Here is a 72089-nt window from a genome sequence, read left to right on the forward strand (position 1 = left end):
AAGTTTATGATTATTTCCCCCCATTTCACAGATAAAGAAACAGGTGAAGAGAAGTTGACCACAGTCATGCAGCTCTTAAGAGGAAAAGGTGGCCAAGCTGACAACAATTACATTATACTGGCATACAATGAAAACAGCAATCCTAATAATAGCAATGATCATTTGCTGAGAGCTGCAAAGTCATCAGGCACTGTGCTACTGCATTATAAGCATCATATAGTTTGATTCTTATGACCATTCTGGAAGGTGGTTACTATCCTTAGTATCCTTATGGTTACTCCATAGAGAAACTATGAGATTTTTCCAAGTCAGGCAATTAGTAAGTAGCTTAAGGAGAATCTGAACTCAGATCAGTATGATGCCAAGTCTGGGTTCTTAATGCCTGCAGCCATGCCAAGAAGTTTGATTTTAGTCTATGGCAATGGGGAATTACTGATGGCTTTTGAGTAGAGGACCTACACTATATTATCTATATTGTAGAGAGATCAGCATGGCAAAAATATGGAAGATAGCTGGAGGGAGCAAAAGAGGCGATGGGACCAGTTAGCAGCCATTGGGGAACCTACCCGAGGAGAAGATAAAAGAACGATAGAAAAGATATTTGAGGAAAAGAATGCAATCTTGTACATATCAGACACCAATCTGGTATGGATCAGACACACAGGGGGCAGTGTAAAAAGTGGAGAGGTCGAATATATCACCCATTTGTCTAGCTAGTGATTAGGTGGAAGATGGAGCCACGAAGTGGAAGAAGGAACATAGGAGGACAAACAAACAAGCAAAAACTTATCTCTGAAGGGGAAGAAGAGTAGAAACTCCACAAGGTCTTCACTGCACATACTGAGTTTGAGGTACCCATGAAATACCCTAGTGGGTATATTCAACTGAAAGCTGGAAGTTTGGGTGTGGTCCTCTACAACCAAGATGTAGTGCATGTCCTGGGAATGTTCCTGCATTTCAAAAGCAGATCAAAGAAGTGGAACCAATGGAAACAATAAACAGACAGGTACAGGATGTAGACATCAAGAGAGGAAATTGCTCTTAATAATGGAGGGAGTTAGTGGAGACAACAGAACAATGGAAATAATGAAATAGATACTCAAAAAAGATCTTGACAGAGAAAGACAACTATCATATGATCTCCCTGATATGAGGAAGTGGTGATGCAACATGGAGGCTTAAGTGGGTAGAAGAATAAATGAAACAAGATGGGATTGGGAGGGAGACAAACCATAAGTGACTCTTAATCTCACAAAACAAACTGAGGGTTGCCGGGCGGGAGGGGGTTTGGGAGAAGGGGGTGGGATTATGGACATTGGGGAGGGTATGTGATTTGGTGAGTGCTGTGAAGTGTGTAAACCTGGTGATTCACAGACCTGTACCCCTGGGGATAAAAATATATGTTTATAAAAAATAAAAATTAAAAAAAAAAAAAAAAAAAAAAAAAAAAAAAAAAAAAAAAAAAAAAAAAAAGATCTTGAATTTCCTTTTGTGAAGGCTTTCTAAAGCAGCTAAGAATAGGCTTCTTGGATTATTCAAGTCATTATTTGCATGGAGTCAAAGGGATGGGAAAAAATGACATTACTAGGTCCTACCTGATGCAGTCACAGATTGGAAGTTCTAAGATAAATAATGAAAGAACATTTGGGATCCCACACAGAGAGAGGTTAAGGCAGTGATTAGATGTCTAAGGAACTCTCTTCTCAGTTGGAAAACTGGACTGATGGAGGCATGTGTACATGTGTGTGTCATATGAATATACATGTATATTGGGGGTAGCCTTAAATTGTTTACATTTATAAGCCAATGTTACAACATTGTTCAAATTCTAAAAACAACCTGCTGAGAATTTAAACCATGACAACCATAAAAGGAGCCCAAATATGAATGTGGTAATTTCTATAAAAAGCTATGATTCTTTGGAGGGGTTGGCAAGATACAGAGTGGTATATAATAAACTACTCAAGCAGGTGAATCATTTTAAATACCTGGGAAATCTCAATGGCCCAGGAGAGGAAAGAATCCTGAAGCTAAGAGATTAAAATTTATTATAATAAAGAAGAACATTAAAGGAGATTTATAATTTAGTCACAAAGCTGATTATTAAATTTGGCAGGGCAACTTGGATATGGAAAGGAGAAGATAAAAAGGACAAAATGGCAGAAAACTGTCAAAATGAAATTTCCCCTCTTACCTGAGGCTTGGATAAGATTTAAAAAGTGGAAATATGCAGGATGCAGAATATTGGTAATCAGTGACCAGAATTTACTTTTACAAAAATAGAAAAAGATCAACTAGAAAACACACTGAGACTTTGAAATGCCAGGTAGTCTGAACCAAACAAGACATGCCAGATAATGCCTGCCCATTCAAATATAGATCCCATCAACTCTGAGAGTGAGCATTAATCCTCTCTGTGTCTGACTCAATTAGAAGTCTTCTGATTTGTCAGTAACAGAAAATCAAACACTCCAGGAGGAAAAGAAGAAATTCTTGACTTCTGATCCAGGAATTTCTAGGGCTAGCATTATTTTTAAAGTCAGCTTAAGACAGATGCTCAAATAGTGTCCCAAGAGCTCCACTCTTTTTGTCTCTGGATCACCTCTGTTCCCCTACTCCTGTGATTTCTTTCTTACTCAAGATCTCTCCTCCTGGTCTCAAGGTGGCTGCCAAACTCTAGACCTTACCCCTTCTCAGTTTTCCAGCCAGTGGGAGGAGAACTGCTCTCCCCACAATGGTCACTCATGAATATGGGATATGATGCTCTCTGACCAGACGTGGGCCTTCTGCACATACCAAGTCAATCACTATGCTCAGGGAATAGGGATATGATAATTGGCTTAAACCAATCCAAGCCCAGCCTGGAGTGGACTGGTGGAAATTAAATCATAGGAGTTAAAGGTGAGCAAGTGGTGGTTTCCCCAACAAAAAGTAGGGGAAATTTTTCACAAAATGGGACAAGAAATACAAAAATAATAAATGTTCACTACAGTTAACAACCTTTAGCTTTCAGAGTGTCATCTTTTATATCACTTAAGCTTCTTATGCTAAAGTTTGAATTCAGTCCACTTGGATCAACGGTGGTACCAAGTACACATCAATAAGCAAAAATCCTCATTTCTGCAATGCAGAAAAGTCTTTTGACACTTCATATGGATGGCCTGCCAAATTGGAGTAATTCTGGTTATTGTATTTGAGCTATTCTCATGTTTTTTTTTTCTTTTTTAACAACTTAAGAAAGACAATAGTGGAATATATATTTAGGAGGGTAAAATTGCCCACCCACACCAATTATCATATTGCTTATTATGTAAAGAGCTTTTGAACCTTTATTTGAGTTCCTCTGGTGATCACCTGTGCCTCTGTGCTGTGAAATGTCCACCATTCACTGGCTCCAGATCTACAAAGCAAGGTCTGAACATATAAATTACAACCTATTAGACCTCAGTGCAATTAATGCTGTTGAGAACATCAAATGTCTTGGGAAAAAAATAACTAAGGAGGAAAGGTGGCTAAGCATTGCAGAGGTTCTGCACCGCACATGACAAAGAGGCACACACTCATTTATTAAAGAGAATGTGATTTTTAAACAGAATGTGATTATCATGCAGAAGAAAGAAGTCAAATGGCCCTGGATCTCTTGCTCCACAGGTGGGGGTATTTGAACACATTAACACATTAAACTTTTTTAAAACCTGGGAGAAGAGTTAAACTCTTTCTCCATGTTATATTTTCACAGTGTATAATTACAAATGCCAATCCAGACAAAGCAAAGGCTGCCCTTGAATATATTTTTTTTAATTTTATTTATTTATTTGACAGAGAGAGATCACAAGTAGACAGAGAGGCAGGCAGAGAGAGAGGGAAGCAGGCTCCCTGCTGAGCAGAGAGCCCGATGTGGGACTCCATCCCAGGACCCTGAGATGATGACCTGAGCCGAAGGCAGCGGCTTAACCTGCTGAGCCACCCAGGTGCCCCACGCCCGTGACTATATTAAAGGCAAAACCATGCATCTCCGGAGGGATAGAAAGTAAGAGAGGTAAATTGTATTGTGTCATCCATCAGGCAGGGGCAATTCTCTGCATTGAGAGTGCAGGAGAAGAAACTATGTACATAGGGAAAGGTCCCTAAGCAGGAAGATCAAGAATCTTGATCTCTCTATTCAGTCTCACCTCTTTCAACACCCCCACTTCTCTCTTGCCTAAGAAAACCTTGACACAAAACAGCAAAGATAGAGGAATCATTAGAAAAATATACTTCTTCGTAGAAACCAAGCTCTGATTTCTTAGAAGCTTACTTAAAATATGAATTTTTTAAAATGCTCTTTCTGGCCATCCCCACATTGTGCTGTCAGCTTTCAAATACAAAAGGAATTACAATTCTTTTGTGTCACAAAAAGCAAAGCAGATAGGAAATCGTCCAAGAGAATGTATCTAAGAAACTCAGCAAATCGTGTAATATAAATAGAAAAGCAAGATACTGCCCCAGAAATACACAACCCAGTGCTTTGTCAGTTTCTACAAGCAAGAGAATGTTCGAAATCACAGTCTTCCTTAAGTACTGCAAGTAGCTGTGAAGGACATTCATGCACCTACAGAATGAACACTGGTTAGTGATTATATGCTAGACACTGTGCTACTTATATCTACATATTGTTTCATTCAATCCTCACTTTTTCATTTATGTGCTGAAAAAATTGGGGGCCCAGAGAGGTTAAATAACTGGTCAAAATTGAGAAATCCAGACAGTATAGAGCTGGGTTTTGAACCTGCATCTGCCTGATTCCAAAGCTTCCAAAGCTCCTGTATTTTCAGTACACTGCCCTCTGGTGAAAGGCACCTAAGAAAAAGTTCCCGGCAAACTGTGGTGTTAAGGACTCATGAAGATGACGTTACCTGGATGTCAGGGCCCTATGTGAAGAAGACTCAACTAAGATGAAGGGACTATTCCAGGGCCTCCAGCCACCCTGCATTCAGCACTCTCTGCATCTAGGACCTCAGGAAGAAGAGAGGACTCTTCCTTCAAGAAGCAACATCATGGCCCAGGCAAGGATGGGTCCAAAGGGAACACCAAAACTCCCCACTCCCTGAGCTTACCCTCAGGAATGAAATCAGAGCCCAAAGTTGAGGACATATTCATTTAAGAAAGTCATAGATTGCAGACATTAGTCAGTGAAATGGCTTTAGGAATGCTTGGAAGTCCATGGAAATTGCCCCTTCCCTTTGCATCTTATTCATTTTAAATCTTTATATCATTTTCTAAAATATTTAATTTATTTATTTATTTGAGAGAGCATAAACAATGGAAGGAGCAGGCAGAGGGTGCGGGAGAAGCAGGCTCCCCACTGAGCAGGGAGGCCCATGTGGGACTCGATCCCAGGTCATGACCCAAGCCGAAAGCAGACGCTTAACCAACTGAGCCACCCAGGCACCCAAATCTTTTTATTTTTTTATTTAATTTCTTTTCAGTGTAACAGAATTCATTGTTTATGCACCTTACCCAGTGCTACATGCAATACGTGCCCTCCATAATACCCACCACCAGGCCCCCCCAACCTCCCAACCCCTGCCCCTTCAAAACCCTCAGATTGTTTTTCAGAGTCCATAGTCTCTCATGGTTCATCTTCCCCTCCAATTTCCCTCAACTCCCTTTTCCTCTCCAACTCCCCATGTCCTCCATGTTATTTCTTATGCTCCACAAATAAATGAAACCATGTGATAATTGACTCTCTCTGCTTGACTTATTTCACTTAGCATAATCTCTTCCAGTCCCGTCCATGTTGATACAAAAGTAGGGTATTCGTCCTTTCTGATGGAGGCATAATACTACATAGGGCATATGGACCACATCTTCCTTATCCATTCGTCTGTTGAAGGGCATCTTGGTTCTTTCCATAGTTTGGTGACTGTGGCCATTGCTGCTATGAACATTGGGGTACAGATGGCCCTTCTTTTCACTACATCTGTTCTTTTGGGTAAATACCCAGTAGTGCAATTGCAGGGTCATAGGGAAGCTCTAGTTTTAATTTCTTAGACTTGCATTCCCACCAACAGTGTAAGAGGGTTCCTCTTTCTCCACATCCTCTCCAACACACATTGTTTCCTGTCACAAAAATATGGAAGACCATTCCATGCTCTTGGATTAGAAGAATAAACATTGTTAAAATGTCTATACTGCCTAAAACAATCTATACTTTTAATGCCATTATGATCAAAATTCCATCAGTATTTTTCAAAGAGCTGGAGCAAATAATCCTAAAATTTGTACTGAATCAGAAGAGACCCCAAACTACTAAGGAAATGTTGAAAAAGAAAAACAAAACTGGTGGCATCACGTTCCTGATTTCAAGCTTTACTACAAAGCTGTGATCACCAAGACAGCATGGTACTGGCATAAAAACAGACATATAGACCAGTGGAACAGAGTAGAGAGCCCAGATATGGACCCTCAACTCTATGGTCAAATAATCTTCGACAAAACAGGAAAAAAATATACAGTGGAAAAAAGACAGTCTCTTCAATAAATGGTGCTGGGAAAACTGGACAGCTATGTGTAGAAGAATGAAACTCAACCATTCTCTTACACTGTACACAAAGATAAACTCAAAATGGATCAAAGACCTCAACGTGAGACAGGAATCTACCAGAATCCTAGAGGAGAACATAGGCAGTAACCTCTTCGATATCAGCCACAGCAACTTCTTTCAAGATATGTCTCCAAAGGCAAAGGAAACAAAAGTGCAAATGAACTTTTGGGACTTTATCAAAATCAAAAGCTTCTGCACAGCAAAGGAAACAGTCAACAAAACAAAGAGGCAACCCATGGAATGGGAGATGATATTTGCAAATGACAGTACAGACAAAAGGCTGATATCCAGGATCTATAAAGAACTTCTCAAACTCAACACACACAAAACAGGTAATCATTTCAAAAAATGGGCAGAAGACATGAAAAGACACTTCTCCAATGACGACATACAAATGGCTATCAGACACATGAAAAAATGTTCATCATCACTAGACATCAAGGAGATTCAAATTAAAACTGCATTAAGATACCACCTTATACCAGTTAGAATCACCCAAATCTCTATCATTTTAAGGCTTAGATAACACTCTGAAGCCAGGGAAGCGGGGGGGGGGGGGGGGGAGGCACAGGAGATTATTTGCATGAGCAGCCAGGGAAGTAGGACCATAAAAATTGGCATTCACCTCCACAGTCCATCTGGGGGCGTGGAGGTGCAATGATTTTAAAAATATGTCCACAAATTGATACTCCTCCCCCAAAGAGGTGGAGCCTACAGTCCCTCTCTTTGAGGGTGGACTAAACTTAGTGACTCACCTCTAATGGGAAGTAGAATAAAGTAGAAGTCACGATGTGTCATAAAAACAGTCATAAAAACAGTACTATGGCTTCCACTTAGTAGCTCTTTCCCTTGAATCACTTACACTGGGGGAAGCTAGTTTTCTCATTCTAGTATCCTATATAAAGACCTACATGGCCACAAGCTGAGATCTCCTAACAACAGTCATAGGAATGAGGTTGAAGTGAATCCTCCAGCCTCAGTCAAGTTGATACCTTGACTACAACCTCACGACAGAACCCAAGCCAAAACCACCCATGCAAGTCCCTCCTAGAATCCTGATCTCAGAAACTGTGTAAAGCAATGTGTGCTATCTTAAAGGGCTACATTTGGGGATAATTTGTAACACAGCAAATAAGACAGAGAGAAACATCAATGTTCAGAGAAGAACAGTGTTGAAGAGTAAAGGAAAGCTGGATGATTCTTGAGTCTTTGCTGATTCCTGAAGTATGGTGCCAAGACTCAATCTGGAAGGATGAGACTTCCTAGATTCCTTACCTGGAAAAAGACTAGAGAGGTTCCCACAAAGTTAACAAAAAGAATTTTCCCCCTGTTATGTGAAAAGAAAACCTGGTTAAACATCTTCCATGTGCACAATATAGAATAGTAGGAAAACTATTTAAATGTATGCTATAGAAATGTCTACTAAAACATGACAAAATGTGCCACAATCGTATGATAGTTGTCTCTTCTCTGGAAGATGTTGATCCCTAGCTTACAGGGATATGTGCTACCTGGGACATGCTTTTCTCATGGTAGCTCACAGAGAGGGAAATCCATGCAAGCAAAATTCTGTTTGCATCATACTTACCCACATTCCCTCAGACAAAGCAAGTCACACAGTCAACTTCAACATTAATGGAGTGGCAAAGTACACTCTATCTACATGAAGAGGTATGCAAAATTACGTGGAAAAGACTGGAATTTACAATTATATTGTAAAAAATTTGGAAACAGTAATCTAGTTTATCACAGTCAGTCAGAAAGTTTTTAATTTATGGTCCAGGCAATAGAGATCCATTGAAGTTTTTGAGCATCAGAGTGGCAGGCCATAGAAATGTCTCGGTAGGGCTTAGATCAGAGATTGGAAGACTGGGGAAGTTAGTGCCACAGTTCATGTGTACACTAATAGGGGTGTAACTATAATGTAACAATGATGATAAGATAAAGGAGAATGAAGACCTGAGGAAACTGCTTGAAGGGTGGACTGAGAGGACTTTAATGACTGGAAAATGATGATGACTGGCAGAAATGATGACAGAAAAAGTTAGAAGACAAATCCAACATGATTCTAATGTCTCAGATTTGGATGAGCAGAAGTTCTGTGTGACCTTAAAGAAGTGGAGTTGATTTGGAGGACGAGAAAAGAACAGAGTTGTATATAATGGAATCCTATGGTACACTTTACATAAATATGGTATAGCCAAGCTGGGGTAGCCAAGAAATGTCTAGAAGTTGGAAAGATCCCATTAACATCTGGGACAAAGGCCAGAATTGAATATATAGAGTTAAGGTTCATCCATGTGAAGGAGTAGCTGAGATTACCAAGGAAGTGGGCATAAATAGAAAGGACCAAAATTTACAGAAAGGAGATATGGTGGTAAGGATGATAAACAAAGAGGGTAAGACAAGGACAGTGACACTCTGCATTAAAAGCAATAACTCTATATACAATAATACATAATAAGCAAACTTCTCAATGTAATTATCTTAGATATGTCTTTGTCCATATTAAAATCACTTTGGAATTTTCAAACAGATTGCATTTCTGTGCCTTTGTAGAACATTATCTATATAATAAGAACATGTAAAGATGTGAATTTATGGATGTTAAAAAGCTAGAAGAGAAATGCAGCAGCTGGAGTGTTAATGAAAGCATAATCTGTTATGTGTGGAAATAAGCAACATACATTTGCTGTGATGGGGCAACCCTTATGAAACTTCATTGCAGTAAAGTGAAAAATCTGAGCAGGGAAACTTTGCCAGCCAAAAGGGAGATATGTGATGAATTCTTTTAATTTTCTTTAAACTCAAATGTTCCCTTGCATATGCCAGTATCACAAGAGAAGAACAAGCTTGCTGTGTATTGGTGTTGTACACTTCTTCAGAAATTAAATGAATCCTCTTAATGTATTAGATAATCATCATTTATTCATGACCATAATATATATGGTGTCCAGCATGACATATATAATAGAATCTTACTTTACCATGGAAACATGTACAAATGAGACAACATTCAACCATTATTTGGGGAATGCAAACTACGATTGACAAAATACTTCTGTACACATGATAGCCTTTGATCATTACACAATGCCTATAAAATAGTATGAAGATATGTTCTTGCCCAATTTACAAATGAGGGGGCAAAGCACAAAATAAAATCCCTTTACCTCCACCTCTCCACTGAGACCTCTAGTGGCTATTTATGGTCTATCAGATAAAATTCTACATTCTTCACAGAGTATACAAGCATCTTTGCAATCAATCAGTTTTTCTTCTACATTCTGATCTCAACCTCTGCCACCATCTTCCCACCCACCTCAATATCCTGGTTTCTCAACCGTGATCATGTGGTGACCATGGGGCTTCCTTTGGTCCTTTGTGGTGCTGTCTGAAGGGGGAAAAAAGAAGTTCTCCACCTCGGTCACCAAGTGTTTCTTGACAGTAGAGAGTGTGGTATAGTGTGACTCCCTTACCAATGTCCCCAAGCCTCCCAGTGTCTCTGAGAAAAAGGGTGAGTCCTAGGTCTTTAGGGACAAAATGGCTGCCTAGCCTAAGCCACATGCTGTAACCAGGTCTCTTTTTCTGGTTCTGCTGGTCCATATGGAATTTGGGGGATCAGGGAAGAAAGAACCTGCAGTTACAAAGAAGTTTACTGGACAGGGAAACTTGCTGTACCTGGTTTATCTTGCTAGTTATGTCACCTTTCCTCTGTATCTCCTGGTAAAAAAGGGGAGTTCCTATCTTGGTGCAGAAGAAATAACCCCTTGTTTCTGGCAGAGCTCCCAATGAATCCTTCTTCTCAGGGGTATCAGACTTACCTGATATTGTGAATGGGATTTCTGTTCAATTCAGGGGAAGGAAAGCATCCTGGACTGTCTTTTGTTGCTACATCAAGAGTCAGAAAATTACCAGTCTGTGACCTTCCTCTGTTGGGTGAGATATAAAACCTCCTGCCACTATGTTGTTCTTCCAGACCTAGGATCCCAAACCAGCTCAGTTTCTTCTTACCACCTAGCAGAGTCATCCTGACAGTCTCTAATACCATTTTTAGGGTTTGTGGTTGTGCTTAGCAGAGAAGAACAGAAATAATGGATCTATGACATCTTGCTTCAACCAAAAGTCAACCCATGTTATTTTAACATATCAATGCAAGGATTTTTGTTAGTATAATATCATTTTTCAGATATGATTCAGTCATGTCCTTCCATTTCTCATTCCTCTCTTCAATCCATAACTCCTGCCCTCTCCCTCCCATCCCCAATACCCTCACCACAACTTTCCTAGCCCTTTTATTTCATTGAGCTCATGCAACTCTCCTGTCCCCTTCATCCTCTCTCCACCTCCTACCTAATAGTAACTATACCAATCATCATCATCATCATCAAGATTAAAAATGAAGCTGGTGGGAGGTACCTAGAAAAGCATGCAGATACAGTCCCCATGGATAGGGGAAGATATGGACTAAGAGCAGAGATGACACATAAGGTCAACCAAGAAAGAGAAATCAAAATTGCTGAGGACTGAAGATGAGGATGCTGAGCACCAGTATGGCTAAAATTTAATATTAGAAATATGTATGCTTGTGCAACATTTGTGTTTTCAAAAATTAATATTTTACATTTGTTTTGAAGTGTTTATAAATTCCTAGTTTGAAATACATTCAATATCTAGTTTCATTCATTAAATTTGTGAATTCTGAACCATTTAAAATAAAATACTAGTATTAGCATTACTATTTTAGTAATTTGTGAATAAACAGTACAATGCAGGTAGTGATACCTTCTTCAGTATTGAAACTGCTGATTACACATCACACTGCTCTTTAAACATGTCAACATTGGAGCACCTTAATGTTCATTCATCTCCAATCTTTAAACAAAGTAAATTATTCTACTGCACATTGAGCAAGACAAGAACAGCCTATGAGCATTTAGATACTACAGAAATTTGGACAATACAGAAAACACCAGCTCATATCAAAGTCTAGCACACCCCTCAGCTACTGTTCGATGTGGCAGTCAACAAATCATCTTTGCACATTGTGAATGTATTACAGTATAACCCTACACATTCACAACAAAATTAAAGATACAAGTTAATGAAAACCCAGGGGCTTTGGGAATGTTGAGTGGATAAGCAATAGGTATCATAGTGCCATGCTGCACAATGGGAAACAGCTCAGACTATTGCATAGAACAAAGATATTACACCATTTCCAAATTCACCTGCTAAAAATACAGATACTATAATTTCAGTAAGTGGATTTTATAACTATGGCCCTGTGACTTTTTTCCATGAAATACTCATTAAATATACCATTCTATTTTTGTGTTTGATAATAATTACTTCAGAAAAGATAAAAGGTGAATGCTGAAACTGTTCTACCATTTCCATTTACCACATCTGGTGACAATGACTAATTCATAGAGATAATAACAAAAAGTAATTCCTTTAACACATAACATATACAATTTTTTTACTCCTCATTCTTATTCCAGCTATACTTGTTTCCAAAGAAAACAAATCGATAGAGAAACAGCTGCTCTTATCATATTCCTTCCAAGTGGACCATGAAAATCTCATTCTCTTTTTCTGTTTTTCCAAGAATTCTCTTTAGAACCCACCTTGATAGAATACTGCACCTCTAGAATATTAACAACCACACCTTTGCTTATGATGTTCTCTGATGTAGAAGAGATGCTTCATCTTTTCCACTTCCTCAAAGACTTATCCACCAAGAAGAGTTTTGTCTCCAACTCCTCAAGAATGACTGTCATAAAAATCAAAGAATCTTTAAAAGAGACAGGATACTATTTTAACCTCACTTCTACATTTAAGTTCATCAATTTATCTATTTATCCGTTCAACAAGTTAAGACATACTTCACTGTGAGGCACAGCTCTAGACATAAAGATGTAACTGTGAGGAGATGCACACATTCCATATCCCCGGAGAGCACACCTGCTCACCTTCTCTAGAGCTGAAATCCGTCTGCTACTTAGGGTTACATTCTTTCAGTCCTTCAATAGTTCATGAAGGTAACTTTGTCCCTGCTCTCTCCTTATTATTTTCTTAAGATTTTGTTTATTTATTTGACAGAGAGACACCACAAGTAGGCAGAGAGGTAGGCAGAGGAGGAGGAGGAAGCAGGCTCCTGCTGAGCAGAGAGCCCGATGTGGGGCTCGATCCCAGGACACTGAGATCATGACCTGAGCCAAAAGCAGAGGCTTAACCCACTGAGCCACCCAGGCGCCCCCCACCCCTGCCCTGCTCTCTCTTTATTCTGAAAGTCTCCAACTCTACTGAACCACTGCATTTTATTTTTAGTATCTGTCTACATGTCTGCCTCCCCAACTAAACTGTGAGCTTCTAAGAGCCAAGTTTCACTTATTACCTCTATTCATCTAGCAAGGCTTTTACAACCTCAACATTATGGACTGGATAATTCTTTTTTCTGGGTAGCTTTTCTGTGCATTGCAGGATGCATAGCAGCATCCCCAGTTCCTACTCACTAAATGCCAATAGAAACCCCCCTTCCAACTGTGGCAACTGAAAAGGTTTCCAGACTTAGTCAAACTTTTCTGAGGGGGGAAAAAATCACACCCAGTGACCACTGCTGTAGCACTGCCCCTGGCAATGAACTACACACTGATACACAATTCACATTTATAGAATAATTCAGTTTGCAAAAATTTTCAAACACCTGTCTCAGTGATGTTCTTATTTTTTGAATGTCTTTGTGCTCATTTTGCATTTAAGATGCAAACTTGGATAGTTTGAACCCAGAGTCAGCACTTTGAACCTAGCTGTGTAATCTCAGGAAAGTTACTCAACATCCCTGAACTTCTGTTTTCCTTATCTACGACGTGGAAGAAAATGGACACACCTATTTCAGAGTGTTGTAGTTACGATTACATGAGACAAACCTAGCACATAAGGGCTCCAAAAGAACTGGTTCACATTATTACTCCAATAAATACAGATTTGGGTGGGTATTGCCAGGAGGAGTATTCCATTAAGTCCTCCAGAGGAAAAATAAAAAGTTATCAGGAAAGACCATATCTCTTTTTAGAGTCTCAAAAGGTGTTATAACTTAGGTTTGATATCACATTACAGTTATCTTTCCCACCACATGAAAACATCCTGTATGTGATAGTGGAAAAGTAGAGCATATCCAGAGATAAGCAGAGAAAGAGTATGAGAAAGACAAAGAGAAAATTATTGACATTAAATGAACCTCTGGTTCCAACTATGACTGCAACTATATGCCCTTTGACTCCCTGGTACTTGAACTAATACATTCCCTTTTATGCTTAAGCTAAGTAAAGATTAGTTTCTATTGTCTGAAAGAAGCATGACTACTTACACTCACCCAAAGAAAACTGTTCTGTTATAATCATGAAACTATGACCGAGATCATAAATTGTTTAATCTAGTTCAAAATCAACAAATTTTTATCGATGGGTAAGAATATATGCTGGTTTGCCCTAGGTTTGTTTAATTCTGTTTTTCTTAATTTATAACCTTTGTTTTTAATTTTTTATTTTTTATAAACATATATTTTTATCCCCAGGGGTACAGGTCTGTGAATCACCAGGTTTACACACTTCACAGCACTCACCAAAGCACATACCCTCCCCAATGTCCATAATACCACCCCCTTCTCCCAAACCCCCTCCCCCCAGCAACCCTCAGTTTGTTTTGTGAGATTAAGAGTCACTTATGGTTTGTCTCCCTCCCAATCCCATCTTGTTTCATTGATTCTTCTCCTACCCACTTAAGCCCCCAAGTTGCATCACCACTTCCTCATATCAGGGAGATCATATGATAGTTGTCTTTCTCTGCTTGACTTATTTCACTAAGCATGATACGCTCTAGTTCCATCCATGTTGTCGCAAATGGCAAGATTTCATTTCTTTTGATAGCTGCATAGTATTCCATTGTGTATATATACCACATCTCTTGATCCATTCATCTGTTGATGGACATCTAGGTTCTTTCCATAGTTTGGCTATTGTGGACATTGCTGCTATAAACATTCGGGTGCACGTGCCCCTTCGGATCACTACGTTTGTATCTTTAGGGTAAATACCCAGTAGTGCTATTGCTGGGTCATAGGGTAGTTCTAGTTTCAACATTTTGAGGAACCTCCATGCTGTTTTCCAGAGTGGTTGCACCAGCTTGAATTCCCACAAACAGTGTAGGAGGATTCCCCTTTCTCCGCATCCTCGCCAGCATCTGTCATTTCCTGACTTGTTTATTTTAGCCATTCTGACTGGTGTGAGGTGATATCTCATTGTGGTTTTGATTTTGTATTTCCCTGATGCCGAGTGATATGGAGCACTTTTTCATGTGTCTGTTGGCCATCTGGATGTCTTCTTTGCAGAGGTATTCCAGTTCGAATGGCCTCACTATTTAATTAGTACTTACTATACAAACAATTTTGTAGGTCTGATGGTATACTGAGAAAATGAGGTCTTTAACTTTACATGTAACTTTCTAGAAGGAAACAGGTAAGCTTCAAAGATAAAATATTGAGGCATAAACAGAGTTCTTTGGAGCCAGATTGAAGGATTTACAAAAGGAATTTCAATACATGACTGATGCTAGTTTTGTTTCCCAATGTAAATATCCATGCATATTGTGCACACACACACACACCTCTTAATTTTAATACTCTCCTGATCAAAAGGAAGAACAGACAGAAATACACAAATAGTAACATGAATCCATGAAAATTATGACCAAAGAGAATAGTCGTCTCAAGTTGTAAGGAAGTTTCATCCTATCACTGGCTCCTCAAATGTAGTCTTTGACTTATGGCCACCATTCTTATATACTGTTTGCATGCTGGAAATTTTAGTGTTGACCAGAAAGAAGCTGGGTTGAAGATTAAAATCAGAGAGTTACTTTAAAATAGCAGAGAAAATTAATTTTCATACTACAAATCCATTCAGCCAAAAGGCAAATTTCTGACTAGCAAGTCCTCTGGAAACATACAAATATGTTTTCTTCTCAAACTATCATTCCCTTGCTTTCCAATAGTCTAGTTTTTGCTACACCTCTATGGTACCCCTGTTAATTTCATATTTCCTCTACTGACTAGTGTTCTAAGTCTGTAATCCCACAGCTTTCTAATTTATCATTTCTGAGTTTGCAAGAAAAGAAAATCTTGTTAGGCAAATATCTCAAGTAAGACACAGATTAACAAACTAAGCTACTGATCAAATTTATATACTTATTTATATATTTGTTTAATATAGGAATGAGCACATTTGAACATGGAGAGAAAAATCTGTTCTCAAAACTGAATATGTCTTTTGCTCTGGCCCACTAAGTCTAGGGGAACAAAATGTGATGCTGTAATAAAAATGAAAAATTTTACACAACTTGAGAGTTGAAAATTTTTTTTTTCAATAACCACAATTTGATTTATTCCTCTCAAAGTGTTGGGATTTTTTCAGATGAGGAAACAGAGGCTCTAAAATGTTAAGGAACTAAAAGCTAAGTTATAAGCTAGAAATTGGTCCAAGATCCAAGATCCAAGTCCACTGACCCTACATTTCATGATATTTACATCACACTTATAGACACCTTGAGCATTAATCTTGAGAGAAGAGGTAGTGTCTTCCCCAGGGTGAATTTCAGAAGTCCAGATGGATAATGATGGGGAAAAGGAGTTTGAAGTGTTAACACATTAACCATCACCATACACCTGTGTAACTAGGAGAAATCATGATCCAATCCTTAACCATTCCCTGTCCTACCTATATTCTGTCCCTCAGATCAATTATTAGATGCAAATGCATTCTTCCTACCAATATGGTCTCTATATAAAGCTGCCAAAGTCACATATGCACATCCTCATGTCATTCCTGGGCATTCAAAAACTGATTTTGCATGAAAATAAAATTTTATAGAAGAGATAATAACTCTTCAGTGCTTAGCAGGTGATTTTTTTTTTCAACCATTAGAAGACACAGACAGACACCTTGATTCTAGATTTCTGACACCATGCTCACTCTACTCTGTACCCTTTCTATTTCTCAAGGGGGAGGTGCCACACCATGCACTGCATGGCCTATGAGCCCTTCCTTCTTCGTTGGTGTGTGGGTCTTGTACAAGTTCAGGACTTTTCCTCATGAAGCCTAATCTATTAATCATTAAGAAATCCCTCCAAAGAACTGGTCCAAAAAAGTGATGAGTCTGGAAGACACTTCAGGTAATAATATTATACAGAAACACTACTTTGATAAACCATTATATTCAATACAAAGAAATGAGCATGAAAATAAAAAGTAAGACATGGGGGAAGCTGGGTGGCTCAGTCAATTAAGCATCCAACTCTTCTTGGTTTCAGCTCAGGTCAAGATCTTGGCATCTTGGGGCACCTGGGTGGCTCAGTGGGTTAAGCCGCTGCCTTCGGCTCAGGTCATGATCTCAGGGTCCTGGGATCTAGCCCCACATCAGGCTCTTTGCTCAGCAAGGAGCCTGCTTCTCCCTCTTCTCTGCCTGCCTCTCTGCCTACTTGTGATCTTTCTCTCTGTCAAATAAATAAATAAAATCTTTAAAAAAAAAAAAAAAAGATCTTGGCATCTTGAAATCAAACCCCATGTTGGGAACTGGGCTTGGAGTCTGCTTAATATTCTCTCTCCCTCTTCCCCTGCCCCTCCCCCATCTCTGCATAAACAGGCACTCACTATTCAGAAAAGAAAAAAAGAGAGAGAGAGAAAGACATTGTATGCCTTCACACTTTTGTCTACATCTTAGGGGTAAAATCTAGGCCAATAAGTAAACAAAAAGAACTAGGCCTCTCCCAGAAGAAATAGAACACATTGGGTAGAAGAGGCAGCCATCATTTAAGTAGGTAATAAGCTAGCTAAAATTTTAATTCATTCATTAAAGGCTAATTGTAGACTATTATGTCCTATAATGTCATTCTGTGATACCTCCAGACACTAGGAGAATTTACATTGCCCACAGCTCTTAGTTGAGGACTCATCACAAATATTGGGGCCAAAAACATATCCTGGAGAAAATCTCCCTTGGGAAAGAATTTCAGTGCAAGTCTGATCAGTAGCTGCTGGCAGACAGGAACAAATCCGTTCCCACTTCCCCAGACCTCTCTTTCCTACAAAAACAAAAGCCTTAATCTGCTGAGAGTAGGAAAATAAACTTTGTCACAGCCAAAGCACAGCAAAGAACCATTGCAAATGGGGGATGGATAGACAAAGCCTTTACCCCTAGGTAAGACCCAGAAATTATACTGGGTCAAAAATCCTATACCAAGCAGAGGTTGCTATGATTGAAGATGAGGTAGGAAACTACCAGATAAGACTAACTACAGATCCAAGTCAGAGTTGGGTTCTCAGGAGGAGAAAGGAAGGAAAGCCAAGAAAGCATCAGATGTGAAGGGTCCTATAAACCTGAGGCTGGGCCAGAAAAACAGAACACCCTTCTTACCCCCATTCCCCTATGATGCTAAAACTAAGGAGGGAGCAACAGCAGCCCTATGCTAGAGGGGCAAGAACCTGAAGATGTCATCTATGCCACAGTGTGTAGGAACTGCTAAAAGCTGAGGGTAGGTATGCAAAATATTAACCCATGAGTTCCCACTCATAGAAGTCAATGGTTGAATACACAAGTAATAAATGGGCTAGAAGAGACAAATCTCTGTGCAAAACTCTAAGTTACTTATAGATATCTTACTCTCAAAAGCATGAAACATAACTCTCCATGGGAGAAACATGATGACTTCTTTATAAAGAGTGCAGTACGGAAATGGGGAAAATAGGAGAAACTTTTTAGCATTGAAATCTGAAAAAAAAAATCAGCCATGATAAGGTCAGTATCAACAATGATAAGTGGTACTAATAGCATGTATTCTTGGAGTGATTATGACGAGAATGGCAATTTACCTCTGTGCTGTTTCTCCAAAAAAATCCACAATCCCATTCTATCCATAAGAAAAAAAAAAGAAATCAGAGAAATCTCAATTGTGGGACATTCTACAAAGTAATTGGCCAGTACTTCCCTTAACCATCCAGGTCTTGAAAATTATAAAAAGTCTGAGACTTCTTATCACTTGTGACTTCTGTCACAAACAAGAGGAGATGAACCTAAGGAGACATGTCAACCAAATACAAGTATTCTGCCCAGGATTCTAGATAAGGGACATTAAGTAAAAACTAAGAAAATTAGTCCATAATAATGATGTAATTAATATTAGCCCATTAATTTTAATAAATGTATAATGGAGATACGGAAATGCAATTTTTATACTTTCACATTTTATATTTTATATGTAACATATGCAAATAGTGATAATAAATTATCAATATTGTACCCAAATATACCATACTAATGTAAAATTTTAATAATAAAGGAAAGTAGTTATAGAGTGTATGGGAACTTTTTGTATTATATTCACATTTAGTCTTTCTAAAATTATCCCAAATTAAAATTTTATTAAAAGATAAGGTCAAAATAAAAGACTTCTCAGAATAACAAATGAACAGATTTTTTTTATTGTCAGCAAACATGAGCTAAGAAATTGCAGAGGATGTTCTTTGGGCTGAAGGAGTAAGATCCCAGACAGAAACCTGCATTTATATAAAGAAATGAAAAGATCTGGAAATGCTCCAAATAAAGGTAAACATCTTTCTTTCTTTCTTTCTTTCTCTTTCTTTCTTTCTTTCTTTCTTTACTTTAAATTGTTCTTAAACTCACTGACTAAAGCAAAGTTCATTACATTGTTTTGTGGCATTTATAACACATGTGGAAATAAGTGTATCAAGACAACAGCACGAAGGCTGGTTAGAAGAGGCTGGAAAGCTGTTGTCTTAAGATCCCTCTGCATGGTATGTGGCACCACAAAAATCACCTGAAGGCGGACTGTAAGAAGTTTAAAAGAGCAATAACATAAAAACCCAAGTAAACTGCAAAATTACAGTTGGTGCCACTCATGATTCAAGGACTGAAACCTGAAATAATTCAGAAAAGTACATGAGGAAAAACCCAAAGAAAGGAAATAAACAAAGCAGTACTCACATTACTTGGTTTTGGAGGGTTTGGGTTTTTTGTTTTTTCCCCCCAACGGTTTTTCTCTTCTGACTAGAGAGATAATAACATTTAGAATCAAAAATACCCCAAAGATAAACAATATAATGATTTTACCCATAATAAAGCTTTTGGCCTGTAAATTTACTTAATGCCTTTTTGGCATATGCCTTGCCTGGAGCAGCAATGAATTAAAGGTTTTAAGCAGAGGTGCATACTTTCACAGGAATTCATAACTCCAGGCTCTCCTGAGAGTAGGGAAAGATGCAGGAGGTGATTATTTATGGAGGGGAGTAAAGAGAGCACAAACTGAGCAGGATGGTTTCAGCTCCCAACTTAGCCTCTTCAAGGTGTGACCTTGGGCAACATTTGACTTTACAGAGCCCTCAACTGCTCCTGCATATTCTGTGGCTAACACTCCCTACTTTACAGGCAAGCTTAAGGAAGAAATTAAGGCACACAGTAGGTTATCAATAAATGTTAGCTGCCCTCTCCAACATAAAGATGCCAATCAAGTATATTTTACCCAAAACCAGGGATGAGACTGAAAACATGTGGTAGATATCACCCAATCCAACATATCTCACAACAAATCAGAATGGATGCTACCCTGAAAAACTTCACCAGACTTTGGCAAGTCAGACCAGATGATTATCAGCTCCACTTAATTTTTGATTTTTACTTTTTGATTTTGATTTTTGATTTTTTAATTTTTACTATCAGCCTGATCATCCAGTCATAATTACTTCCAAAAGAATTCTTGTTTTTTGTTTCTATGATAAGCAAAGCAAACACCATTAGAAAAAACTTATCTCAGAGGAGGAGTCAAGATGGCAGAGAAGTAGCAGGCTGAGGCTGCTTCAGGTAGCAGGAGATCAGCTAGATAGCTTATCTAAAGATTGCAAACACCTACAAATCCAACCGCAGATCAAAGAGAAAAAGAACAGCAATTCTAGAAACAGAAAAACAACCACTTTCTGAAAGGTAGGGCTGGCGGAGAAGTGAATCCAAAGCGACGGGAAGATAGACCCCAGGGGGAGGGGCCGGCTCCCAGCAAACGGTGGAGCAATGGAGCACAGAATTGGGACTTTTAAAAGTCCATTCCGGGGGCACCTGGGTGGCTCAGTGGGTTAAGCCGCTGCCTTCGGCTCGGGTCATGATCTCGGGGTCCTGGGATCGAGCCCCGCATCGGGCTCTCTGCTCAGCAGGGAGCCTGCTTCCCCTCTCTCTCTCTGTCTGCCTCTCCATCTACTTGTGATTTCTCTCTATCAAATAAATAAATAAAATCTTTAAAAAAAAAAAAAAAAAGTCCATTCCGCTGGGGCGCCTGGGTGGCTCAGTGGGTTAAGCCGCTGCCTTCGGCTCAGGTCATGATCTCAGGGTCCTGGGATCAAGTCCCCCATCGGGCTCTCTGCTCAGCGGGGAGCCTGCTTCCCTCTCTCTCTCTCTGCCTGAGGGACATCTCTCCAGAGGCTAAAACTAGGGTGAAGCCCACATGCGGTCAGCGTGGCCTCAGGTCGGAGGCCAGGGAGTCGGGAGTAAATGGGCACTGTTCTTGGAGGGCGCCCTGAGGAGTGGGGCCCCAAGCTCTCGGCTCTTGCAGACCAGAGACTGGGAGGCCGCCATGTTCATTCCCATCCTCCGGAACTCTATGGAAATCGCTCAGGGAACAAAAGCTCCCAAAAGCGAACCCGAGCAGATTACTCAGCCCGGCCCCTGGTAAGGGCAGTGCAACTCCGCCTGGGGCAGAGACACTTGAGAATCACTACAACAGGCCCCTCCCCCAGAAGATCAACAAGAAATCCAGCCAGGACCAAGTTCACCTACTAAGGAGTGAAGTTTCAATACCAAGGAGAGCAGCGGAATTCCAGAGGAGGAGAGAGCAAAGCACTGAACTCATGACTTTCTCCCCATGATTCTTTAGTCATGCAGTTATTTTTTTTCTTTTTTAATTTTTTTCTTCTTCTGCTAAATCTTAACTTTTACCTTTTCTTTTTTAAGGTTTTTTAACTAGTTTATCTAATATATATATATATATATATATATATATATTCATTTTTATACTTTTCCTTCATTCGTTTTCTTTTTTAAATTGTTTCCTTTTTTTCTTCTTCTTCTTCTTTCTGAACCGCTTTTCATCCCCTTTCTCCCCCCTCACGATTTGGGATCTCTTCTGATTTGATAAAAGCATATTTTCCTGGGGTTGTTGCCACCCTTTTAGTATTTTACTTGCTCCTTCATATACTCTTCTCTGGACAAAATAACAAGGTGGGAAAATTCACCACAAAAAAAAAAGAACAAGAGGCAGTACTGAAGGCTAGGGACCTAATCAATACAGACATTGGTAATACGTCAGATCTAGAGTTCAGAATGATGATTCTCAGGGCTCTAGCCGGGCTCAAAAAAGGCATGAAGGATATTAGAGAAACCTCTCAGGAGATATAAAAGCCCTTTATGGAGAAATAAAATCTAACCAAGGTGAAATCAAAAAAGCTATTACTGAGGTGCAATCAAAAATGGAGACTCACTGCTAGGATAAATGAGGCAGAAGAAAGAATTAGTGATATAGAAGACCAAATGACAGAGAAGAAGCTGAGCAAAAGAGGGACAAACAGCTACTGGACCAAGAGGGGAGAATTCGAGAGAAAAGTAACACCATAAGACAAAACAACATTAGAATAATTGGGATTCCAGAACAAGAAGAAAGAGAGAGGGGAGCAGAAGGTATATTGGAGAGAATTATTGGAGAGAATTTCCCTAATATGGCAGAGGGAACAGGTCCACACCCTGTCACCTAATAGTAAAATATACAAGTCTAGTGACAAAGAGAAAATCCTGAAAGCAGCCCGGGTAAGGAAGTCTGTAACATACAATGGAAAAATATTAGACTGGCAGCAGACTTATCCACAGAGACCTGGCAGGCCAGAAAGAGCTGGCATGATATATTCAGAGGACTAAATGAGAAAAACATGCATCCAAGAATACTATATCCAGCTAGGCTATTATTGGAAATAGGAGAGATTAAAAGCTTCCAGGACAAACAAAAACTGAAAGAATTTGCAAACACCAAACCAGCTCTGTAGGAAATATTGAAAGGGGTCCTCTAAGCAAAGAGAGAGCCTAAAAGTAGTAGATCAGAAAGGAACAGAGACAATATACAGTAACAGTCACCTTACAGGCAATACAATGGCACTAAATTCATGTCTCTCAATAGTTACCCTGAATGTTAATGGGCTAAATGCCCGAATCAAAAGACACAGGGTATCGGAATGGATAAAAAAACAAAACCCATCTATATGATGCCTACAAGAAACTCATTTCAGACCCAAAGACACCTCCAGATTTAAAGTGAGGGGCTGGAAAAGAATTTATCATGCTAATGACATCAGAAGAAATCAGGAGTGTCAATCCTTATATCAGATCAATCAGATTTTAAGCCAAAGACTATAATAAGAGGCGAGGAAGGACACTATATCATACTCAAAGGATTTGTCCAACAAGAAGATCTAACAATGTTAAATATCTATGCCCCCAACGTGGGAGCAGCCAACTATATAAACCAATTAATAACAAAATCAAAGAAACACATCAACAATAATACAATAATAGTAGGGGAATTTAAGACTCCCCTCACTGAAATGGACAGATCATCCAAGCAAAAGATCAACAAGGAAATAAAGGCCTTAAATGACACACTGGACCAGATGGACATCACAGATATATTCAGAACATTTCATCCCAAAGCAACAGAATACACCTTCTTCTCTAGTGCACATGGAACATTCTCCAGAAGAGATCACATCCTCGGTCCTAAATCAGGTCTCAACCAGTTTCAAAAGATTAGGATCATTCCCTGCATATTTTCATACCACAATGCTCTGAAGCTAGAACTCAATCACAAGAGGAAATTTGGAAAGAACCCAAATACATGGAGACTAAACAGCATCCTTCTAAAGAATGAATGGTCAACCAGGAAATTAAAGAAGAATTGAAAAAATTCATGGAAACAAATGCTAATAAAAACACAATGGTTCAAAATCTGTGGGACACAACAAAGGCAGTCCTGAGAGGAGAATATATAGCAGTACAAGCCTTTCTCAAGAAACAAGAAAGGTCTCAGGTACACAACCTAACCCTACACCTAAAGGAGCTGGAGAAAGAACAACAAAGAAAGCCTAAACCCATCAGAAAAGAAATCATAAAGATCAGAGCAGAAAGCAATGAAATCGAAACCAAAAAAACAATAGAACAAATCAACAAAACTAGGAGCTGGTTCTTTGAAAGATTTAATAAGATTGATAAACCCCGGGGCGCCTGGGTGGCTCAGTGGGTTAAGCCTCTACCTTCGGCTCAGGTCATGATCCCAGGGGCCTGGGATCGAGTCCCGAATAGGGCTCTCTGCTCAACAGGGAGCCTGCTTCTCCTCATCTCTCTCTCTGTCTGTCTCTCTGCCTATTTGTGATCTCTCTCTCTGTCAAATAAATAAATAAAATCTTTAAAAAAAAAAAAAAAGATTGATAAACCCCTGGCCAGACTTCTCAAAAAGAAAAAAGAAAGGACACAAATAAATAAAATCATGAATGAAAGAGGAGACATCACAACTAACACCAAAGAAATACAGACAATTATAAGAACATACTATGCGCAACTCTATGCCAACAAATTTGACAATCTGGAAGAAATGGAGGCATTCCTAGAGACATATAAACTACCACAACTGAACTAAGAATAAATAGAAAGCCTGAACAGACCCATAACCAGTAAGGAGATTGAAACAGTCATCAAAAATCTCCAGACAAACAAAAGCTCAGGACCAGATGGCTTCCCGGGGGAATTCTACCAAACATTTAAAGAAGAACTAATTCCTATTCTCCTGAAACTGTTCCAAAAAATAGAAATGGAAGGAAAACTTTCAAACTTTTTTGACGAGGCCAGCATCACCTTGATCCCAAAACCAGACAAGGATCCCATTAAAAAAAAAAAAAAAATACAGACCAATATCCTCGATGAACACAGATGCAAAAATTCTCACCAAAATACCAGCCAATAGGATTCAATAGTACATTAAAAGGATTATTCACCACGACCAAGTGGGATTTATTCCAGGGCTGCAAGTTTGGTTTAACATCTGCAAATCAATCAGTGTGATACAATACATTAATAAAAGAAAGAACAAGAACCATATGATGCTCTCAATAGAGGCTGAAGAAGCATTTGACAAATTACAGCATGCCTTCCTGATCAAAACTCTTCAAAGTGTAGGGATAAAGGGCACGTACCTCAATATTATCAAAGCCATCTATGAAAAACCCACCGCAAATATCATTCTCAATGGAGAAAAACTGAAAGCTTTTCTGCTAAGGTCAGGAACACAGCAGGATGTCCATTATCACCACTGATATACAGCATAGTACTATAAGTCCTAGCCTCAGCAATCAGACAACAAAAGGAAATTTGCCGATCCAAATTGGCAAAGAAGAAGTCAAACTATCACTCTTTGCAGATGATATGTTACTATATGTGGAAAACCCAAAAGACCCTACTCCAAAACTGCTAGAACTTGTACAGGAATTCAGTAAAGTGTCAGGATATAAAATCAATGCACAGAAATCATTTGCATTTTTCTACACCAGCAACAAGACAGAAAAAAGAGAAATTAAGGAGTCAATCCCATTTACAATTGCACCCAAAATCATAAGATACCTAGGAATAAACCTAACCAAAGAGGCTAAGAATCTATACTCAGAAAACTATAAAGTACTCATGAAAGAAATTGAGGAAGACACAAAGAAATGGAAAAATGTTCCATGCTCATGGACTGGAAGAAAAATATTGTGAAAATGTCTATGCTACCTAAAGCAATATACACGTTTAATGCAATTCCTATGAAAGTACCATCCATCTTTTTCAAAGAAATGGAACAAATAATCCTAAAATTTCTATGGAACCAGAAAAGACCTCAAATAGCCAAAGGAATATTGAAAAAGAAAACCAAAGTGCTGGCATCACAATTCCAGACTTCAAGCTCTATTACAAAGCTGTCATCATCAAGACAGCATGGTACTGGCACAAAAACAGACACATAGATCAATGGAACAGAATAGAGAGCCCAGAAATAGACCCTCAAATTCAAATCTATGGTCAACTAATCTTTAACAAAGCAGGGAAGAATGTCCAATGGAAAAAAGACAGCGTCTTCAATAATTGGTGTTGGGAAAATTGGACAGCCACATGCAGAATAATGAAATTGGACCATTTCCTTACACCACACATTAAAATAGACTCAAAATGAATGAAGAACCTCAATGTGAGAAAGGAATCCATCAAAATCCTTGAGAAGAACATAGGCAGCAACCTCTTCGACCTCAGCCACAGCAACATCTTCCTAGGAACATCGCCAAAGGCAAGGGAAGCAAGGGCAAAAATGAACTACTGGGATTTCATCAAGATCCAAAGCTTTTGCACAGCAAAGGAAACAGTTAACAAAACCAAAAGACAACTGACACAATGGAAGAAGATATTTGCAAATGACATATCAGATAAAGGGCTAGTGTCCAAAATCTATGAAGAACTTAGCAAACCCAACACCCAAAGAACAAATAATCCAATCAAGAAATGGGCAGAAGACATGAACAGACATTTCTGCAAAGAAGACATCCAGGTGGCCAACAGACACATGAAAAAGTGCTCCATATCACTCGGCATCAGGGAAATACAAATCAAAACCACAATGAGATATCACCTCACACCAGTCAGAATGCTAAAATTAACAAGTCAAGAAATGACAGATGCTGGTGAGGATGCGGAGAAAGGGGAACCCTCCTACACTGTTTGTGGGAATTCAAGCTGGTGCAACCACTCTGGAAAACAGCATGGAGGTTCCTCAAAATGTTGAAACTAGAACTACCCTATGACCCAGCAATAGCACTACTGGGTATTTACCCTAAAGATACAAATGTAGTGATCCGAAGGGGCATGTGCACCCGAATGTTTATAGCAGCAATGCCTACAATAGCCAAACTATGAAAAGAACCTAGATGTCCATGAACAGATGAATGGATCAAGATGATGTGGTATATATACACAATGGAATACTATGCAGCTATCAAAAGAAATGAAATCTTGCCATTTGCGACGACATGGATGGAACTAGAGGGTATCATGCTTAGCAAAATAAGTCAATCAGAGAAAGACAACTATCATATTATCTCCCTGATATGAGGAAGTGGAGATGCCACATGGGGGGTTAAGGGGGTAGGAGAAGAATAAATGAAAGGAGATGGGAATGAGAGGGAGACAAACAATAAGTGACTCTTAATTTCACAAAACAAACTGAGGGTTGCTGGGGGGAGGGGGGTTGAGAAAAGGGGGTGGGGTTATGGACATTGGGGAGGGTATGTGCTATGGTGAGTGCTGTGAAGTGTGTAAACCTGGCGATTCACAGACCTATACCCCTGGGGATAAAAATACATTATAGGTTTAATTAATTAATTAATTAATTATTTTATAAAGGCATGCGCAAATGAGAAGTCAGGAGATCTAGGTGGAGGAAAAGTCAACAAGGAGTGCAGAAGGATTTTCTGAAGATACCCAGAAAGCTCTTTTCTAAGAGGCTTCCCTAAATGGATGGACCATAATCTAAGAGCCTAGGTCTCAGCCTGGCCAAAGCCCAGAGTTGCTGGACTCTGAGAAAAGTCCAGCAACTCTGGACTTTCCAGAGTTGGAAAAGTTGACGCACACCAATCCAACGTTAAGAGCCTGAAGCACATGGACCGGGCTCGCTTTGGCAGCACATATACTGAAATACATGGTCCACAAGTCAGTTTCTAGTTTCCAGGAGGAGTATCTTGTTCTAATTCCTAGAAATCTTAGTCCCCATCTAGGTCCCCTTCCTTCTCAATTCAGAAGCTTGAGACATCAAAAGGTTGCTATGTTACATTTATTTCCAATGCTAAGTGCCCAGAAAACTTGGTAATTCTAAATGCATAGTATGTCATGCCTAACCTGCCCAGCAATCATGAAAATCATTGTGGCCAATCCAACAAGACACTGGAGATGTGGTAAAAATAGAAAATAGTAATGTGTTGTTACCCTTTAAAATACACATAAATTTTATTTTCCTTCACTGACTTATTTTCTTACCTTCTACAGGATCTGAGATGTTTAGTAATGCTCAAAGCATCTGAGTGTTTCTGCTGCCTAAAGACTTATCCATGGCTGATTTCATCACCATCCCACCCACTCATTCCTGAGCAATTGGAGGTATACCTCTATTTACATGAATGGACTGGCCAACATGTAAATACCTGGTCATTTTAAAAGACTTCCAGAAACTATAATTCTGGATTAAACAAAGCATCTGTTGACCTCATGAAGGTCAAAGATGATAAAGTCTCATGTCCCTTCATCATTGGAGTACGAACCTACAATCCACCCTTCTGGAGATTATATAATGAATCAAATGACAAAAATAGACCAAATAAAGCCAATATTAGGCTGGACCCTGGCTTCTGAAACAACTAAAATCTAGGCCCCATTTCTGCTGACTGAGAGAGTATTCCTGCAAAGATAAGGATCACTTTGGTTCAATAGTTCATGTTTTCTTGTTTAAGAGTTTGGTATAGTCACATTTGCTGTTGGCAGCACCATAAATGGAAAAATGGGAACTAATGTTGGTCCAGAGCCCTCAGCAATAGAGCCACAGATGGAGAAATTAGGGAGTATGAATTCAGAACAAAAGGCAGGACATTTTTAGGACAATTTCATTAAGGCCATAACAAGAACTCATGGACCTGAGCTGCAGTTTAAGAGTTGATTTTTGCCACTAGAAGGTGCTGAAAACACACTGCTAACATATAGCTCCATGTAGTATTTTTTACTTAAACTAATTATTTGTATGATTTTGTACAAATAATTTAATCGGCCTCACTTTGGTTTCCTTATCAGTATAGCAAGAGGACTGAACTCCATGATGTGGAAGTTTTTCCAGTCCTGTCATTCTGTGGTTATACAATGGTCCCTCTTTGGCCATCATGAGCACTACACGATAAGGAGATGGGGTAGGTAAATAAGATATAATAGCCTTACATTTATTATTAAGAGGTAACAATTCTACAGTTGCATTAAAAAAACAAGGCAAATATTAAAATATTCATAACCAAAAGAAGTGAATTCTTTCCACAAACTTATAAAATTGCTGCCTTACCCCAAATCCAATGTAATGCAAGACACAATAATATCAAAGATATATTACTCTGTATGTTTCCTTTAAATAGTGTGTTAATACAGTTTATATCCTTGAACATAATTTTTATTGCTCTAGGATCCACTGTTTTCCTATGGGAACACATCTCTGAAATTTTGTCAATAGGAAAGAAAGGTTCGATTTACAGAAGTTTGATTTACAAACAACTCTTGAACTCTTGTAGTGCTCTTGGATGTCCCCTGGTGGCCACCTAAAGTCAATGCAAGTTTCATAAGGTAGTTTAATACATGTACCACCAGCTCTTCCGCTTTCTCCTTTGCACCAAAACTGCAGCCTGTATTAGGATCTATTATCACACACTGCTACTGAAAATAAATCAGATACCACTTGCCTCCACTTATTCATTCTGGATAAGAGGATTAATGCCAAAAGTCACAAGAGCTTTGCCCTAGATTGTAAAACCCATCATAGACCAGGATGGAACTGGATTCCAAATGATGTATGTGACCACCAGAGGTCCACAAAGCTTTTTATGAGTTCCCATCTCAGCATACCAAGATGTTATGCCTTTTTGTTTTCTTCTTCTATTGTGAATATATGCAAAACAGTAAAATTGTAATTGCAAAAACTGTATACCCTCATTGAGCTCATTTGGTTTAAAAGAGTGCTGTGATTCTTATTGTTTATTATTCAGACTAAAACTCCTTCATGTGTTTTGAAAAAAGTAAATGAAACAGCAGAAATCGGATGCATAAGTCCGTTTAATTATTGTTTACAAGTCTCAGTGAAGCAGTAAGCCAAGAGTTTCCTTTGCCACCCAGCCTATATTCTAGATGAAGAGCCACATTCTCAACTGCCAGGGAGTCTGAACAGTCCTGCCATACTTTAAGCAAGTCAATCCGTCAAGCCAGAACTAAATGAAAATGTGTTGAATACTAGAATATCTCCAAATATGAAAGGAAGGATGATACTTAAGTTATGTAAAATCATTATTTTAATACTGAACATCTCATGGGAGATGGTTCAAATCCTGGTACTGCTTGAGTTTTGAGTCAGGCTTATATGCTCCCAGATTGTATATCTTGACCATCATAACATACAGTCAAGTGACCCCCAGAAGACAACTAAGAACACAAATGCCATGGAACATGGAAGTAGTAAAGCCTGGGGAATGAAGGTGTTGGGATCCCAAAAGATTGTTCTAAATCTTACCTACCTTAGATCCATAATCTTTTTTTTTTTTTAATTTGAGAGAGAGACAGTGAGAGAGAGCATGAGTGAGGAGAAGGTCAGAGAGAGAAGCAGACTCCCCGTGGAGCTGGGAGCCCGATGCGGGACTTGATCTAGGGACTCCGGGATCATGACCTGAGCCGAAGGCAGTAGTCCAACCAACTGAGCTACCCAGGAATCCAAGATCCATAATCTTTTAAGCTTTGGATCCACAATCTAAATTTCAGCACATATTCTTCCTTTCAGATCATCAGATATCAAAGATATTCTTTCTACCCATTCATTCCAATTAAGTGATTAACCTTCTTGAACATCTCCAAGAATTTTGGTTTTGCCAGCAATAAAATTACCCATAGGCATAGTAACAAGCAAAGTCAATTTACAGAGTCTGAAAAATTGATCAGGTAATTGAGAGATCTTAATACACACCTCACCAAAGAAGATCTTGCAATGGCAAGTGAGCAAATGAAAATAAGCTCAGTATCATCTCTCATTAGGAAACTGTGAGTTGAACAATGAGGAGTTACCACTACACACGTATTAGAATATCTAATTTTTTTTAAATGGACAAAACCATTACTGACATGGATATAGAACAACAGGAACTCTCATTCATTTGCATTGCCAGTAGGAATGCAGAATAGTACAGCCACTTTGGAGGACAGTTTGTCAGTTTCTTATGAAGCTAGACATAGTTTCACCAATCTGGAGATCACGTTCCTAGGTTATTTACCCAACTGATTTGAACACTTACCTCAACATAAAAAGTTGTCTATGAATCTTCCTAGTATCAACATCCATAATTTTTAACAACTGAAAGCAACCAAAATGTCTTTTAATAGGTGAATGAGTAAACAAACTACAGTATATCCATGTAAAGAGAATGAGTCAACACAAAAAAATAAATGAGCCACTGAAGCATGGAAAGACATATATGAATCTTAAGGCAATTTGGAAAGTGAAAGAAGCTACTTTAAAAATGCTATGAAGGGGCCCCTGGGTGGCTCAGTGGGTTAAAACCTCTGCCTTCGGCTCAGGTCATGATCTCAGGGTCCTGGGATTGAGCCCCACATCCGGCTTTTGGCTCAGCGAGGAGCCTGCTACCCCTCTCTCTCTGCCTGCCTCTCTGCCTACTTGTGACCTCTGTCTGTCAAATAAATAAATAAAATCTTTTTAAAAAATAAATAAATAATAAAAATGCTATGTAGTATATGATTACAGTTATATGAAGTTTTGGAGAGGGCAAAACCTAGCAACAATTAAAAAAGATCACTGGTTGCCAGAGGTGCTGAATGTGGGGAGGTGAGCTAAATTAGGTAAAGCACAGGCAATTTCAGGTGTTCAAACTGTTCTATTTGATACCATAATGGTGGGTTCATGACACTATTCGTTTGTCAAGACCATAGAATTAGAGAGTCCAAAACATACAGCATAGAACTATAGTGAACCTTAATGCATATAAATTTTTTTAAAAAATCACTGAAGAGGTTGGATATTCCAGAATGGAGTCCAGAATATGACAAACAATCTAACTGCATTACAAATGTAAAAACAACCTAGGGGGAAAGGAGAAAGCTGCTCACCTTAGGAATTTTAGAAATGAGTAGTTTGTAAGATGAAAGACAGAATAATTTGTACATAAGCCCTGTACTCCCATTGATAAAATTTTGTCCCATGAGTACAGGTTAACAATTTTGATACTCCTATACATGTAAACTAGAATTAAATTATTGAGTGACAGAATGGCAGATAGTAGGGGCACATTTCCAACTACTGCAGGGGGAGTTTGTAGAAAAGTGGGGAGAAGGCCAGAATGAATTAGAGTCAGAGACAGCAATATGAACTCTTTTTTAGTCTAACATAGATAAAGTTACATATAAAAATATTTATGGATATATGTGTATACACAGGTTGGCATATAGACACTTAAGTCCTTCCTCTGAGAGCTGAGAAGGGCTAAGTGCAAGACCCCTTATAATAGGTGTATTTCTAGCACTCAGGTTCTTGTTTCTCACATCATTCTTCAATGAAAGGAACCACAGCTCACTGGTTCATTCTAGGACTGACGAAGAAGATAAGTAAAGCTTGGAGCAACATCTTCTGGGGGGAAAAAAGTAAGGATGCGCCTAATAAAATACCCATGCTGATGCTGGAAAATCAAAGGGATTCAGAAACCAAATGAAAGAGCACAGAGTAGAGCAATTTGACTCATAGAATTATGTGGCATTAGATCATAACCTGTGGTAGGAAATAAATATCCATGAGTCTATACTGATTGAAATCAATGGCTGAATACATAAATAAGTAATGGGGGAGAAGAAACAAATCTTCACGTAGAACTCTACATCATTTCTTCTCAAAAGAGTGGAGCATAACGCCTCACATCCTAAGTGTGAGGTGCACTAGGACTACATTAAAGAGAGTACAGTATGGAAACAGGGAAAATAGGAGCCACTTTATAGGGTTGGAATCTGATGAACCACGACATCAGCCATGATCAAAGTCAGTAACAGTGACAAATATTTCTAGATTAATAGATAGGATATGAAGGAAGTGACACTTTACCTCTGTGGTCTTCCTGCCCCCAAACTGAAAAACTCTGTCCCATCATGAGAAAAGCAACAGAAAAATCCCAGTGGAAGGATATTCTCCAAAACACTTGACCAGTATATGTCTCCAAATTGTCAAGACCTTCAAAAATAAGGAAAGTCTGAGAAAATTGTCACAGCCAAGAGAAGCCAAAGGAGACATGACAATGAAATGTAAGGTGCCGCTTCCAGTCGGGCGACGGGAGAAGAATTCGGCACAAACAAGTCAGCTGCAAATCGAAAAGGACCACTGCCCTGAGCAACTCCACAGTCTCACTTTTATTGGATAGAAAACAATAGCCAACAGAAGGACTGATGAAGGTCAAACGTTAATCCAGTCCCACAGACAAGGAGGAGGATAAAGTTTATAGTTAAACAAGCACATTCAAAGGACTCATCTAACTAACAACGGGCCCTTCTGGGAAGAGAAAGGAGCGATAACGGAAAAGGGAAGCAGGCAGTTTTCCTTCCACCCTGAGCTGACCGGGCGTTCCCGGTTGTGGCTTCTGTGAAGGGGCAGCTTTCCGCCTTGAGTGAGCTGGGCATCCCCAGCTTCCCAGCTTCACTGTTGTATATCGTCCTTCTCCCCAAAGACCTGTTGCCAGTATATGTATTTCTTAAGGCCATATCTAAATGTGCTTGGCAACTAGTAAAATCCTCCAGGGTTTACAGTTTAAGTAACAAATTGTTCCAAGGAGCAGCAGCAGTAAGGTGGTATACCAGATGGGATTCTGGAACAGAAAATGGGCATTAGGTAAAGGAAATCCACGTAAAGTATGGACTTTGGTTAATTACAATGTATGAAATTTGGTCCATTAACCATAACATATGACAAATGACTTTATTAACCAGGTGAATTACCCTCTTTTATGCTTTCATTACACCTACATTTACTCTGGTAGCACATAACACATTTAGTGGTGATCATCTGGCCAACGGTCTGCCTCTTCCACTAGACTCGAACTTCCATGAGGGCAGAAACCATGCCTACCTTGTCTGTCATTACAGCCACAAGGCCTGGTGTATGAGCACTGAGTAAATACTATACAGACAATCATGGAAATGAAAGATTTACTAGCTCCTCCATCAAACTATTAGCTACTGTGAACATATACAGTTGCCTTTTTATTTGGTCTCTCCAGCATCAGTCACAGCGTCTGGAATATATTAGCTGAAAATGATATAGCTAAGTTTAAAATCGATGAGATGACATCAAGGAGAAGTCAAGGAGGAATAACTTCCCCCTAAAGATGGTTTTTTAGAGCTCTTCTCCAATTCATTTCACTCAATAATCACATGCGCAGGTTACCCTGTGTGATGTGCAATTTCATATGAATGTGAATTATCTATTACAAAAAAGTAAGGAGTCTGTTGAGGTGCTGAACAGACCTAAAAATCCTTAAGGATGACTATTTGTGCTCATATTTTTGTAACTGTATCAAATCCTTAAGGATGACTATTTGTGCTCATATTTTTGTAACTGTATAATGCATGTGGCCCAGCTTAGAGTAATAGCAAGGTTTCAAAAATGTTCAACAACCAAAGCATAATTTCAAAATAACTTCGAGGTCTTTACCTTCATTTCTCAAATGCCATAAGAAATACTTTTTAGCACTGTTTCTTTTCATTACTTTCCCACACACACAACATTACCAGCCCTGTGCTTTTCTCTCCAAAATGTTATTTAAAAAAAAAAAAAAAATCCCATCTCAGTTAAAATGATGAACTATTCCTCTTCTTTTCCTTTTTTTTTTTTTTTTTTAAGAGTGAGAGAGCACACTGGAGCGGGGCCAGGGTGGGGCTAGGGGTGCAGCAGAGTGGGGCAGAGGGAGAGGGAGAGAGAACACCCCAAGCAGACTACTCATTAAGTGTGGAGCCTGAGACAGGGCTCAATCTCACAACCCTAAGATCATGACCTGAGCCAAAATCAAGAGTCAGGTGCTTAACTAAGTGAGCCACTGAGGCATTCCAACTATTATTTTTCTGCTTTCTTCCTACTTTGTCAAAATGATGGCCCAGTCATCATATCCCCAGGCCAAAGACTCACCCAACTCCTGTTACCACAATTTAGTTACATAAAAATGATGGAAAGTATACTCAATTTGACTATTCATTTTTTTGATTTAATATGCTTTGGGGAGAAAAATGAATTATTACCATATAAGTGTCTCCAATTATCTTTTCCTCTCCCTTTCGCATTAAAGATGGTAAGGTCTTTCTCATTTGTTTGGTGTCTTCTCCTGTCCTTCTTATTACTCCCGTATTTATGCAGATATGGTCCCAGAAACTATCCCTTCAAGCCTAGCCTTAAATCTGATCCAAAGGGCCTTCCAGTGAGGCTGTAAATATCTGATTCCCTGAATTTCTGCCAAATAAATCAAGAATAATTTTTATTTCCCAAAACTAAAGCTAACTTACTCCATCCTAACCACTTATTTTTTTAATGCATCCTAAATGTCAGCATCATAACACTAGACTCAAGAAATAAAAGAAAAATCTACATGCATGTGGGCAGGCCCTTGAGAGAACTATCCAATCCCTATCAGTAAATAAGCATAGAAGGAGAACTTTTAAGCATCCCTGGTACTAGCAGGTTTATTTCATGTTGTTCACTAGCAACTTGCAGATACTAATAGAATTGTCTGTGTTCATGCACAATGAACCAGCTAGTACAACCACAGCTGAATATTAGGCAGATTTAAATCAAATTAGAAGCATAGATGAATACTTCTGTTGGGTCTTTCCAAAGTACCTAGTGCAGTACTCTGCTACCCAGTGAACTCCTCTTAAAATAAACTACTCACTAAAAGTCTCCCAATGGAACAGAACCAAACCTAATTATATCTACATAAAAGTGCCTCTTTGCCCCCTTAACCCCCTCCCTATACAGCTAAGACTTTTGAAATCAAAACAGGAAGTATCCTACTTTTTGCCAAGTTTTAAGTTTTAAAGTCTTTTACAATCTTACTCCAAATATAGTTACATTTCAAGTAAACAACAAGAACAAAAAATTTCCAGTTTCAAACTCTGAAAAGAAAACAAGCCCAACAGACACACATCAGAGATACTGCATGCTATATTAGAAAAAAAAAAAAATAGTGGCACAGAAAATAGTAAAGTTTTTCTTTCCTATAAGTGAGAAAGCTCCATTGATTTTCTTAAGTCAAAACCATCAAGTTAATTAAAGGTTTAATTATGTAATCTAGCTCTCTTTAGATGAACTCACTTCTTTCTTTAAGCCTTTTGTTTTTTACATTATATACATAAAATCTGCTTCAACAAGTCTGGGAACAACTTTGTTATTGATCTTCCAAAACCTATTGCTTGGGAGTTGGCCTTTTCAATCCATGGTAGAATAGGTAATGTCTACCTGAGAGTTGCTGAGAGCCTCATCCACCATTTGAAATTAAAATCAAGCTATACAGGAGACCTGGGTGGCTCAGTGGGTTAAAACCTCTGCCTTCGGCTCAGGTCGTGATCCCAGCATCCTGGGATCGAGCCCCGCATCCGGCTCTCTGCTCAGAGGCCAGCCTGCTTCCCCCTCTCTCTCTGTCTGCCTCTCTGCCTACTTGTGATCTCTGTATGTCAAATAAATAAAATCTTAAAAAAAAAAATCAAGGTATACAATATAAATGTACAGGGAAAGGAGTTGTGAATGAGAAATGGGAAAAGAATTAATGGCCTTTGAATATTCTTTCATATGCTGCCCATGCAAAGTGGAAATTAGCTGCCTTTTCTCCCATTCAGGACAAGGCTCATTCTTTATTATCTTGAAAAAAGGAAGGAAAAGAGCAAAAGAGTTGGATGTTGCTTCTCCCACATTAGTCCCATAGATTGTGAGCTCCTCAGTCAGAGGAAAGATATAGACCTTGACCTAGACATTAGCATAGAGGAGAAGTATGAAAGAGTACTCTTGAGAGCACCTGAAGAAAACATGGAGAGAAAGCAGAACTGGGCAAAGAAAGAGGACTACAATGCAGTCTCAACCAAGACCTCAGCCAACCCTATGAGGAACTCGGTCACTGGGATGGCCCTTCATGGTTAGACCCTCAATTCTGTCATTACACATGGGCTATCACAGGTAGGGGATATGAGCTTGGGTGAGACAGCTCTCTAGCTGAGTCAGTTCTTTGAAAGTGTGGGCTGTTGAAGACTGTCAGCCAGGAGCATTCGCACCACCTGGGAGTTAAGTTCTTCAGTCTGGAAGAGGGAAATCACAGCATCCATTGTGATATTTTGTTTACTGCTTACCCCCCAAATTACCTAGTAATGGGTGTACAATATTAAGTTCCAGTGAAATTTGTTCAAATGAACTCTTCTGAATATGGAGATCATGGCCAGAGACAGTCCGTGGTATACTACAGCTTCAGTCACACCTACTCCTTGCAACTTGCATTTTCTCACATACTTCAGTGCAAGGGTTGTGAATGATCTGGGCTTATGCAATTTCAAAAATTGAGAGACAGCAGAGTGCGCCAAGAATTTCAGTTACCACAGAGACACAGATCTTAGGTTGATGGCACTCCCCTAACAATTAAATCTTTTAGAATGAAGCATGTTCACAAGAGAAGAGATTTGGCCGGCTGTAAGGAGACATTCCCTTCTGTGGATCTAGCCAGGAAAAGTATGATAACTTTCCCTATTGCAACCCATTTGCTGGGGAGGGCATGGGGCGGACTCTTCATGCAAAGGGTTTTGCCTGGTTGTGTCTCACTTACCTATGCAAATCCCAGGACGTGTTTGGCTCTGAGCCAGCCCCCTGTGAGGAAATGGAGACACTATCAAGAGACCTACTGCATAATAAATCTGCCTCCAGATAAAAGAGAAGCATGGTGACAGCTCTGGTGATTTTTTTATGGGCATTTTAAAATTAAAAGCCTTATTCATCCACATGGAATAAAGTCATTAATTGTCCGCACATGTTGTACTCATAATACATGTTTTTTCTCCCTAAATTTAATATAGAGAGGTTTGCAGAGTTGTGGTGTAATGTTGGGTAATGATATTCCCTGTATGACCTAAAGTCTCCCAGAGTATACAGAGCCCCAAAAGCACAGAGAACATATTAAATACGAAATCATTAAAAATGTGCCTCCCGCCAAGAAATGCAGCTCCTCTGTATTAGGATAATTAAGATTCTAATGCGACCTTGTAAGAGGATATCTTGAATTAAATGGTCCATTTTATAGAGAAGTTCTAGGTACAAAAGTGATGTGGGGGTACCCAACAAATCTTTGTCTGTGGGATGTCTTCACAAGGAGATAAAACCCTGACTAGGAAGAAAGCAGGGTAACCTAGACAAGTGATCTCCAATGGGCAAAGCAGAGATGGGATTTGAGGAGGAAATATGCTCTGCAGACTCAGGGACATACACACATGATTTGACTGCTGCCTGTCTCTTACCTATAGCCAAGTTGTTCACCAGACTCATATTCACTTTCCATAGTGTAGTTATTGCTGGGAAATAAATGCCCAGCCTGGGATTACACTTCTCAGCACCCGTTGTATCTAGGAATAAGCAAGGAATGCCAACTGGCATCTGGGTGGAAGTGATATATGTTACTCCAAGCCTGGCCCATAAAAATCTCCTACACAATCCTTTCCACATTATTATAACAATGGATACTGTAATGAGCAAAAAATAAAATTTTATTGTGTTAAGCCCCTGAGATTTTGTGATTCTTTTTTATAGCAGTAATTCAATCCTGACTAATAAACACACCAAGAGAGTAGTGAATCAATGAGGAAGGGGTGGTCAGTGCCCAGTCCTTCTGAGGTCAAGTAACATGAGAACAGACTACTTGATCTGCAAATATGGACACTCTCAGTTTCTTTGTCAAAGGAAGTTTGAGAAGAGCAAACAAACTGGAGTGGATGGATGGAAAAAAAAAAAAAGAGGAGGTAAGAAATGGGAAATAACATTTGTGGACAATTCTTTTACTAAGTTTTCTTGTGAAAGAGAACAGAAAGAAACATGGCAGAAGTTGAGGAAAGGCAAGAGGGTAAGTTTAAAGAAAGAAATAAAGATGTCAAATGGTGGAAAATGCAAAGATAAGAGATTGAGCTAGAGATACCAGGCTAAAGACACAGAGAAAGAGATTCAAACTGAGATAAAGAAATAGATCTATAAACATAGAGACAGAGATGGATAAAAAGAGGTAGGGATTGAGAGAAATAGAGATTGAAAGAGAAAGAGAGAGAGATTGGAGATGGGACATCCCAGACACACTAGCGTGCTGATGACTCTACTCCAGAATGGTCACGGAACTGAAATGACTACCTGCAACCTAAGAGGGCAGTCAACACACTTCAGGAATGCTAACTTGTCAAATACACAACCACTTCATCACCCAAATATGTAGCATCTCAGATGCTTATTACCCACCTCTATGAACGGAACCTCCTCTCTTCCATCAAAACCATCAAGGTTAACTATTAAAATGACTATTTCTAGATGGTCAGACATCTCTGAATGGAAACATTAGAATATTAGGCCACCATGACTGACTGAAGACAGAAAGGCTGGTTTTTGTTGCTGTTATTGCTGTTGTTGTCATCATCTTCCTGGCTATGCTGGTTTAGTACAACTCATGATCTTGGACAAATCACTCATCATGTTGGACTTCACAAAAAAATGGCGAAGTATTGCCTACCTAAAGGCCTCTAACAAGGTCAGATAAAAGTTAATTAAAAGCAGGTATGGTTTGGTGAGTGCTGTGAAGTGTGTAAACCTGGTGATTCACAGACCTGTACCCCTGGGGATAAAAATATATGTTTATAAAAAATAAAAAATTTAAAAAAAAAGCAGGTATGGGACAAGAATTTGAAAACCCTTAGAATGTCCTCACTTATTCATCATTCATTCAGAAAATAAATACTGTGTATTTCCAGTGTAACAAGCAATTCACAGTGAAGGCATGACACTGTGAGACACAGCCTCATGGAGTTTTCAGACTGGTCAGGAGACACACAAAAACCAAACCAATAAATGTGTAATTACAATGAGAGGTCTTTAAACAAACAGAAGGGTAACAGAGAGAAGGGAGAGTTATAGAGATCAGATAGTTAAAACCTCTTCGCAAAGACAATATTTAAACAGAGAATGAAAAGTTAAGAAGGAATCCAGCATGGGAAGAGTAAAGGTGGCGGAGAGAATTCTCTGATGCCATCACATACCTGCTCAGCTTCCAGGTTTTCCTGCTTGGCTCACAGTTTCCTTTTTCACAGTTCACTGGATCAGAACAGCATCCACACAGGTCCAATCACTGGGATCATGCATTTCTTAAGTCTTTTAAAATCCATACATTCCTCCTCCTACTTTTCTTTTCCTAAAGGCAATAACCGAGTTGTCTTGAAGAGTCTTTGCTGTTTGCACTCCTGTTGCAACACTATTTAACTAGTTTCTCTATCTGTATCTCCTGTAAACTGATAGTTAGAACCAGATTGACTATTAAGGATGTGTATTTTGACATTTCTTATTGGGTTTTTTTTGTACTTCCATCAAGATGCACATAGTGTCCAATTAACTCTCTTTTTTGTGTGTGACATTAAAATCACTGATAATCACTTCCTACATATGTTATTTCATTAAGGTTTGCAAAATAGGGATGCTCTAATCAAGTGGTTCTCCAACTGTGGTCCTGGACTAGTAGCCACAGCATCACCTGGCAATTTGTTAAAAATACAGATTCTCCAGGAGTACCCAGGTGTCTCAGTGGGTTAAGTGTTAACTTTTGGTTTTTAGCTCAGGTCATGATCTCAGGGTCCTGGGATCAAGCCTTAAGTCGGGCTCCATGCTCAATGGGGAATCTACTTGAGGATTTCTCTCCCTCTGCCCCATCTACCGCACTCACACTCTCTCTAAGTAAGTAAGTAAGTAAATATATATATATATATATATATATATATATATATATATATATATTTTTTTTTTTTTTTTAATGCAGACATCTGAATAAGGAACTCTGGGGTGGGGGCCAGCATCTCGTTTTAATTAACCCTCCAAGTCATTCTGATGCATGCTAGTTTTTGAGAACCACTGCTCTAATTCTCCCTTTTCTTTTTCATTGATTAGCTATATGGCTTATATAAAAACTTTCCTCTCACAGACTCTGTGGTTACCATGACACAATTGTACAGCTCTCAAAATAGTGAGATGGTTCCCTAGCTATCTTCTCTCTCTCTCTCTCTCTTTCCCTTCCTCTCCATTTATTTAGGTGCTATCTGCAGAAAGGTGAATTAAGATGAGAACTACTCAGTTTGCTTTGTATCTGTGGAATTCTGTGGCTCCAGCAAAAGCAAAAATGCTCAGACTATGGAGAATCTGAGCATAAGCCCCTGCAAAGAAAGCACTCAAGAATGTTAGCAGGTTGGACATCCCAGGAAATGAAGTGCTCAAAATTTCTCAGCACTTCTGATCTGCCTTTTCCCGCAAGCATGTGCTACACGATACATGCCAGGCCTTATTAATCCAATTTCCTTGTCCCTATCCAAAGGAAAGGAAGGCTCTAGTAATGATCAATACCCTTACTGTGATGATAAACAAAGACAGATGAGGCTGTGAGGCCTGGCTGGTATTTGTAATTACTGCCTCTGTAGGCATTCAATTACTGCTAATGAAAGGGTGACAGGGCTCCCCCATTGCCGACAGAGGAACATTTATGCAGGCTCCCTGGCATGGCCTGTAGCTGACAACTGTCTCCTCTTTCCTCTCCTGATTGCAGTTCACTCTACCAGGGCAGTTTCCCCAGTATATGGAACTCTAAATGCCATGATACTTCCCCTAATGGAATTTTTAAGGAAGAGTCCATTTTGTTCATCATAATTCTACCTCATCAAGCTACTCCCTGGCCTTCACATGGACTGCCAGCATAACTCACTGGCATTTTGTGACTGGACTCAGGCGATTTGTGTGAAGACAAGGAGATGAGCACAGGTGAGCATCACTGCTTGTTGACTCTCTGCTCAAAGCTTTTACTTAAAAGACAGGCAGAAAGAAGGCAGCTGGAGCATCTGCTTCTGCTTTTCAATATTCTAGATCAGATCTATGAAAGTGTATGTTACAACTTTTCCTCATTGAAAGAGATGTTATTAACCAACCATCAATTCCATTTCCTTTGCTAAAGAGTTAATTACAAAGGACATCTGCTAAATGCCAGAGTGGCATCCATTTCCCTGTCTGATAATTTTATTTTTCAAGACCACGCCTTTTACTAAAGACTGATGGGGACCTGGCCAGACCTGTACACTGCTACATGTGGCCATCTCTAGCTGCTCTATGTGTTGGCTGACAACAATGTACAGCTGCCTCATTCTCTAAAGAACTGTCCTCAATCCAATAGAGCAGCCTCCCTCCACCACTGCTAGGCCTCAGCCAATGAACAACCAGTGCAGGGCTATAAAATGTGGTCTCCTGGTCTCAATGAGTGGGATCATGCTGAACCTGTTCTTCACCTGAAACCACATTCTTCTTTATCAACTTCCCACTTCCTCACCCCCTTCTCCTGATGTAACCCCCAATGAAACCAATTGACTAAGAACCCTCATTTCAGATTCCACTTCTGGGAAGCCTTCTCTCACACTCTCAGAAGTTGGAAGGGGACTGATCCCACCCACCTTCAGAGGCCAGTAAAAGCACTGCCTTCCTCTTATACATCAATGATTGGTTCAGAGATGGCATAGAACCCATGCCAGGCCAATGGCAACCCTTTCTTGTGGAACTATTGTTAAACCAACTATTTGGGAACTGGTGGGAGTCTTTCATTAGGGCTAGAAATAAGGTGAAGTGAGAGAGCCATTTACCTGAGGTGCAAAATCTAAGGCTTACCAAAAAATCCAATAAACTTGGAATGTAAATTAGTGCAGTTACTATGAAACACCAAAACATTAACAATAGAACTACCCAATCCCACTTCTGAACATACATCCAAAGGAAATGAAAACAATATTGAAGAGATATTTGCACCTCCATGTTCATTGCAGCATTGTTCAAGTTGCCAAAATAGGGAAAAATCTCAGTGTCCATCAAATGATAAATAGATAAAGATGATGTGGTATATATATATACAACGGAATAGTATTCAGCCATGAGAAAGAAGCAATTCTGCCAACTGTAACAACCTGGATGGACCCTGAGGGCAGTATGCTAAGTGAGAAAAGTGAGACAGAAAAAGACAAATACTGTATAGTATCACTTACATGTGGAACACTCCCCTCCCCCCAAAAAAGAGTGAATTTCATAAGGAACAGAGTATAAAAGTAGTTGCCAAGTGCTGGGGAATGGGGGAAACAGGGAGAAGCAAAAGGTAAAATAAAAGGCAAAATCTTTCAGGTATAACAAGAACAAGGTCTGAAGATGTAATATAGAACATGGTGACTATATTTGGTAACTGTATTACATAAGTGAAATTTGCAAAGAATAAAACTTAAGGTCTCCCCTCCCCAAAAGATAAATATATGAGATGACAGATGTGTTAATTAACTATATAGGGAGAATTTTTTGGATGGTTTTAGAAGGAAGAGGGTGGGGTGAGCCTGCTGATAGGTATCAAGGAGGACACAGATTGCATGAAGTACTGGGTGTTACATACAAACAATGAATCATGGAATGCTACATCAAAAAACTAATGATGTACTGTATGGTGACTAACAAAACACAATAAAAAAATTAAATTTAATTTAAAAAACAATTAAAAAACAGAAATCACAATAATATTATAATTATTCTTAAAGATAAAAAATATATTCAGCCTGGTTCAAGATGGTGGTATAGGATGAAGCAGCACTCACTACCCGCATCCCATGAATACAATAAATAAACAGCTATATATGGAAAAATTACCTCTGGAAAAACAAACAAACAAAACAAAACAAAAAACAAAACTGCATGAACAGAGCCTTTACAACAAAGACCAAAAAGAAAAACAAGATTGGTAGGTGAAACATAGACATGATCTCACCCAAAAACCCCACCCCATGTGTAGAAATCCATAGTCAGGAGTGATGTCAAAAATAAAGAACTCTTCCCTGAGAAGTGAGGAATTTGTGTTCCATATTAAGCACCTCAATCCTTAGATTTTGAACAAGACAGATGAGTCTCCTAAACAGTGGGCTTTGAAAAGTAACAGGGATTATATCTAGGAAAACTAATTGTATCAAGTGGAGGACCTACTCTTAAGGAGCTAGCCTTGGACACTTGGCCCTGGACACAGTACAAAAAACACCAGTTTGAAAACAACCAGACTGTATATTAAGGAGGCCCACCTATTAATCTTAAAGCATTTACCAGGAAGGTACAAAACCACTGGGACTTTCTCCAGGGACAGAGTTACTGATAGGTGCCGTATCTGCAACCTCACCCCACATTGCTAAGGTTGGTGTTCATGGATGCCATTTTGGAACAATTCCTCCAACCTGCTAGAGCCAGGGGGTAAACCCAGCTAATAACACTACCCAACCATGCAGCAAAGCCACACACTGCAGCCAGGCCAGGCATCAGCTCAGGTTAACCACCACCCCAATACTGTTGCATAACACAGCTAGGCTAGGTGAGAGTTGAAACCCACCCCCACATCACAAATACATCCCTGCACAGCAGACAAGCAAGTGCACCCCATATACGGGACAAATCTTGAGCTCTGATAGTCAGAGGGGATTGTGTTTTGGGACTCCATGTGAAATTTCTTACACAAGTGGATCCTTTAAATCTCTAAGATGTGAAAAACAACAATAACCAAAAAACAACAAACAAACAAACAAAAACTAAGATGCAGCTGATTTACCTAGTACATACGAACACAGGGGTAGGCAAAATGAAGAGACAGAGGAATATGTTCCAAATGAAAGAACAAGACAAAATACTAGAAAAAGACATTAATGAAATGAAGGTAAGTAATCTATCTGATAGAGAATAAATAGTAATGGTCATAAAGATGCTCACCAGGCCCAGAAGAAGAATCAGTGAGCATCATGAGATCCTCCACAGAGAGACAGAAAATTTAAGAAAGTTCTAAACACAAGTTATAGAGTTGAAAAATACAATATCATAACTGAACCAAAAAACACACTGCAGGGATTTAACATCAGATTGGATGAGCCTGAAAGCAAGATCAGCAAGCTGGAAGATGAATCAACAGAATTCACCCAGACAAAGCAGCAAAACAAGAATGAATTTTAAAAAGTAAAGATAATTAAAGGACATTTGGGACAAAATCAACTCATGAAACATTTATATTATAGAAGTCCAAGAAAGAAAAGAAAGAGAAAGAAGCATGAAACTTATTTGAAGAAATAATAGCTGAATAGTTCATTAACCTAGGGAAGGAAACATAAACCTACAGATCTATGAAGCCCAGAGTTCCAAAAAAGATAAACCCAAAGAGAACCATAGTGAGACGCATTATATTTAAAATGGTAGAAATTAGGGGCACCTGGGTGGCTCAGTGGGTTGAGGCCTCTGCCTTTGGCTTGGGTCATGATCTCAGGATCCTGGGATTGAGTCCCACATCAGGCTTTCTGCTCAGTGAGGAGCCTGCTTCCCCCTCTCTGCCTACCTCTCTGCCTACTTGTTATCTCTCTCTCTCTCTCTGTCAAATAAATAAATAAAATCTTTTAAAAAAATAATAAAATGGTAGAAATTAAAGATAAAGAAAGACTCTTAAAAGTAGCAAGAGAAAAACAGCTTATTACATACAAGGGAAACCCCATAAGGCTATCAGGAGATTTTTCTATAGAAATTTTCCAAGCCAGAAGAGAGGTCACACTACACTAAAAGTCCTGACAGGAAAAAACCTCCAACAAAGAATTCTTTACCCACTAAAGTTATTAACAGAATTGAAGGAAAGGTTAAGGGTTTTCCATAAAAGCAAAAACTAAACAAACTTATCAGCACTAAACAGGCATTACAAGAAATGTTAAAGGAACATCCCTAAAGGAAAAAAAGGGGGGGGGGCTCTAATTAATAAAAAAGAAAACATATAGAAGTAAAACTCTCATTGAAAAAAAAGGTAAATATATAGTAAAAGTAGATCAATCACTTATAAAGCAAGTACAAAGTTAAAAGGTAAAAATAGTAAAATTAATTGAAACTGAAATAATTAGTTAAGAGATACATAGAATAAAAATGTGTAAAATGTCATCAAGAACATAAAATGTGGGGGCACCTATGTGGCTCAGTTGGTTAAGTGGCTGCCTTTGGCTCAGGTCATAATCCTGGGATCCTGGGATTGAGCACCACAGAGGGCTCCCTGCTCAGTGGGGAATCTCTTTCTCCTTCTGCCCCTCTCCCACTGCTCATGCGCTCTCTCTCTCTCTCTCTCTCTCTCATAAATAAATAAATAAAAATTTTAAAAAATTTTTAAAAACACAACATAAATGTGGCAGGGGGAGAAAAAATGTAGTTTCAGAAAGTGTTCCAATTAAGTTGTGGGATGCCTGGGTGGTTCAGTTGGTTAAGTGTCTGCCTTCAGCTCAGATCATGATCTCAGGGTCCCAGGACGGAGTCCCACACCAGGCTCCTTGCTCAATGGGAGACTTCTTCTCTCTCTGCCTGCAGTTCTCCCTGTTTGTCCTATCTCTCTCTGACAAATAAACAATAACATTTTCAAAAATTAAGTTGCCATCAACTGAGAAGAGACCCCTATATAAATAGGAAGTCACAGAATAACCTCACAGTAACCCCAAAGCAAAAACCTATAGTAAATTTGCAAAAGAAAATGAGAAAGAAATCTAACACTAAAGGAAGCCATTGAACTACACAGAAAGTAAGAAATAGAATGAAAAAAAAGAAGGAACTACAAAACAATCAAAAAGCAATGAACAAAATGCCATTAAGTCCAGAGATATCAGCATTTACTTTAAGTGCATATGGACTAAGCTTTCCAGTCAGAAAACACAGAGTGCCAGAATGGACTTAAAAAAAAAAAAAAAAAAAAAAAAAAAAAAAAGACCCATTTATATGCTGCTTAAAGGAGACTCACTTCAGAAGTGAAAATGAAAGTGAGGAGGTGGAGAAAGATGTTCTATGCAAATGGAAACAAAAAGAAAACTGGTATAGCTATACTAGTAGCAGACAAAATAGACTTTAAGACAGACAGAGACAATAATAATAGACAAAAAGGAACATTACATAATGATAAATGGGTCAAACCAAAAAGAAGACATATATTTATAAACATATGTTCACCCAACATAGGAGTACCAAGATATATAAAAGCAAATTGTAACAAACCCAAAGGGAGAAATTAACAGCAATACAGTAACAGTCGTAAAAATTTAACACTCTAATTAAATCAATGACAGATCATCCTAAAAGAAAATTAGTAAATAAATATCCTACAACATATTAGACCAGATAGACTTAATAGATATTCCATCTAAAGCAATGGAATACACATTCTTCTCAAGCATAGTTGGTACATTCTTCAGGATAGATCAGATATTAGGCAACAAAACAATTCTCAAAAATTCAAGAACACTGAAATCATATCAAGATTTTTCTCCAACCACAATGGTATGAAACTAAAAATCAGTTACAAGGGGAAAACTAGAAAAACCACAAAAATCTAGAGATTAAACCTACTATTCAACAACCAGGGATCATCAAAGAAAGTAAAGGAGAAATTTTTTTAAAAAATCCTTGAGACAAATGAAAACAGAAATGTGACATATCAAAATCTTTGATACAGAAAAAGTGGTTCTAAGAGGTAAGAACATCGTGATACAGGTCTACCCATAGAAACAAGAAAAATCTCAAATAATCTAACTTTACATATAAAGGAGCTAGAAAAATAAATAAATAAATGAAAGCAGCCCAAAATCAGTAGAGGGCAGGAAATAATAAAAATCAAAGTGGAAATAAATAAAGACTAGAAAAAAAATCAATGCAATTAAGAACTGGTTTTTTGAAAAGATAAACAAAATTGACAAACCTTTATTTAGACTAAGCAAAAAAAGAGAGGGTTCTAATAAAACCAGAAATGAAAGGACAGGAGTTACAACTGACACAACAGAAATAAAAAGGATCATAAGAGACTACTATTAATAATTATAAGCCAATACATTGGACAACCTAGAAGAAATAAATGTTCCAAGAAACATATAATCTGTTAAGACTGAATGACGAAGAAATAGGAAATCTGAATAGATCAAATATTAGCAAAGAGATTGAATCAGTATTCAAAAACCTCCCAACAGAGGTTCAGTCTTCACTGGTGAACTCTATTAAATATTGAAGATGTAATATCTATCATTCTCAACCTCTTCCAAATACTGAAAAAAAGAGAACACTTCCAAACTCATTTTATGAGGTCAGCATTACCTGAATACCAAAGCCAAACAAGAATACAATACAGGTATACAAGAAGGGAAGGGAAGGAAAGGGCAAGATAGGGAAAGGAAGGGAAGGGAATTACAGGCCAGTATAAATGATGAATATTTACATAAATATTTGTAAAATTCACAAAAACTATTAAGTACATTAAAATGATTATACACCAAGATCCAGTGAGGTTTATTCCAGGCATGCAAGGATAGTTCAACATCCACAAACATATTAATATGATGCACCAAATTAACAAAATGAAGAATAAAAATCATATAATCATTTCAATACATACAGAAAAAATTGGGAAAATTCAATATCTATTTATAATAAAATCTCTCAAAAAATTGTATGGACAGACTACATATAAACCTAATAAAGCCATACATGACAAACCCACAGCTAACATCATATTCAATGGTATCATCAAGAACAAGACAAGGATTTCTACTCTCACTTTTATTCAATATCATACTGTAACTCCTAGTCACAGTAATATGCAATTAAAATAAAAAAGCAGTCAAATTGCAAAGGAAGGAAGTAAAACTATCACTACTTGCAGATGACAAGATACTATAAATACAAAACCTTAAAAAAAAACAAAACACGACAATGTTTTGGAATTAATTAATGAATTCCAGAAAGTAACAAGATATAAAATCAATGTACAGAAATCTGTGGCACTTATATACATTAATAATCATCAGAAAGAGAAATTAAGGAAATAATTCTATTTGCAATTGTATCAAAAATGAAGAAATACCTAGGAATAAACTTAACCACACTGAAAACTATAAGATATTGGTGAAAGAAATTGAAGACCCGAATATATGGAAAGATATTCCATGCTCATACATAAAAATTCCTATACTACCCAAAGCAATCTACATATTGAATGTAATTCCTATCAAAATTCCAATGGCATTTTTCATAGAAATAGAACAAAATTTTCTAGAATTTGTATAGATACTAAACAGCTTAATATATTGAAAAACAACAAAGCTGGAGATACCAGACTCCTTGACTTCTAACAATGTTCCAAAGCTATAGTTATTAAAACAGTATGATATTGACATAAAAATATGACACATAAAAACACAGCAGAACTGATTAACAAAATTTTAGTTAAATTAGTTGTTACTAGCATAGTGGTTATTAATTTAACAAAATTAAACCCTCACATATATGGACAACTAGTTTATGACAAAGTATCCAAGAACATACAATGGAGAAAGGACAATCTCTTCAATAAATGGTGTAGGGAAAATGGACAGCCACATGCAAAATTAAGAAACTAGACCACTGTCTTACACTATATGCAAAATTAACTCAACATGGGTTAAACACTTAAATGTAAGATCTATAAACATAAGATTCCTAAAAGAAAAGACAAGCAGTAAGCTCCTCAAATATCAATCTGAGCAATATTTCCTTAGATCTGACTCTAAAGGCAAAGGAAACAAAAGCAAAAATAAACCAATGGGACTACATCAAATTTAAGAGCTTCTGCACAACAAAAGAAACCATCATCACAATGAAAAAGCAATCTATTGAATGGAAGATATGTTAAAAATATTCATATTACTATCTCTCCTGCCAGAATCAATCTTTTTCAAATCATGTATCTGACAAGGAATTAATATCCAAAATATATAAAGGACCCAACCAACTCAACAACAAATGCATGGCCCAATTAAAAAATAGGCAGAGGATCTGAATATTTTTCTTTTTTTTTCTTTCCTAATAACATTTTTATTAGTTTCAGAATTTAGTAGTTAATCAGTTGCATAAAATCAGTGTTCTCTGAATATTTTTCTTAAGAAGACTTAGAGATGGCCAACAAACACATGAAAGTATATTCAGCATTACTAACTATTTAGAAAATTAAAATCAAAAGCACAATGAGCTATCACCTCACACCAGTAAGGATGGCTATTATCAAAAAGGCAAAACATAGCAAATGTTGGAGAGGATGTGAAGAAAAAAGGAACCTTGATATATTGCTCAGAATATAATTTGGTGCAGCCAACTATGGAAAACAGTATGGAGGTTGCTCCAAAAACTAAAATTAGAAATACCATATGATGCAATTATTCCACTTCTGGGTATTTGTCCAAAGAATACAAAAACACTAATTCAAAAACATATATGCACTCCTATGTTCACTGCAGCACTGTTTACAATAGCCAAGAAACGGAAGCACACTAAAAGTCCTTCAATGAATAGATGAAGATGTGGCATACACACGCAATGAAACACTACCCAGTATTAAAAAAGAGTGAAATCTTGCCATTTGTGACAACATAGATGGAATTTCAAGATTTTATGGTAAGTGAAAGTAGTCAGATGGAAAAAAACAGATAAGTATGATTTCACTCATACAGAATTTTTTAAAAAGCTAACAAAAAAAAAAAATAAACTCAAATACAAAAACTAAATTGGTGGTTTCCAATGGGGCAGGGAAGTTGGGGCTGAGCAAAATGGGTTAAGGGGATCAGCTGTATGGTAGTGGATTGTAACTGGTTACACCTTAGTGATGTTCACTTGGTAATGTGTACAAATGTCAAATTATAATGTGGTATACCTAAAACTGACATAATTTTAAGTACCAAGTTTACCTCAGTAAAAAATTAAGAAAAATTTTAAATAATGCAGAAAATGATAAAATTTATCAAAATTTTTTAATAAAAAGAGGATCGGTATTATATTGATTTTTTCTTTTCCTTCAGGCTCCAATTAGGATGTGTACCACACTGCAAATCTTCTCCCATATTGAAGATTACACTGATAATCAAGCCAAGACAAAGAAAAATAGATCCAAGAGATATGGAGAGAGAGATTCCCATCAACAGAAATTACCACATGGGACAGTACTGAGGATTAAATAAATTAATGGATATAAAGCTCTTAAACATGGCCTAGCTCATGGAAAGCCCAATTTAAATGCTGGTTGTGGTAGCTATTATTGTCCCTTCTGCCAGAATTAATCTCTGCCCTCCTTGAAAACCTATGGCATTCTTTCTTCATCTCTCATGTTCTCATCTTCTACTCATTTTATGTTAATGGGTAGATAATCTATTGATAGTTTCTTACCTGCTTCATGTAGGGAATAACTTATTTTTATTTGATGTCCTTTTCCAAGAACATAAGATTTAGTCTAATGCCTTACATACAAAAGGTATGTGTTTTCAGAAAGAAAGGAGAGAGAATTGGAGTAGGAGATAGAGAAATTGTCTTATTAATCCTTATGCACTTTGCAGAATAATAATAATAATAATAACAACAACAACAACAATAAAACTGCCAAGAATAAAATCTTTCCTCAAAGATCACCTGCTAATCAGGGTGAACCCAAGAGAAGAGGCAAAGCAAAAGATTTCTGATGTTCTCTGTTTCAGTGACCCAAGATGCTGCCAATCTAAAAAAATCTGGCATGATTGAAACATGCTCCCTAGTCAATATGTAGAAAGCTTTTCTAAGAGCAATACCAAACATCAAGTCATGAAAACTTTAGATTCAATTTATCTTTGAAATATAATATGTAAGATGACATAATGGGATAAGAATTCAATTCTATAATCAGTGTCAGGACTCAAGATTCTAAATTTAACCACTTAGCAGCTATAGAAGTTGAAAGTTACTTTCTCCTTTGTGCAAAAAAAAAAAAAAAAAGAAAGAAAGAAAGAAGAAATACTTAAATTTATCTCACTTGAGGATTTAAGGAAGAAAATGGATGAAACGGTCCACCATTTAGTACATAATAAAGACTGAGTCTGTGTATGCTACTATTATATTTAACAGTATTATTATTCCCCTGTATCAATTTCTTTCTCATACCTCTTTTGTAGAGATTAATTAGAGATTTTAGAGAATGCAAATGAAGAGACCTGAAGGTGATAGCTTGTGCAGTTAAAAGGATCCTTGTGGGGAACACAAGATTGAATGTGCACCTGTAGATAACCTTCATTCATCAAATATTCATTGTGCCTTAGCCTACATTAAGGACTGGGGTGCAAAAATTAACAGGACAGCTCTGCTGCCAAAGAACTTACAGTTTTGGCATAGTCTGTTACTCATACACTGTTGTTTTTTTTTTTTTTTTTTAAAGATTTTATTTATTTATTTGACAGGCAGAGATCACAAGTAGGTTTAGAGGCAGGCAGAGAGAGAGGAGGAAGCAGGCTCCCCGATGAGCAGAGAGCCCGATGCGGGGCTCGATCCCAGGACTCTGGGATCATGACCTGAGCCGAAGGCAGAGGCTTCAACCCACTGAGCCACCCAGGTGCCCCTCATACACTGTTTTTGATGAACAATGTGTCTACTAAGGAGAGAATGGGAAAAATGAATAAAGTTTTATTTTGTTGATATTCTTTAAAGTATTAGTCACCTTCTGCCAAATCACAAACCTCTTGATGTCTCAGTGGTTTACAACAATACATATTTATTTCTTGCTCATGTTACATAATGGCTGCAAGTGGTTGTGGTTCTGCTAGGCTCAGTTCCACAAATCTTTTCATACCAGACTCGAGACTGAAGGCAAAGCTATATTCTGGAACATGCTGATCTCATAATAGACAGTAAGAACAAGAGTTGCAAAGCCAGGTGGGGGAGGATCAAGATGGCAGAGAAGGAGACCTAAATATCATCAGGTCCCTGGAGTTCAGCTACATAGTTATCAAAACCATTCTGAACATCTACAAACTCAACAGGAGATCAAAAAGAGAAGGGTAGCAACTCTGCAAACAGAAAAGCAACAACCTTCTGGAAGGTAGGACATGGATAAAAGTAAATCTGAGGTGACATACAGGAAGATAGACCTCAGGGGTAGGGGATGGCTCCCTGTAAGCAGTAGAGCAGCCAAGTAGAAAATCAGAACTTTTAGAAGTCTGCTCCACTGAGGGATATCACTCCAGAGGTTAAGCAGGGGGTGGAGCTCTCACAGGGGCAGTGTGGTCTCAGGACCCACAGGTTCAAAAAGACCAGAAGTGACAGGAGTGTCTGAGTGTGGCAGAGCTCCTAGGTATTGAAGCAGGGAAACCAGATAAAAAGACAGAGGCGAGGAATAAGCACTCAGCTTGGGGATACCTAAAATCATGATCTGAGGCACAATCGGGCCATTGCTCTTCAAGCTGGGACCCCACAAGTGGCAGATCTGGAGAGACTCCCTCCTTCCTCCTCCAGGAGGAATGTGGCATGGGAGCACGCTGCAGGAATCTTCTGGGTTTGGGACTCTGAACAGGGCCATGTACCAGGGATAGAAATGCTTGGTCACAAGCTGGGTGAGCACAGAGCACAGCTGGAGACCAGGGAGATAGGATTAGTTGACTACTTTTCTCTGAGGATGCATTAAGGAGTGGGACCCCAAGCTCTCAGCTCCTGTGGGGCTGAGATTGGGAGGCTGCCATTTTCATTCTCATCTTCCAAAGCTGAAAGGAAAGATTTCAAGGAACAAAAGCTACTGAGAGCAAACCTGAGCAGATCGCATAGCCTGGCCCTTGGCAAGGGTACTGCAATTCCACCTAGGTCAAAGACATTTGAGAATCAATGAAACAGGCCCTCCCCCCAGAAGATCAGCAAGAACATCCAGCCAAGACCAAGTACGCAGAGCAAGTAGAACTGCAGAACTAGGGGAATGTAACACATTGAATTCATGTTCTTTTCCCATGTTCTTTAGTCTTTCAAAGTTAAATTATTTTAATTTTATTTTTTTCTATTTTCTAAATTTTTAAATTTAAATATTCTTAAATTTTTCTTCTTTCCTATTTTAACCTTTTAAAACTATTTTATCTTATCAATAACTTTTTTTAAAATATTTTTTAATTTTCATTGTTACAGTCATATTCTATCCCCTCATTGTATTTAATCTCAGTTTTTATATGCATATAGGTTTTTCTTTCTTTAAAATTTTGGGATAGTTTCTTCTAACAGACCAAAATATATCCTAAATCTAGTGCATGGTTTTATTCTAGTTTCCAGCCTGATCACATTCTTTCCTTTTTTTTTTCTTTGTTCAACCAACTTCTTATCTTATCAATTCCCTTTTTAGAATCTCTTTTCCCATCTTTGCAGTCATATTCCATCCCTTCATCATGTTTACCCTTATTTTTGTATAAGTTATTCTCTCTTTAAAATTTTGGAAGGCAGATTCTTCTAACAGTAAAAAATGCACCTAAAATCAAGTCTGTGGCTCTGTTCTATTCACCATTCTAATATATAGAGAGACAGAGATAGAGAGAGAGATATATGTAGTATATAGATATATATGGATATAGATTTTTTTTTCTCCTTTCTTCTTCCCCCAGTTTTGTATCTCTTCTGATTTGGTTAGTGTCATTTTGGGGTCATTGCTTCTCTTTTAGTATTTTGTTCTCTCATTCACCTACTCTTACCTGGATAAAATGAAAAGGCAGAGAACTCACCAAAAAAACAAAACAAACAAACAAAACAAAACAAAACAAAAACCAAGAGGCAGTACCAACGGCTAGGGACCTAATCAATATGGACTTTAGTAAGATGTCAGAAGTAGAGTTCAGAATGAGGATTATCAAGGTGATAGCTGGGCTTGAAAAAAGCATGGAAGATACTAGAGAATCCTTTTCTGGAGAAATAAAAGAACTAAGATTTAACCAGGTTGAAATTTTAAAAAGTTATTAACGAAGTACAATAAAAAATGGAAGCTCTTACTGCTAGGATAAATGAGGCAAGAGACAATTAGTGATATAGAAAAATCAAATGATGGAGAATAAAGTAGCTGAGAAAAAGAGATAAACAACTAGTGGACCATGAGGGGAGAATCTGAGAGATAAGTTATACCATAAGACAAAACAATATTAGAATAATTGGGATCCCAGACAAAGAAGAAAGAGAGAGAGGGACAGAAGGTATATTAGACCAAATTATAGCTTAGAATTTCCCTAATTTGGCAAAAGGAACAAGCATCAAAACCCAGGAGGCACAAAGAATGCCCCTCAAAATCAATAAAAATTGATCCAAACCCCATCATCTAATAGTAAAACTTACAAGTCTCAGTGACAAAGAGAAAATCTTGGAAGCAGCTTGGGACAAGAGGTCTGTAACATATGATGGTAGAATAGATTGGCAGCAGACCTTTCCACAGAGACCTGGCAGGCCAGAAAGGACTGGCATGGTATATTCAGAGCACTAAATGAGAAAAATATGTATTAAGAACATTATATCCAGCTAGGCTGTCATTGAAAATAGAAGGAGAGATAAAAAGCTTTCAGGACAAACAAAAACTAAAAGAATTTGCAAACACCAAACCAGCCCTACAGGAAATATTGAAGGGGGTCTTCTAAACAAGGAGAAAGTCTAGAAGTAACAGACCAGAAAGAAAAAGAGATAATACACAGTAACAATCACGTTACAGGCAATATAATGGCATTAAATTCACATCTTTCAATAGTTAACCCTGAATTTAAATGGGCTAAATCCCCCAATCTAAAGACACAGGGTGGATAAAAAAAAAAAACAAGACCCATTGATATGTTGTCTACAAGACAGTGAGGGGGGTGGAAAACAATTTACCATGCTAATGGACACCAAAAGAAAGCTGGGGTGGCAATCCTTATATCAGATAAATTAGATTTTAACCCAAAGACTATAATAAGAGATGAGGAAGGGCACTATATCATACTTAAAATATCTGTCCCACCAGAAGATCTAACAATTTTAAATATCTATACCCCTGACATGGGAGCAGCCAATTATATAAAACAATTAATATCAAAATCAAAGAAATACATTGGCAATAATATAATAATAGTATGGGACTTTAACAGCCCTCCTTAATGAAATGGACAGATCATCTAAGCAAAAGGTCAACAAGGAAATAAAGGCTTTAAATGACATACTGTGGGGCACCTGGGTGGCTCAGTGGGTTAAGCCTCTGCCTTTGGCTCCGGTCATGATCTCAGGGTCCTGGGATCAAGCCCCGCTTTGGGCTCTCTGCTCGGAGGGGAGCCTGCTTCCCCCTCTCTCTCTGCCTGCCTCTCTGCCTACTTGTGATCCATCTCTGTCAAATAAATAAATAAAATCTTTTTAAAAAGTGACATACTGGACATCACATGATGGACATCACAGATATATTCAGAACATTCCATCCCAAAGCAACAGAAAACACATTCTTCTCTAGTGCACATGGAACATTCTCCAGAATAGATCATATTCTAGCTCACAAATCAGGTCTGAATCAGTACCAAAAGACTGGGGTCACTCTCTGCATATATTCAAACCATAGTGCTTTGAAACTAGAACTCAACAACAGGAGAAAGTTGGAAAGAACTCAAATACATGGTGGTGAAAGAGCATCTACTAAAGAATCAGGAAATTAAAGAAGAATTGAAAAAATTCATGGAAACAAATAAAAATGAGAAAACAACTGTTGAAAATCTTTGGGACACAGCAAAGTTGGTCCTGGGAGGAAAGTATATAGCAATCCAAGCCTTTCTCAAAAACCAAGAAAGGTCTCAAGTACTCACCTAACCCTACACCTAAAGGAGCTGGAAAAAGAGCAGCAAAGAAAGCCTAAACACAGCAGGAGAAGAGAAATTATAAAGACCAGAGCAGAAATCAATGAAGTAGAAACCAAAAGAACAATAGAACAAATCAATGAAACCAGGAGCTTGTTCTTTGCAAGAATTAATAAGATTGATATATTCTTGGCCATATTTATCAAAAAGAAAGGAGAAAGTACCCAAATAAGTAAAAATAAATGAAAGAGGAGAGGTCACAACCAACACCAAAGAAATACAAACAATTATAAGAACATATTATGAGCAACTATACACCAGCAAATTTGACAATCTAGAAGAAATGAGTGCATTCTTAGAGATGTATAAACTACCAAAAGTAGAAAGAAATAGAAAATCTGAACAGACCCATAATCAGTGAGGAGATTGAGGAATTTATCAAAAATCTCCCAAAAACAAGAGCTCAAGGCCAGATGGCTTCCCTGGGGAATTCTACCCAACATTTAAAAAAGAATTAAACCCATTTTCCTGAAACTGTTCCAAAAAAATAGAAATGGGGAAAATAAAACTTCCAAATTCATTTTATGAGGCCAGCACTACCTTGATCCCATAACCAAAGACCCCATCAAAAAGGAGAATTACAGACCAATAATCTTGATGAACATGCATACAAAAATTTTCACCAAAATACTTGCCAATAGGATCCAACGTTACATTAAAAGGATTATTCACCATGACCAAGTGGGCTTTATTTCTGGGTTGCAAGGGTGGTTCAACATCCACAAATCAATCAATATGATACAGAACATTAATAAAAGAAAGAACAAGAGCCATATGATACTCTCAATAGATGCTGAAAAAGCATTTGACAAAGTACAGCATCCTTGATCAATAACTCTTCACAGTGTACGGATAGAGAGACATACCTCAATGTCATAGAAGTCATCTATAAAAAACTCACAGTGAATATCATTCCCAATGGGGAAAAAATGAAAACTTTTCCCTTAAGGGTGAGGAACACGGCAGGGCTGTCCGCTATCACCACCACTATTCAACATAGTACTAGAACTCCTAGCCTCAGCAATCAGACAACAAAAAGAAATAAAAGACATCCCAACTGGCAAAGAAGTCAAACTCTCACTCTCTATGCAGATGATAGGATACTTTATGTGGAAAATCCAAAATCCAAAATTTCTGGAACTCATACAGGAATTCAGTAAAGTGTCAGGATACAAAATCAATGCACAGAAATCTGTTACATTTCTATACACCAATAGCAACACAGAAGAAAGAGAAATTAAGGAGTCAATCTCATTTACAATTGCACCCAAAATCATAAGATACCGAGGAATAAACCTAGCCAAAGAGGCAAAGAATCTATACTCAGAAAACTATAAATTACTCATGAAAGAAATTGAGGAAGACACAAAGAAATGGAGAAACATTTCATGCTCATGGATTAGAAGAACAAATACTGTGAAAATGTCTATCCTACCAAAAGCAATTTACACATTTCATGCAATCTCTATAAATCTCATCATTTTTTTCAAAGAAATGGAACAAATAATACTAAAATTTATATGGAACCAAAAGAGACACCAAATAGCCAGTGGAATGCTGATAAAGAAAACCCATCACATTTCCAGACTTTAAGCTCTATTACAAAGTTATAACAATCAAGAGACTCCGGTATTGGCACAAAAACAGACACATAGATCAATGGAACAGAATAGAGAACCCAGAAATGGGCCCTCATGGCCAACTAATCTTTGACAAAACAGGAAAGAATTTCCAGTGGAAAAAAGAGTCTCTTCAACAAATGGTGTTTTGGAAATTGGACAACCACAAGAAGAATGAAACTGGACCATTTCTTTATGCCACACACAAAAATAGACTCCAAATGGATGAAAGATCTCAATGTGAGACAGGAATGAATCAAAATCCTTGAAGAAAACACAGGCAGTAATCTCTTTAACTTCAGCCACAGCAACTTCTTTCTAGAAACATCATCAAAGGCAAGGGAAGCAAGAGCAAAAATGAACTATTGGGACTTCATCAAGATCAAAAGCTTTTGCACAGCAAAAGAAACAGGAAATCAAAAGACAACTGACAGAATGGGAGAAAATATTTGCAAACGACATATCAGTTAAAGGGCTAGTATCCAAAATCTATAAAGAACTTCTCAAACTCAACATGCAAACAACAAATAATCAAGAAATGGGCAGAAGACATGAACAGACATTTCTTCAAAGACATCCAAATAAGCAACAGACACATGAAAAAGTGCTCAACAGCAATTAGCATCATGGAAATACAAATCAAAACCACAGTGAGATACCCCTCATGCCGCTCAGAATGGCTAAAATTAATAAGTTAGGAAATGACAGATGTTGGTGAGAATGCAGAGAAAGGGGAACCCTCCTACACTGTTGGTGGGAATGTAAGCTGGGGCAGCCATTCTGGAAAACATGGTTTTCCTCAGAAAGTTGAAAATAGAGCTACCCTATGACCTAGAAATCACACTACTGGATATTTAACCTAAAGATACAAATGTAGTGATTCCAAGGCGCATGTACACCCAAATGTTTATAGCAGCAATGTCCACAATAGTTATTGAAAGAACATAGATGACTATCAATAGATGAATGGATAAAGAAGATGTGATACACACACACACACACACACACAGAGGAATACTATGCAGCCATCAAAAAACAATGATTTTTGCCATTTGCAATGACATGGATGGAACTAGAGGATATTATGCTAAGCAAAATAAGTCAATCAGATAAAGACAATTATCATATGATCTCTCTGATATGAGGAATTTGAGAGGCACAGTGGGGTTTTATGAGGGGAAGGTGGGAAAAATGAAATAAAATGGGACCAGGGAGAGAGACAAAGCATAAGAGACTCTTAATCTCAGGAAACAAACTGAGGGTTGCTAGGGGATGGGAGAGAGGGATAGGATGACTGGGTGATGGACACTGGGGAGGGTATGTGCTGTGGTGAGTGCTATGAATTGTGTAAGACTGATGATTCACAGGCCTATACCTCTGAAGAAATAATACATTATATGTTAATTTTTTTAAAAAAGGTTGCAAAGACAAACCAATTAAAGCTTCTGTTCAGATAGATTCCTTTGACTAAAGAAGGTCATATGCCCAAGCTTATTATCAATGAGGTGATATTAAGGTATAGGGAAATGTATTAAGCTATAGGGAAGTGAGTTAAAAATGGAACACAATAAATGAGAATAATACAGTTTGCCATACCAGTAATGAGAGACAGTAATAATCAATTAATATTAAGAAAAGGAAATAAAAGAAAATAAAAACATTAATGGTGTTATTAAGTCACTAGGGGCTCTCATACAGAATTACATTCTGCTATAAACAATTATCAGAAAACTATGTGACTCTTGACATCAAGTTTAGGGAGCAAGTCAGAAAACTGGGTTTTTAGCATATTAATGTGTCTATTGCTTTTCCTGCTTCAAATACAGATGGTAAGAAACATACTCTTAAAATAAATTCCTTGGTATCACTAGATATTTTTTAAATTTAAAAGGAATAACCATACATTACTTACTGAGCACAACAAATTTTCCTTAGTGGTAACTATGAATTAATATAGATCACCAACTACAACCTAATCCTCCAGGAAATATACCTAGCTACGTAGTCATTGTCTTAAGTCTGATAGTCATTTGTCAAATAATAAGATCAGCAACCAGATTTAATTACTTTTTAACTTTAGACATCATCATGTTTGAAGTGAATAATAATTTTTAAAGGGTGGAGTTTCAATTAACACATCTTTCAGCTTTTTGAACAAAAGAAATCAAATGAACAAATTACTAATTTATGGAATACAATATATGAAAGAATCAGATTTTCCTTTTTTTTTTTTTTTTTTTTTTTTTGCCTGAAGAGAAAGTTAACCACCTTTTTGTTCATTTAGAGATTTCATGCCTGGGAGTAATTTCAATCTATTATAGAATTCAATAGTGCTTATTTTTAAAGTATTATTCTTGCTTTGATAACTGCAGCTCTACATTTTATTGCTCAATATTTTTTGTCTCCAACCAGAAATTAACATATAGCTTCTGGTCAGAAAATAAAAGAACAAAATTAGCATTTGTGCAACCTTTTGAGGAGCAATGCAGACTAAATGTTCAACCTCATAATCACAAATACAGATTGTGCCAATGAAAAATTTTTATGACCAAACACCTGGTAAAAATATTTGTAGTTACCTGAGCAGTGAGGGAATCAGAGACACTAAGATATTCTTCAGCCTCAAATTCCATTTTTCCTTTAAGCAAAACATAATAGTATCAAGAACACCTAAAGGCAAGATTTATGACATACACAGTAATCTCAGTAAGCCACACTAATTTTTGTCAACCCTGAAAGCCCATATAGGAAAACTGAATATGCTCTCTGAAAATATCTCACTTTAATTTTCAACCTCAAGCAGCCTAAATTAAAAGATGTGAAAGGGTGAAAGAGTCACAAGATTGTTGATTGCAGCAGAGAAGAGAGCTATCATTTCTATACCTCTCCACATACAGTTCTGTAACATTCTTATGATACCTCTTACTTCGACTCATATGAGAGATTATTTCATTTTCCATCATCTTAACTTCATTATCAAGTTCTCATGATGTATAGTTTTCTGACTGGCCATCTGGCTTTAACACTACCTTTTTATTATTAACATATTTTTTATTAAGATATTGGGCATGGTTGTAAAAAAAATATCGCTTTAAAATCCTTTTCTGGGGGCACCTGGGTGGCTCAGTGGGTTAAAGCCTCTGCCTTCAGCTCCGGTCATGATCCTAGGGTCCTGGGATCAAGTCCCACATCAGGCTCTCTGCTCAGCAGGGAGCCTGCTTCCTCCTTTCTTTCTGCCTGCCTCTCTTGTGATCTGTCTGTCAAATAAATCAATAAAATCTTAAAAAAAAATAAAATAAAATCCTTTTCTGTATTTCCAATATCTTGGAGTTAGTCTCCATTTGTTTTATGCTTTTTCCTTTTTATTGTGGCAAAATACACATAAAACTTTACCAGTATAATTATTTCATGGTGTGCAATTCAATGACATTAGTATATTCATAATGCACAACCATCATCACTATGTGCTTCCAGAATGTCTCATCACCCCAAATGGAAATCCTGCACCACATAAGCAGCCATTCCCCATTATTCCTTACCCACAGCCCATTACACTCACAAGTCACTTTTCCATCTATGGATTTGACTACTCTAGATTTCATGCAAAAGGAATCATACATACATAGCCTTCTGTGTCTGGCTTCTTTTACTTAGGATAATGTGTTCAAGAGTCACCCACTGTATGCCAGTGCCTCATTCCTATACATAGCTGAATAATATTTAACCATATAGACTCTTTGCATAGAATATATTTTTCCATCCTTTTATTTTTTTTCCCTTTCCTTTGGATTTAAAGTGATTCTGTTGTAGACAACATATAGGTGAATCATGTTTCTTAATCTGTTCTGCCAATCTCTACCTTTTAGTTGAAGAGTTTAATCCATTTACATTTAAAGCAATTATGGAACAACTTTTACGATTTTGCTTTTTGTTTGCTATGTCATTAATATACTTGTTTCTTAATCACTCTATTACCCCCTTTTTTGTGTTTGGTTTTTGTGTACCATTTTGAAACTCTCATTTTCTTTTTTGCATTTTTTAAGATGTTTTCTTAGTAGCTACCCTAGGACTTGCAATTGACATCTTAAATTTTTACAACTTTTCTGACTTAACACCAAGTTAGGTTCAATAACATACAAAAATTCTGCTCCAGTTTAACTTTGTCCCTCCCCCTTTATATTGTTGTCACATATTATTTATACATTAGAAGCACACAAAGATAAATTTATAATTTTTGTTTTAAGCATTTCTTTTCAAGAATATGGGGTGGAGAGAAGAAATGAAAGCTAAAAATATTTTTTTATTGATCTAAAAATATTTACTTTTACCAATATTTTTTATTTCTTCATATGGCTTAAATTTACTCCTAGTGTTCATTTACTTTAGCCTAAAGGCTTTCCTTTAGCATTTATTGTAGGGCAGATCTACTATCAATAAACTCCATCTTTCACTATCTGCAAATACCTTAATTTTTCCCTCATTCTTTTTTTTTAAGGATTTTATTTATTTATTTGACAGAGAGAGAGAGATCATAAGTAGGCAGAGCAGAGGCAGAGAGAGAGGGGGAAGCAGGCTCCCTTCTGAGCAGAGAGCCTGATGCAGGGCTCCATCCCAGGACCCTGAGATCATGAACTGACCCAGAGGCAGAGGCTTAACCCACTGAGCACCCAGGTGCCCCATTTTTCCCTCATTCTTAAAAGATGTTTTTGCCATATATGTAATTCTTGGTTGGCAGTTCTTACCTTCCAGCAATTTAAATATGTCACCCCAACTGCTTTCTGTCTTCCATGATTTCTGCTAAGGAACTGCTACTATAATGTGTCTCAGTGGGGATTTCTTAACTTATCCTACCAGAATTCATTGAGCTTCTCATATGTGTAAGCTCGCATTTTAAAATCAGATTTATTAAGTTTCAGACTGTTATTTCTCTAATACTCTTTTTTTCCCTTTCTTCTCCTTCTGGAATTCTACCATGTGTTTGCTGTTAAGTTTTACAGTATCTTACAGTTTCTTTCTTTCTTTTCTTTTTTAAGATTTTGTTTATTTGACAGAGAGAAAGAGGGAAAGAATATGCAAGCAGGGGGAGGGGCAGAAGGAGAGGGAGAGGGAGAAGCTGCCTCCCCTTACCAGGGAGCCTGATGAGGGGCTTATCCCAGGACCCTGGGCACATGACCTGAGCCAAAGGCAAATGCTCAACTGACTGAGCCACCCAGGTGCCCCAGTCCTACAGTCCCTTAAGTTCCATTTTTGTCATTATTTTTCTTCTTGCTCCTGACACAGGATAATTTAATTTGACGTACTTTCAAGTTCATGGATTCATTTTTGTCTGTTCAAATTCTAAATTGAACCCCTCTAGCTAATTCTACACTTCAGTTATTGTACTTTATAGCTTCAAAATTTCTACTTAAAAAAATATTTCTAGCCCTTCATAGATACTCTCTATTTATTGAGAAATTATTATCCTTGTTTTATTTCTTTGTCCACTGTGTCCTTTACCTCTGTGAGAATATCTGTGACGGTTAATCTATAATCTTGCTATAGGAAGCCTGGGCTTCCCCAAAGACAGTTCCTGTTAATTTCTTTTCCTTTTTCTTTCTTTTTTTTTTTTAAATATCAAACTTTCTTGTTTCTTTGCATGCTTCATAATTTTCCATTGAAAAGTGAATATTCTGAATATTTTGATGTGCACAAAGAAAAAAACCAGGAAAATAAATAAGGAAAAACTAGTAAAGAAAAAAAAAGTAAAAGCATATACTCAGGTCTTTCTATTTTGCCTTTGTGTTGAGGCACTCTTTCAATGTTTTAAACAGACTACTCACATTCCACCTTAGTCTTCATGTACTCCGAGCCCAAAAACCAGCAAAGGATGAAAATTTAAGGCCTTCTCGGGTCTTTTCTGAGCATATGCCCTGCCCTGAGAATGTATCTTTCCAGATTCTCCATATACATGGCAGCAAAACTTTGAAAAAGTTTGAAAACAAAGTTTCTATTCCCCCCGCCCAAAATCATTCCCTGGTAAATGAAGTATGAAGGTTTATGAGGTAACCCAGAGAGAATATGGGGAGTGGAAGAGGGATAAAGTAGTGGCCCTAAGACAGCACCCTAAAGAAACCTAAGGAAGAGATGAGACTCCAGGGGATTCCTTGGAGCATGACTACCTAAAGAAGTGAGAAGATATGGTGCGACCTCAGAGTTTACTGGTGTAGTCAGAGAGAAGTTTCAGTAGCATGAAAGCCAAAAGGCCACATAGATTTAGGGAAAGGACTGAATGGAAGGCAAAAAATAGGCTCTGATTGTCCAGGACTCTGAAAAATTTTGTTAAGGGAATGGAAAGAGAAAAATGGGTCTGTAACCAGAAGTGACTTAAATCAACATATCGTCCCTTATACTTATTTTTATTTTTTAAGATTGAAGAGAAACTAAACCTCAAAAAAATTTTTTAAAAATTCAGATGGGAAACTGATGTGTTTAAAAGTGGAAGCCAATAAAGTTATGAATAAAAGAAGTTGAAGATAGAGGAAACGGGGTGGGGGGGACAACTTTTAATTTCCCCTAAATAAATAAAAATAACACATACTCATATAAGCAATATGGAAGTAAATAAAGTAGAAAATGAAAGCCCAGGACCTACCACACTAAAGTCTCAAAAGGTATTTCTATCCAGTCTTTATTTTTCCTTAGGGCTTATTATCTTTCACCATACAAGGTAGTTCTATTTATTATGTTTATTATTCATTTCCCTGGATGACAATGTAAGTTCTACAAGGCAAATTTATTTTCCGTTCACTACTTGGCACATATTATACACTTGATAAGTATTTTTTGAGTAAATGAGCGTTGCATATGCTTCTTGATTTTTCCCTACATATAAAGAGATCTTACAATACACATTTTTATATAATTTTCTTTTCAACAAAATACCACTGTATCCTTGCATGGAGATCTACCTTATTCATTTGAACAGTTACATAAAATGCTATGGCAAGATTTATTTAAACAATCTTTTACTGATGAGCATTGCAGATATTTCTGATTTCTATTATTACACATAAGCCTATTCACACATTCTATTTTTTATATTCTTGTGGGAGAATTTCTAAAAGAGAGATTCCTAAAAGTGGAGTTACTGAGTCAAAGACTATGCACATCAAGATGTTGACAGTGCATCCCAAAATTGACCTTGAAACTATGTTGGATCCATTTGAGTTTACAGGCATGGAGAGGGGCCATGGACAGAGCAAGTTCCATGGGATATGGAGGACTTTGGATGAGGAAAGAATTTGAACTAGACATAAGGAGAGGTTCTAAATAAAAATCTGGGCATGTGATGTGATGAGCACTTGGGTGTTATATGCAAGTGTTGAATTACTGAACTCTATATCTGAAACTAATGATGTACTGTATGTTGGCTAATTGAATTTAAATTGAAAAAAAAAAGAAAAGAAACAAAATAAAAAGATACTTGGGCAAGGAGTGTACCTATGGAGTCATCATCAGAACAAAGTAATGAAATCTCTGTCTCAGACAAATAAACATCCTGAATCCTCTCCCTTCCCAGAGCTCTCTACAGAAATCTGGCAACACAGACTGCAGAAACTATTTAGTATTCCTTCCCTGGGCCATCCCTCTCCCCACTGCTTTGTGCCAAAAGCAACCAGGGCTCCCAGTCTCCCTTTAAAAACATAATTAACATTCTCAGTGGGGTGAGTTGCGCACATTACTTGCAGATGGATGCTTCCTGTCTTGTTAGCTAGCATGCTGGCTTTGGAGTAATATGCCAAACAGTGCTCTTAGTTCCCTTTTTCTTTAATTAAGGGAACCTTTTTACTCTGCTGCTGCATTCTTACTCTCCTCACCAATTCAACAAATTTGTACTGAGTGCCTACTATGTGCCAGATACCCATGCTCACCCGGATAAATCAGACATGGCCCTGCTTTAAAGAGCTTAAATTCTTTCAGGAATACAGACCCATATAGAATCACAAGGCAGTGCAGTATTAGAAAAACACTATATACAGAGTGCTTCGAAGGAGCTTTAGAAGCAGAGGAGGAGATTCTGCCTTTGGAGTAGAATTAGGATACTTTTTGCAAAGGACAGTTTAAACTGGGATAATGAGAAAAGGATTTGGTGCCAGAAAAAAAAAAATCCAGTTCCTAGTCCTAGGTCCCCACTAACTAGTTTGAGGGCCTCTGGGTCTGTTTCCTCATTTACAAATTAGAAAACAAAGTCCTCTCTAACCTTTGAAATGGTTGGGAGCATCCCTTATTAACCACAAGAGGCCACACAAATTTGAAGTAGCATAAACGTACCCATCATTTAGTTAGCATCTACTAATACCAGGCATTATTTATACTTTATATTTCTATTTTAGCAACATCAAGGCTCTCTCAAGGTGGAGGTCACGATCTTCATCTCATAGCTGAGTTAGTTGTTAAATAAATTCTAATTGGCAGAGTTAGGATGTGAACATAAAGCTGCTAAAATAAAACATGTCTTCTTTCCAAGTTACCCTGCTGCGTTCTGTTTTTCCAGTTAGGCACTGGGATGGCCAAGATGCTGTTGACTCACGGTGGATTGTGGCAATAAGGAGAAATTGTAAAGCTGCAGATTCTGAATATCCTCATTAGTTCCTCCCTTCCATGCTTATAAACTACTTGCTATCACCACCCCTATTTTTCAGTCAATTAACATTGTTATGTATAAACTACGCTCCAATTCTTATAAGAGAAGGACCACTAAGGAATGCTGTCCTCAGAAATATTATTGCTGTGAAAGTAGAACTAATGTCTGTATCATAGGAAGCCATCTATTTAATTTGGTCTACCAAATCCTGAGTCAGAGACCTTCAGATAAAGATGTCCGGTAAGCAGAGAGAAATACGTATCAAGAGCTTTGGAATTTTTGGAATTGTCGGCATGCAAGCAACATTAGAAATCTGTTGTGTACATATTGATCCAGTCACCAATCTCACTGTGAATTCTGAAGCTCACAGCAACCCAGGAAAGCACAAAGGAAGAAAGAAATTCATTCTCAAGTAATTGTTTATATTCAGTTACCAGGAAAAATATATATATCATACGGTTTGTCTTCTTTTTCTCGAGGTTTTCGAAACAAGTATCTCACCATCATTCTCAAAGAAAAAAATCTACCCTGAGAATGTAAATAAAAGAAGACCTATCTCCACTTTGGCTCTAAAATTATAAATAAATAAATACTCACCATCATTCTCAAAGAAAAAAATCTACCCTGAGAATGTAAATAAAAGAAGACCTATCTCCACTTTGGCTCTAAAATTATAAATAAATAAATAGGAGCATAATGTATCTAAAAGGTAGTATATGGAAACCACAAAGCCATGAAAGCTGCAGTATTAAGAACTATGTGGCATACGTTTAGTCTTACACGGCCAGAAGTAGCATACAAATCAAGCCTCAAAAGTATTTATTCGTGCTCCAAATGCAGTTGGTCAAATCCCGGAAGGCATTTCCATAATGACAGTTTTCTATATGCCTGCTCTCTACCAGAAATTATGGGTTCCATAAAAAGTAATAGCAGTATGATTTTAGTTAAAACCCAATTTACATTCTGCATTTCTGTTCAATAGTCTAGTTGATTGAGGCCCTTTGGGAACAACTCTCATCCTGTGGTACTGAAGCTCATTAAATAAAACCATGAATTGTGCAAAATGGTTACACACTTGGTTTATAAGTTCCTTAAACATTATTTACCCTTCTCCTTGGCTTAAAATATCAAGCAGAAAAAAAAAAATACATTGTTACTAAATTTGCCACATTCCAGAAAGGAACCCCCTTAGTTTATTGGAAATAACCACCTCATCTATGTTTGGGAATATAACTTGACATAATTGCCTCAGAAATAGGCACATTTCTACAAGTAGCCACTAAATCAACTACAGATGAATCCAGTAAGCCTTTAGATAACAATCCAATGAGGTGTGCCTAACTAAGCAGAAGGGAGAAACAAGTGGGAGGATTACATGGTTTTAAAGTGAGAAGCATGTGCAGAATTCTGACTGTTATTCACCGATATTCATTACTCAAAAATCCTGTCCCCTGTATAACCTTTCCCATATTGTGCCAGATTATTCATTATCAACTTGCAACCATTGCTAGTCTCTTGAAGCCTCCTCTGAACTTCAGAAGAGAAGCTGAGAACCCAGAGCCGCCTTACCCCTATGGTTCCTGATTAGACAGTAGGGGGCAGTGGTGTATGAACTGGCAGGCAGAAGAATTTGAATGCAGATACATGGGTGCACACTAGATTTTTATTTATTTATTTATTTACTTACTTACTTACTTATTTTATTTATTTAGTGTACTAGATTTGCAGTGGCTCTTGAATGAGCTTCTTGGGGACTTCCTGTACTTACACTACACTGTAGTTCTCCCATCGTACTCAGCATCCGAATCCTCTGAAAGGTTTGCTAGAATGCAGATTGCTGGGCCCATCCTCAAGGTTTCTGACTTGGGAGGTCTGGGGTGGGACTTGAGAACATGAATCTCTAACAATTTTCCAAATGATATGGATACTGAAGGTTGGAAGACCACATATCTAGAACAACTTCTATAGACAGATATACCTGGAGGAGATTTCTGGAGGCTTAAGGAATTCACAATAGCTTTCAGAACAACTTGAATCAGAGTTGTAAGCTGAGATCATCAGGTCTCCACCCAGAACTTTATCCCTGTCCCTTTCTCCCATTTGTCACATAAGCCTCTAATACCCTTGTATAAAAATCATCACATACTCAACACGAAGACTAATGATATTGATTTCCTCAAATCCAGCGCCACTACCCTACTTACTGTACTTTTCCTACCAGGTCTCTCCTTAAACCAGCCATTCTCCAAACAATAAAATATCTCAATGCTCCCCTTAAAAACCTTTGATGCCCCAAACTGGAAGGAACTAAAATGTCTATCAATGGTGACTAAATACACAGATTGTGGTACAGCGGAGTACTAGTCAACAATAAAAAACTATTCATATATGCAGTAATATGGACGAATCTCAAGGATAATTTGCCAAATGAGAGAGCCAGACCCAAAAGGCTATATCCTCTGTGGTTCCACTTTTATGACATTCTGGAAAAAATGGAACTGTAGGAACAGAAATCATACCACTGATGTCAGAAAAATACAATGGGAGGAGATTGATTACAGTAGGGTAAAAGAATTTGACGCAGTATTCTACAACTTACTTGTGAGAATTATACATCTGCATATATTTGTCAAGATGTGTAGAAATGTATACTTCAAAGGTGAAAATTTTATTGTATGCAAATTATACCTCAATAGATCTGACTTAAGGAATAAAAGGTGCTCTCTCTTATCAAGACCATTAATTCTAAATTCCTTAGAATAAAAATGGAATGGAAGAGAGGTACAAAGGGTTTATGCTTATGAGTGGTACAGAAAACAGAGGGCTGAAGTCCACACCCACATCTAGAGTCCTCTGTATATTCAGAGACCACTCAGGACTGCTCATATTGGCCATAAAAACCTCCAAAAACTGTAACAGTGCTGGAAAGGGACAAAGAATAATCTAATCTTGCTATCACATTTTACATGACAAGGAAAAAAAAGAAAAGTAACTTGAATGAAGTCAAAGGCTAGAACACTTTTTTTTCTAATTACCCCAAAGAACATGACAGTTGATGGAAGCTTGATATAGAGGTAAAAACTGAGGTTCATAAAAGCATACAATTCAACCCTTACTTTATTACAAGCTGGCAAAATATTCTGGAATTATGAGAATCTGATCCCATTACCAGCATTCCAACATTAGTCTACAAAACATCAGCCATTGGCTCTTTGAAAACCTACACATTTAATGATTCTGTTTAAAAATGCACTTCCTGGGGGCACCTGGGTGGCTCAAAGGGTTAAGCCTCTGCCTTCAGCTCAGGTCATGGTCTCAGAGTCCTCGGATTGAGCCCCAAATTGGGCTCCCTGCTCAGCAGGGAGTCTGTTTCCCCCTCTCTCTTCTGCTGCCTCTCTGCCTACTTGTGATATCTTTCTCTCTGTTGAATACATAAATAAAATCTCTTTTAACAAATGCACTCCCTTGGGGCGCCTGGGTGGCTCAGTGGGTTAAGCCGCTGCCTTCAGCTCAGGTCATGATCTCAGGGTCCTGGGATCAAGTCCCGCATCGGGCTCTCTGCTCAGCAGGGGGCCTGCTTCCCTCTCTCTCTCTCTGCCTGCCTCTCAGTCTACTTGTGATTTCTCTCTGTCAAATAAATAAATAAAATCTTAAAAAAAAAAATGCACTCCCTGGGGCGCCTGGGTGGCTCAGTGGGTTGGGCTGCTGCCTGCGGCTTGGGTCATGATCTCAGAATCCTGGAATCGAGTCCCGTGTCGGGCTCTCTGCTCAGCAGGGAGCCTGCTTCCTCTTCTCTCTCTCTCTGCCTGCCTCTCTGCCTACTTGTGATCTCTCTCTGTCAAATAAATAAATAAAATCTTAAAAAAAAAATGCACTCCCTGCACGGTGGTAGAGGCTTCTAATATTCACTCATATGTAGTTATCCACTCTTTCTGGGTGCATGGAAGGATTATATTTCCATGACTCCCACCCTGCATGGGAGAAGGGCCATATGACTAATGCCAGTGGGTTCAAAGAACTTGAATGTGGGATGTTCTAGTATTCTTTTATTCTTTTCTTACTGTAAGATCAGGGAAGAGACTTCATGTTGAAATGGAAGGCAGTCTAGACTATTGCAAATGAACAGTAACTCTTCAAGATAGTAATCAGGACACCCAAGGATCTACATAAATTTGAAATGGGGTTTTGTCCCAGGCTCTGAGACTTTTAGGTTGTGTGTTATTGCAGCATCACTTAGGATATCCTAACTAATACACCCATATTTAATCCTGAAGTTTAATGGTAACTAAGAAGAGTTACTGCTATTCATTTTTGTCTTAGGAAAAGATTATTCAATCCACAGGCCTTAAAATCTTTGATATGAAAAGAGCGCAACGCTTGTCTTCATTTGTTACGTAAAAATCATCCACTCTCACCTTTAATTCACTACAGCTCAAATTGCCTTTTTACTTCCCCGGGAGTTCTGCTTGGTAAAAAGACAATAAATATCAATTCCTTGGCTCAAACACTACCCATAATAATTATTATACTATTACTATTATACTATTATACACTTATATACTTTGCAGCCTTGGATGTATTAAGTACATTTCTTCTGGAAAGCCTAGGGAAATCTTCCATTTGAACATTTGCAAATGTTCAGCTGAAAGATCAGATGCAGAGACAGTGGTAAATTTCTATGGAGGAGGGCTTAAGGGGTAACAATCTCATATGAAGGGATACTTTAATTACATAGAACTTTATATATGATTGACAGAATTTCAGGCATCTGTATCAGCAATGCCTACCAGAACTTTCTGCAATGATAGAAATGTTCTATACATGTGCTAGCTACATGAGACTACTGAGCTCTTGTAATGTGACTTGTATGACTAAGAAACTGAATGCTTAGTTTTATGTAAGTGTAAAAGTCATCTGAGACAAGTGGCTACTCTATTGGACCATGTAAATCTATACCCATGAATAAATCTGAGAAAATATGAGGAGCCAGATCTTCTCCAAGTCCCAACTTGGACATGGTTATTGGTGAAATGGAAACATTTTCCAAATAGCTATAGTGTTTAACTAATCTGTAGTAAATAGTTAACAGTTCCTCAAACTTTCTAAATTATTTGTGAGGTGGAATCTAGCACAATTACTCTTCTAACACTATTTTATAAGTTTCTTATTATTGAATCAAGTCCATGAACCTTACCAAATGCTTTGTTGGTTTATAAGTCAGGATAGACTAATATGACTGATATCTATCAGTCATAGATAGACTATGCTGTCGTAACAAACCCAAAATGTGACTTTACACCATAAT

This window comes from Mustela putorius, unplaced genomic scaffold (genome assembly GCF_011764305.1).
Source record: "Mustela putorius furo isolate JIRA1106 unplaced genomic scaffold, ASM1176430v1.1 tig00003850_pilon_pilon_pilon, whole genome shotgun sequence".
Taxonomy (NCBI): Eukaryota; Metazoa; Chordata; class Mammalia; order Carnivora; family Mustelidae; genus Mustela; species Mustela putorius.